Source organism: Mytilus edulis, chromosome 8 (genome assembly GCF_963676685.1).
Source record: "Mytilus edulis chromosome 8, xbMytEdul2.2, whole genome shotgun sequence".
NCBI lineage: Eukaryota > Metazoa > Mollusca > Bivalvia > Mytilida > Mytilidae > Mytilus > Mytilus edulis.
The window spans coordinates 53945839-54017927 of NC_092351.1; the positions used below are offsets into that span (position 1 = coordinate 53945839).

A 72089-nucleotide genomic window follows, 5' to 3' on the forward strand; every position below is an offset into this window, starting at 1 on the left:
TTAAATTTCTCAAATTACGAAAGAGTGCACACGCTGAAATGTCTCGCCTTCTTTACTAATCATTGATATTATGTTGATCCAAAATCCTGGACTTAAAAACATGAAATCCCGAGGTCCTGAATGAAAAAAAAAATCCCGGGTCCCGAAAGGGTTAATCCCGAAATCACAAGCTAAAACACCCGATCCTGACGTCCTGAAAAAGGTCCTGCCCACCCTCTATGTTGATAGTCCTAAATATAAAGCTTTACTACAACTATCACATAAACTGAACATGGTCAAAGAATATTGGGACAAAGTCATATAAACAAAACAAGAAATACATGTACACTTTACAATAAATCACTAAGTATAAATGACCCATGCTAATAGTTTCTAAGAAACAGACTTAACCGAGAAAACTAAACACATGAACCACGAAACTAAGGTCAATGATCTGAACCATGGCAGGCAGAAGTGTACAAATTCCATACAGCAAGTAAAGTTAACCTATTTCTTATAGTAGAAAATCAGAACAAAACTAAAAATCTGAATACTGTGCAATGAACAGTGAAAATGAGGTCAAGGCCAAATAAAACCTGGCAGACTGACATGCACATCATTAAATATTTCAATACACCAAACAAAGATTACATATTGCATATAGTGTTAGAAAAAAGACCAAATATCAAAAACTTAACGTTGGTCATGGTTTGATAAGCACAACCATGCTTGACACATCTATATCATTTCCTCTATTGTTCAATAAAATATCGTCATTTGATCTCGATGGATCAGCATCGCGTTGTGACTCAGGTTGGATTGGTTGATCTGACATGCATATATGTCTACTGGATCAGAATTCGTATCAGAGGCTCCTCTGATTCTACCTCTATCTCTACCATCACGCCCACTAGTTCTGGTATATTTTGGTGGTATGCCTGTGTTGTTTGCGAGAATTCTACGTATTTTAAATGACAATTAGAAGAATTAAAGGGAACAGTATTTATAAACAGTATGTATATGCAATATGATGTTGATGATAATGACGAGAGCGTAGTCAGATTACGTTTTCAAAGTGGAAAGGACTTAGACTGGTCGATGTAAGAGCGGACTATAATCGCAGAAAAAGTGTGTTAAGTTCGTGTTGCAATCGAATAAATCGATCGTGCATGTATTGTCGTTATGAAAACGTGATTAGCGTAATAAATCGTGATTATCGTATTGAAGACTCAGAATAGGCGTGATGAGAACGTGACCCGTAGCGGGATCGTAGTAGCATCGTGAAAACAATGAAAATCCAAACTTTCATCCTGCTTGTACCGGGACCTCACCTTTTAGATCGCGGTGAGCGTGGTGCAATAGTGGTCTAGTGTGACTTGGGCATAAAACATGCTCCTTGTTTCTCTACCTTTCCTACTGATCAAAATGAGCTACAGTAGACAAATCTTAAGTCATTTTCACAAAGGCGGTCGTAAGATTATTTTTTGTCTTAAGAGTAATCTTAAGTTTTTATCTTAAGTAAGAACTTACGACTAATCTTAAGATAAACAATTGCATAGCAACATTGTTTCACTTTCGTTTCACATGCGCAATGACGACTTCCGATTATCACTTTTAGTCAACCCTTTGTTAATATTCTCAAATTACAATGTTGTCAAAACCTACGAAAAAGAAACAATACATATAATATGTATTACACGCTGCATCAATATGTATAATACACCACCGGCAAATTCCGGTGTACGATTATATATGTAATGAGTGGGTAAATCTGAAAACAATATATTATAAATGTGTTAGTGTAACAGCCAGTATGTTCCGTCAGTTACTTTGTTCCGGCGGAACTTTTCAACTATAGTTATTTCGTTCCGATGGAACTTTCCAACTAGTTTTTTTTATTCCGAGTACAGTCGAAAAGTTCCGGAAAAAAGTAGCTAGTTGAAATGTACCGGAGCATTGTCATATTATGTGAACAAAACATATATTTTTTTTGTTACCGTGTACGATAAAAATCGATCACGCCCGCTTGGTTAGTACCTATATCCGCTGTACGATGACACGGTGATTGTAGCTAGTTGAATAGTTCTGGCGGAACAGAACAACTAGTTGCATCGCTCCGAATATACCATATTTCGTCCATTTTGTAGAAAGAGGGGGAAGAATGAGATTCAGTATGTATAAGAGCAAATCATTAATTTACAAGAATACCCAACGCATTGAAAGGGGTTTCTTTTGGGGAAAATATAAAAAAAGGGCATGGAACTTTTTTTGGGGGGAAATAATGAAGATGTTTTTAAATGTTGATGTATTGTGGGGGACTAACAAACTCCCCCAGCAAAATTTAAGTAGTATAGCAGCTCACATAAAACGGAATAAGTTGCATTATCATGCAAATTTAGTATTCATAGTACCCTCAAGAGAGGGAAGAATACCCCCTCCTCATATGGCTCTTTGCATCAATTTTCCAAATGGAACTTTGTGACTGGTTGATAAGTTCCGTTGACATTTTTGGGCTAGTTTGTTAGTTCCGGTTTTGACTTATTTACCATGTTTACCAAAAGGAACTTTCTAACTAGTTGATATGTTCCGTTGGCATTTTTCAATTAGTCACTTTGTTCCGGTGAAACTTTTAAACCAGAAGAAGAACAAAGTAACTAGTTAATAAGTTCCTCCGGAACTTTCCGCCCGGAACTTTCCAACGTCGAACAAAAGAGCATTTACATTAGCTTGTCACTCGCAAGTAAAACAGTAAAAGGTGTAACGGAAAAGGTTCGTGAACAAACAAGACGTGCAAATGCAAGAAAGCTATGGTACCGTGTGGAAGTAAATGTCATTTTAAGCATACATGCAAGAATACAATTAGCGATGAATACTTTTAATATAAATAAACTGACTGCATACATGTGGCATCTATATTTTATGTTTATGTAGCCTGTGAATTGTACAAAATTAATACATTTTTTGTATGTACCCATCATTTTTTTTAAGATACAGTTTATTGCATATTTAAAAAAAAAGTACCTATATGGTCGAAATACTCATATGGTCCGGTCCGTTAATAACCAAACGAGTATAATACTCATATGGTCTGACCATACGTGTATTTAAACCATTGTGGTGACGTCAGCCTATTCATTTACCGTGGATTCTTTTTCTAGAATCAACGCTTCCTTAATTCGTCGCTGAAGTGGACTCACCATTTTATATTCTTTTGTTTCCTTTGTGTGCCTAATTACATTAAGGTTGAATTGGCCAATTTACTGATTTCTGTTCAGTAATGGAATTAATTTAAAAACTTACCTTTAAATTTTGTAATTTATACATGCCTGCACTGGGAGTCGAACTCTTCCATGAATTCTCTTAAGTGTCACTAACATCAACATATCGACGAAACCTCTCGGCTACCAATTGGTTACGATTTACTTGTCTAATTCATAAATATAAATGAATATTTGATATAAATCGGTACAACGGACACACATGAATTGTACATTTATTTATACAATAATAGGCAATCGTATAATATGAGTTGGTAGCCGCGAGGTTTCATGGATATGCTCAATGAGTTAGAACTTGTCGGCTTAGGTTTGAATCCTGGTATTTTTTTTGTTGTTGTCCCTATTTTCCAGTTTTTCTGTTTTGTTTATTGTTGTTTTAAGTTATTTTGGATATTTTGTTTTATAAAAGCGAGTTTGGTCGTTTATTATTATTGGATCATTGTTAGCTATTCCACATGTTTGAAACGAAAATGTTAACATTATAGGTGTCCATTTTTGTTTTATAAATCAATATAGTACGATTTAATCTGTTTATTCGCAAATTCCTATGCTAGAAAATCGTGATGTGCCAAGAATAAGACTTCTTGTTAGAAATTACGGACACATGCTTTTTATATATGCTATATATATATGTTTTTTGTTAAGTTGTTGTCCCCGACTTTGACACATTCCCCATTTTCATTCTCAATTTTATTAGAAATAAGATCAAATATGTCTCATTTTGTCAAAACATATAATGTTCAGATGCCTGATAAATGAAAATCTTTAAGGGCAGACGTGTTGTGTAAAACATGTATTTGTATTGTTTTAACTATTTAAATGTAATTTAAAATTTATTGTAATGCATCGTTTGTCACGATAACATGGTTATTTAAACTCACTTACATTGCCTTCTAATTAAGAATAGGCTTTAATTTTGAAAAGACATTAATCACAATAGTTTAAGTTATAGATACAATGGATAAGCGTTGATTCATGAAAAACAAACCATTCGCCCTGCGGGCTCATGGTTTCTTTTTCAAGAATCAACGCTTATCCATTGTATCTACATCACTGAATAAAGGTAGGTTGAAAAACGGGTCATCGGACAATTCCCCCTTTTTTCCGAGTACCCTCATATCTCATCCCAAATGTGATCATTTCTGAAACTGAGTGTACAATAATCAGACTGACAAATTTAGGGCTTTGGAAAATAAGTTTATTGATCTTAAACGTTCTTAATATATGTACAACCTTGAGTCTTGCTTGTATGTAAGTGTTCGGGATTGGCGTAACATAATTTGCAATGTTTCATTCCATGGTGGACGTGATAGAGAGCACCAAATTTGCTCATTTTACAAGACGGAACAAAAAGTTGATTTGTGTTGTTAGTCTTGTTATACTTCTTGAATACGGGAAGTGATTGCATTTGATTTGTTGTGAGTTCTTTAAATGGCATCTCTGAGCGTGTCTGTTAAATCACCCAAATAGACTGCTTTGGGAAACGATACGTACCGTGCACATTGAATGGCCATTATTTATGGTCTGGTCGCGAAAAACGTGATCTCTTCTTAAAGCTCTTCTGTTTATAATATTATATAAAATTAAAAAGAAATATAGCAGCCATTTTAATTTCTTATATTTCTCTTAAGATTTCTCTTAAGTGTAAAATATATACTTAAGAGTGGGTAATAGCACTCTTAAAGTTACGATAGTTTTTAATCTTAAGATTCACTTAAGATTTTTTATGAAAAACATAAAAATCTTAATATTACTCTTAAGAGTAAAATGTATCTTAAGATTTTTTGTGAAAAGGGCTACTGGTTCTTGTCTTGAATTGTTGATACCACGGGGGGGTAACTTCGATATTTTTTTGGTAGGGGTGTGCCATTTTTGCCTCAAAAAACGTACCCATTTTAATATAACATTCACTGAAATTCAGTACCTATAGTTATATAAATATTTATGAAAGAATGACCTATACTTATATACAATATTTAAAATATGACCCATGCTTATAAGTTATATAAGCACTAACTCATCATCACTCATAATTCATAACGGTATTGAAGATGAAATCAGGAGACAAATTTCCGGGGTTCATTCGGGAACTTATTTAAAAATGAATTGATTTAATTTAAAATAATAATTGACCATTAATAATGTAAGATTCTCAATAGCATATTTATATATGATATGTAGATCATACTCCAAATCAATATACAGTTATCAAACGTAAATGCATTTTAATATAGGATGTCATTAAAAAGGAGGGTCATTTTTATATAAAATCTCTCAAAATTATGACCCATATTTTTGGCACATCCCCGTATACCCAATAATAGGAAGTTAACCCCCCGTGGTTGATACCGTACGTTTCCTGCTTTCATCGTGTCAGAATACATTTTTTAATAATCGTGAAATATACATGTATATCATTTATTGTTCAGTAATTTCAACTGTTGTTATTATTGTTATTGGTCGTAACGTAATCAATAAACATAATCAATACCGAAGAAACTGTGCTATCTTATTTTTTTTTTAGTTTCACAGGTAGCAAGTACAAAAAACATCACCAATTGATACATGTACATTTATAAAAATTCATATATGTATAGCATGTATGGCACATGAAAATAAATAACGCTGCGCTCTCCATGTATTCATTTACTCAATTCGTGAATGGAATGCTCTGTAACTAAACTGACGAATACTAGTGATAAACTTTGTTTTATTCATAATTTCACAAAAAATAAAGATGTGGTATGATTGCGAGAGAAACAATTTTTTCCACCAGACATTAAATGATGATGAATTGAACAAGTATAATTCATAGTACAGTCTTCAACATTGATGAAAACCATTACTGCACAACAAGCTACGTAACAGAGTAGTGCTCGAACTCGCGTTTCTTTACCGTCAGAATAAGTAACGTTATTGACAAACTTATTGCAGAAGTGACGTAATTTAATTTTCTTCATCGACAAAATATTTAATGTCCAACGTGTAAGTTTTTTGTTTAATATTGTGGAAACGTCCGTTTAAGATTTCTGTGGTAAACTATCTATTCTATAGTTTATGTACAAGAATACTTTCTTTATAGAAGTATAGATCTGCTGGTTATAGATTTTTATTCCCCACCTACGAAAGTAGAGGGGCATTATGTTTTCTGGTTTTCTGGTCTCTGGCTTCGTTCGTCCGTCCGTCCGTCTGTGGTTCCGTTCGTCCTTCCAGGTTAAAGATTTTGGTCAAGGTAGTTTTTGATGAAGCTGAAATCCAATCAACTTGAAACTCAGTACACTTGTTGCTTATGAGATGATCTTTCTAATTTTTAAGCCAAATTAGACTTTTGACCCCAATTTCACGGTCCACTGAACATAGAAAATGAAAGTGGGAGTTTCAGGTTAAACATTTTGGTCAAGGTAGTTTTTGATGTACATTGTAGCTGAAGTCCAATCAACTTGGAACTTAGTACACTTGTTGCTTATGATATATATGATCTTTCTAATTTTAATGCCAAATTAGATAATTACCCAATTTCACGGTCAATGGAACATGGAAAAGGATAGTACGAGTGGGGCATCCGTGTACTTTAGACACATTCTTGTTTTTTTATAACTTTCATTATTGTGACGACGCGCTATGAAATTCAGATTAATTTATAAATGAAGTTGTATATAAAATTTTAATCATAAACACAAATCTTTTATACAGATCGACGATTGGGTCAATATGTCATTTATGGAAACTAATTCACCACTTTCTGAGACATTCATTTTTATTTCACCATCAGACATGGAGCTACATTTGTAACTAAAGGAAAACTCTCAAATTAAAGAAAGGAGTAGGTTCAGTAAGACCCCTTTTTGGCCCCAAACAATAGCAGTTTTACAAAATTGTTAAAATGTAAACCTTTAGTTATTTATTGGACAGTAGAATGCTTCTGCTACATAAATATGGGCTGTTTTTTACAATACAATGCACATATATCCGGTACTAGCACCATTAAGTCACCCTAAATTACTGAAATCCTCATGATTCTAGCATTTTAGTTAAATTTTAGACGGTTTTCGTGTAAAACGAAAGTGGCCTCATTCGTGTTCATCCTTAATGTTGAAATGTAAGTTGTATTTTATGATAATACATAACATATATAAAGGTTGAGGATGAACGCGGATGCGGCCACTTTCATTTTTATCAAAAACCATCTGAAAAGTGACATTTTCCGGCATATTAGGTAGATTTTTCATATTTGAGCTTTAATCGGATCGTTTTTAATGACTAGATCTGTTAAATATTTTCACATAAACTAATTAATTCAAATAAAATAGAAACTTAAGTGTTTAAAAAGTGGTCAAAATCTTTCGTCAGATGAACCTGAAATTTGAGGCCAAAATCGGTCCTTACCGGACCTACTCCTTTGACATGATATACTGAAACTTTCTTATAATCAATTAAACTGCTTTTCTTAGATATGTGATTTTTCCTGGTCAAACTTTTTCATTGTTAACGGACATTTTGAGATTTTTTATTGTAAAAAAATGAGGTTTTTAAAGAAATCAACATTCAAAATTTAGAACTTCATGAACATGTACAGGAAGCTGAATTATTGCACATCTATGTACTACTTAAAATTGTACTTCGATCTGTTGTGTCCTTAAAATGTTCTTACCGTCCTAAGACTTAATGTACGGAAATGTTTCGGTAAATTAAATTCAAATCCGAATTGAATGTTTATGACACACAAAAAGAGAAACCAGAATCTCTTGATGACCAAACGAATGTACACGTTGAGGCGATTTGGAGCTTTTCAGAAGGAGTGAGATTCCACCCTTGTTGAAAGCCTTGTGGAGACCTATAGATTTTTAAATTCCTTCCGTTTTTCTCATGGATGGAGTGTGGTCTCTCTGTAAATTACCCCATATCTTTTCATTTTCCTATTTACCGAAGGTTCCATGTGAAAATTTCCATTGGATCATATCTGTTAAACTAAATGTACAAAACAGGCTCAAGAACAGGCGAAATTTCTTTTTCAACCCCGAACTAGAAATCCATTTTTTTCTAATAGAGCACCTTACATTATCGTCAACTTCAGGCATGTGAAAAATTATATAATCATACACAAGAAAGAAACCCTGAACAGGCTTTCAGCAACATTTTTTACCTATTTAATATTATGTAAATATTAACATGTATACATGTATTTGATAAAGTACAGATATAACAAAGAAACTGCCCGGTATCCGACGTAAGAGTACACTTTTTACTGCACGCGTAGTCGGATGCGTTCACTACGAGGACACTTGTACCCAACTACGCGTGAAGTATGAGTACAGAATCGTCCAATACAGGACATTTTCTATGTCTTCTGGATTTAAAAAGTAAGAATTTTTGACAACATATTTGGCCTTGGATAGTGCATATGTTCAGAAAAGAAGGTCAGATGTTAAACTAAGCTGCCTTATGGCAATCGTCTTGGTTGAGGATCGAAGTCGCCGGATTCAACGTTTGAAGGAGACTAACCAAGGGTAATTTCAGCAGATATGTCGAGATTTGGCAAGTAGCTTTTGCAACATTTCATTTCAGCGTGGCGACCAAACATTTTCAAGAACTCACTGGAAACAATCAAGATTCTATCAAAATTTGGTTCCTATTTAATTAGTTGTTTCATTTACACAAGCACAGTGGGCCGTGGAAGTATAAATACAAAATGTTTACACTTCTTTGTCAGCTATAGAGTACCTTTTACTTTAGAAATACAGCGTCTAAAATGAATTAATAGTACTCGATATACAATGCAATGAATTATTCCAAACATTTAACAAGTATTCATGTCTTCAAAATTTCTGTGCATGAAAATACCAAACTGTATACTATACTAATATTGAGAGGACTGCACTTGTTTACTGAAATACATGTTTTTGTTTGTAGCCAAAACTTCCTAGATCAAAGACATGGGAGTGCGATCCCCTGACATCTGTTTTAAGCAATGAAAATGTTTCGTTCTAACGATATAGCTTTGATTATACGAATGTAAAGTTTGGTCTCCCCCACATGTACAGCTTCCCCCAGCCAATCCCAATTTTCGTTCTCGTTCCTATTCTTTCCAATGAAAATCTGATGTCAGTTTGCAATGCTAAATATAAGTCATAGAAGTACAAGACCTAAATTTAGTATGCAAGACTGTGTTTCTTTTATTTAAGACTCGTTAATGACGCACGAATCCAGATAATTGAAAAGGTTTTCCTACTGGGTAAAGAGTTTTAGGTGTATTTGGTGTATTTACTTTTGTGATATACAATTGCGTGCAGTCTAACCACCCATGTATAAATGGATATTCAGTTAGAAATGACATGTATTTGTTAAACCATATTTGTTTACCAAAAAGCAGATTGGGTGAATTTCTGTGTGATTTTTATAGTTCGTCTGTTACTGCTTTTGTTTTAATTGATTTTTCCTTTGACCACTTGTTGGGGTAGGGTTGGCATACAACTAAACTTGTTCAACTCCACCACATGCATCATGTGCATGTGAAACGGACGAAGACATATTCTAACAAAAGTACAAATACCAGTCCTCCCTTTTGTGTAAACATATGAGAAAACATTTCAAAGTTATTGATTGAATTCAAATCCATCACACATACGGTACACATTATAGTCCGAAAAAATAAAGGACTTCATTCCTATCAAACACCTTTGTAATTGTTTACCAGTATATTTCTTTTAGTTTTTGGTAAAATTGTAAAGGAAATAATGCTATACCAAGACGTCCTTCCATTAATCTTTTTTGTTCTGTTCTGACTTTGAAGAAATGACTACTTTTCTCCCAATCAAAATGGTGCATGGACATACTTTGTTTCATATTATTAGAACTATTTTCAATATTATCGGTATTAAACTTGATTATCGACACATGAAAGTTTGTCAGCATTGTCAATCTTTTTAACGTGAAAGTACCAATAGTTCGGTCACTACTCAATTAAGTTTGTCGATAACGTAGCTAATTTTGACGGTAAAGAAACATCAATTCGATCACTTCTCTGTTACGGGCTGTATAAGAGAATCCAAAAAGAAAAATTTAAAAACAATTCAATTCATTCGAGAAAAATTAGTTTTACGGCGCATATATAGGACTCTTAGTGATTAAACTCGTTTTATGTGCACAACCATCCCCTTAACATTGAACAGTGATAAAAAGCATATTATAAAAACAGTTGAATCGTTTCACAAATGATATCGGATATGTTCCTTACGTCGTAACTACAATCCCCTTCCCTTTCATGAATGTGACCTACCGAATTAGACTATTTACCGGATTTGTTATCACATTGGCAACAAGACGGTAGCCACATGTGAAGTAGGATCTGCTTACCCTTTCGAAGCACCTGAGATCAACCCTAGTTTCTGGTGGGGTTCGTGTTGTTTATTCTTTAGTTTTCTATGTTGTGCCATGTGTACTATTGTTTGTTTGTTTGTTTTCTTCATTTTTAGCCATAGCGTTGTCAGTTTATTTTAGATTTATGAGTTTTACTGTCCCTTTGGTATCTTTCGTCCCTCTTTTGAAAAGACTTTTCAAATAAATAAATAAAGAGCTCTGCTGTAAGCACATGGTACTCCTCTTGTCTTTATGCTTTAAGGTCATACGATACAGTAGAGATCCCTCGTTTATTTTTTCTTAAAATTTTGATAGAAGGTCAATTTCAATGTGTACCTTTTAAATATGCAAAGAAAAAAGTACCTTCATGACTTACTTTTAGAGATAATTTGGTTCGAAATTTGCATATTTGGAAGAAAATCCCTGAAATTTAATAAATTATGACTTTTAAAGAAAGTAACAATACTTTTGAACGAAAAGTCATTACTTAACCGGGTTTTTTGTAAAATATTCCCTTGATCCATGACATCAACATGCTGAAACAAGTTTAAGGTTAAACCAAATCATCATGATCCGGATTTAGATTGCTATATCCGAAATAAAAAATTGACCATACTTTTGCGTCTTTTGAAGTGCAGAAAAAAATTGATCGTTGTTTTTTTCCTGAAATTTTGGCGGAGTGTTCTTGAAACAGTACTTGATTGATTGCAAAAGAAAACAATTGGGGTCCATGTGCTTGTTTTTTCAATAAAAGCCATACATCTTTATTTTTTACGACGTCTGTCAGTATGGCGCTAAATTACGTTAAATTAAGTTTTAATCGCAACAACGTCGTGTAATCATTCCCGCCGTACACGAGTTCGCTGTCAAGTTTATGCAGGTGTTTTTCAAAGCGTTGATACTTAATATAAATGAAGGATTCTAGCAGATTGCTTTGGCAGATGTAGATCTGCTAGAAGTATAAAGGTGCATCTCCGTCCGACATTAGTTCAAAATTGCTTGATGTACTGTAGGATGACAGACAACATTATTGACATGACAAATGTCAACCATCTATAAATTAAGTGAGGCGATCATACCATATAACCGTCAACAATGGCAAAACCGATACCGTATCGTCAACTTTAAAAGGTCCCGACGTACTTAATTATGAGCAGTACTTCTTGTTTTATAATAAGAGCTGTTTTGTGCAATTTAACTCATGCCATTATTGCATCAATCGACCGAAAATGAAGTTGTAATATAATATTTCATAGGAAGTACTGCAGCCGGTATAAGAGAATGATATTGAACGATGTCTTTATCAATAGATAAGTTACATAACATTTTTTTACGGCGTATACGTATGAATATTTGCATACTTGTTTGTCTAGAAGAAGAGCTATATTGAAAACACTTTGTTCGTCTGTCTGATCGTCTAACTATACGACGAGTTTTAACGTGTGTACACTTTCTGATCTGTCTGTCTGCAGTTAGTGTACATTTGCCGATACTTCAATTTTTATCTCTCAATACATTGAAGTAAAAAATGTACAATAGGGACATGCTTATACAAATAAGAAGACAAATGACTAAACGACTATAGGACATCGGACGGCCTTCAACAAAGAGTAAAACCCATACCGCATTGTAAGCTATGAAAGGCACCTACATGACAAATGCAAAAACACTCAAACTTACGGCCTGATTTAAGTACAAAACAATGAACAAAACACAAATATGATGAACGATAGCAAAAGACACCGTTAATTACAAGCCCTTTTAACAGCATGTGAACGGGCGTTTTCTTGTTTTGGTCTATTACATCCAGTTTCATATACAAAAAGAATACATGTACAACCAATTAAACAAACTAACGTGTGACAATGCTGCATCTATTGGTAATATTTTGCTTAAATTCAAACCAAAAAAGACACCAATATAATTTTTGAAATCTTTGTAACGGATTTTTATTGACAGTTTTTCTTCATACACATACAATATTATATGTTTTTAAAATATCAATTAAAATCGTCTTTTTTATGTACCAATTTCAAGTCCAGAATAGGATGAGACACTGAGTGTGAGGCTCTCTTTACTTATTATTCTATTTACGAATAGAGGTGTTATACGACCTTGTCCACCAATGAGAGTCTCGCACATGCAGTCGGTTTTGTTATTTCATTGATAGTCTGTTAAATTTGGCCTTACAATGACAATTCTCCGTAAAATTTGGAGGCTGCCAAATGCTAAACAAGAAAAGAATTCAAGATAGTATTATTTACTTCGAATTCATTATCAATAAATGAAAATAACTGTTCTCGTCATGAAAAATATTGCACAGCTGTACAACACGCCGTAGTAATGACTTTTGTGTATGTATTTCAACACCAGACCAGATTCGGCTACCCTCCACGCCATAGATTTTGTTAATTTTTTCTCATTAATTACGGGTTCGTACGTTTTCTCATTTCTTTAAGTGTCATTAAAATAACATTTGGATGTCATAATTGTGCAAAAAATATTTGCCGCTGTACGTTAAGCAGCTACCAATACTCATAATTAGCTGTTGCAGGTCGTTTTGTTCCGAATTTTGTTTTTCAGCATGTTACAGTTTAAGCAACGAATAATAAGATAGATCCCAATTCCTTGAAATATTTCTTTCTCTACGCTGAGCAGATTCCGCTGGGCCGTGTAGCGTTTTGCAGTTATTCAGTGCCAGACTTAAAAGCTCCACAATTCTTGTTCCGTCTTTCCATGTTATACTGTCAGTACTCTCTTTTCTGTCTTTCACCATTTCTTCAATTTCGTCATGCAAAATTTCCTTGACCGTTTCCGACATTTTGTCAGAAGAAAAAATCCCCAAAACTGTACAACATCAAATCAGAAATTATATAAAAATCAAAAGGGTACTTAGTTTAATAGATATATTAACTAGTCACCATAGTCTAATCATTAAAAGCTGAAAGCATTTTTATGATTTATTATCCGAAAAACTGGAAAAAAGCCTCATTTTTTTATGAATAAAAACTCCATAACTCCAAATATGTAAATGTTTCATAAAAGTTGGTAAAAGCGTGTTTGAGTTATTGTCCAAAAAACTGGGAAAAATCCCCTTTTTCAATATAAAAATTCATAACTAAAAAATGTAAAATCTGAAATTTAAAAAAAAATTGAAAGGTAGCTTAAGTCAACAGATTTAAACAGTTCACTAAACTGTCATAAAAGTTTGTTTAAGTGTTTATGAGTGATTGTCCGAAAACTGGAAAATCCCCCCTTTTTTAAGCATAAAAATTCATGACACGGAAACGTAAAATCTGAAATTTATAAAAATCAGAGCATACGTCAATAGATTTAAACAATTCACCAAAGTCTCATTAAGTTGATGGAAGCATTTTAGAATTAGTCTCCGAAAACTGGAAAACTCCCCCCTTTTTAAGGAAAAAAAATTCATAACATGGAAACGAAACATTTGAATTTTATAAAAATCGAAAGGGAGCTTAAGTCAATAGATATAAACAATTCGATAAAGTTCCATAAAAGTTGGTGGAAGCGTTTTTTATTAATTGTCCGAAGTGTGGACGACGGACGGACAACGGTATACCATAATATGTCCCGTTTTAGACGGGCGTATACAAACAAAGAAACAAGTTATAAAAAATGCTAAACATATAGTACAGATACAAGCGTGCTCGATGTTTGTGATAGAGGGGGAGGGGTGTGAAATTGCTGCGAGTTTTGTTTATCCAAAATCGATTTTACATATGTCCGTTTTTTACAATCAATATTTCACAAATTAAGTTAAGAAATAAGGAATCAGTGAAAATACTATGTAAATTAAGTATTTTTTATTATCCTACATTGAACTTTTGATGTTGTCCCTTACTTTGGCTTTGTGGAAGCGTCGACCATGTGCATTATATTACGCTGTCATCATTGCAGAAGTTGAAACACTATGTATTTCTTTTGGTGCCCCAACCTTTTGTGGGGAAAATTTGGTTGATTATATAGGAAATCGCCGTAGCCAGACTGGACCCCCTTAAGGTCAGTTAGTGCCACCCCTTATGAAAAGTTCTGGATCAACCACTGCTGCTGTCGTAAATGATGGTAGCGAGGGTTAACTGTCGCTAATGCTTTACCAACTCTAGCTTCACACACGTTGATTCCTTTGCTTGATAAATGTAACTACTAGTATTTGTTCCATGTACATGATGCATACGGTTTGAAATTCCATCATTTGTGTCGATCTGTTATTTTTTCCTTTTTGTATTTCAAAAGAAGATTGTCACTGACTGAGACCCCTTTTTTGTGTCGACATATTTGTCCTATAATACTCGTTTTGCTTTCACATATTGAAGATGTGTAAAATCATATTAAAGACATGATAATAGAATGTACATAATACAGAACCTCGGGGGAACTGTTTCATGTTTGTTGAAAAACTATTCACATAATTATTATATATTCTTTGCTACATTTTGTTTTCGGTAAAAGCAAATATAAGAAGTCTTTCATTCTTCGAAATATACATTTACCACACATACATGCATGCAAGTTAATTTCATATTTTCTTTTATAAGATGATTGCTTATTTGAAATTCTGCGAATGAAATTGTGAATATCATAAGCTTGGGAAAAACAAGTTTGTATTAAACAGATTCAAAATTAGGAAACGCTGTACGATGTAGAAAAATACAAAATTGAAAATATATACTAGCACAGTGATCAGAATAATTTAACATCTACACCCATCCCTCCCCATCCCTTTCGAATCGCGAACCCTGCTCCTTGAGCATGTACAGAAACTGACATGGACAATATCTAATATTCTAATATTTTCTCTTCTTTTCTAATATGTTTGACACATTCAGCCACGATATGGTTCAATGCTACTTCGTCTACTCCGCATCGCCTAGTAATTCCATTTTCAGAACAAAAACGACTTACGGAAAGAAAAGACAAAGAAAAACAAAAGTCAGATAGATAAACAGATAGCAAGATATATACAATGAATGACAGATTGATAGATCGAAAGATAGATATAAACACGTAGCTACAAAGACAGCTATATACATTGTATATAGATAAAAAGACAGAATGATTTGTGGTCACTATCGTACTTGTCAGTGTATCATTCTTGTTCGGAATTTGTTGATACCACACATAGTTCACACACACACCTTAAAAAGATCTTCAAGACATATTGCGCTTAAAACAAGACAAAAAAAAACGGAAATAGTAAAACATTAAATAAAAAGGGACAACAATTTAAACATTTAAAACGCCTACATTGAAACAAATTACATTTTGTTCCCATTATTAGACATTTAAATAATGAACATTTTTCAAATTTGAATATTGCACAGTAAAATGAAAATTGAAAAATTGGAGCATTTTTCATTTTTCAATATTAAACGTCAAATTGAAAAATGCTCCACGTTGGAGCATTTTTCATTTTTCAATATTTGAAGACAAATTGAAAAATGCTCCACGCTTGAGCATTTTTCATTTTTCAATATTGTTAGTCAAATTGAAAAATGCTCCACGTTAGATCATTTTCCATTTGTCAATATTGTTAACTAAATTGAAAAATGCTAAAGGTCAGTATTTTCAATATTTACTTTTAAGAATGAGATTGAAATATGTTTTGTTTTCTAAAGCAAGCAAATACAAATGTTTTAATAATTTTAAACTTTTGACAAAATAAAATCATTTTTAACAGAAAGTTATTGTTATTTGTTTCAATATCTTCGTTAAATCAAAAATATAATTTCATGAAAATAACAAATTTCAAATCTCATAGAGAAAATGGTTTTTCGAAAGTGATTTCTATGGGTTTTTGTTACATTTTTCAAACCAACTACCTTTAAGATTTGCAGAGCAATTTGAAAATTTATTTTTCATTTTAAAATGAAAAATGTTTGGCGTAAATGTACACGGACGTCCCTTACACATAATTTAAATAACTATAATTGACTTATTCTGTGTAATTTTAAACTGTACTACATAGTAGTCTCGCAATATTTCATGAGATAAAATCATATGGATTTAACGATGTGTTGTTTTTTTAGTTGGATTGTCCACTCACAAACTGAATATAAAAAACATATTTATATTCTATATTATATGACCTTTTTTAATAAATCCATTACGCAGATATAGAAATATGTGTTTTCAGTTACCGGACCAACAACTCTATCTCAGGCAAACTAGCTAAAATATAAATTCCGGCGATTTCGCGGGTTTGTTCAAGTTTTAGTATATGCAGCCTTCTTCATTAATAACTGCTGCTTCCTTTGAATATTAAATAAGAAATAAGATAAAAACAAATGTTGACGTTATTTTAAGAACGTTTGCGTTACATCGCAAATACTTGTGTTAAACACAAAAAATTGCGTTCTTTCGCAAAGATTTGTCTTATATCGCTAATGTTTGCGTTATAAAAAAAGAACAGAGGTGAAGCAAGACAAATTTTCTTTCTTACGTTTCATACGGCCAAAATTTTGACTTTTAACATCGTCTATAAACTCAATTCATTGTCCTTTACGGTATAGTTTTTTTTATTTGGACTGCGTGAAAGGCTGACTTTTTGCCCCCCCCCCCTCCCCCTTTCCACCCTAAAATTGTCTCGGATAGAGTAAATTATCCTCTTCGTATAATCTAAACAACATTTGTCATTTTGGTGTTAAGCATAATAGTACCAATTATTGTTAATGGACAAGTATGTTCTAACCTCATTCTTTTCCAAGCAATATATATTGAAAAGATAAAAAAAAAAAGTACAAATTACGTCATTAGGTATACTAATTTAATTTAAGGATAGACATTTAGTAGAGATTAACGTGCGTTTTGTATAAAGATTGATTTTTTTCGTTTCAAATAACATTAAATCAAAACTCGACAAAAATTGATAATAAAATCATATAAACGTTTAAGATTATAAACAAATTGAAAGTCTTCTAAATTTACCTACCTTCCATGTTGTTTGCGCAATTTAGTTGTGTATTTCCATTTCGTTTTAATTCTACTTTCGTTTCTATTTTTAATCAATAATCATACAGGAAATGGAGTTTTAAAAGGACAAACAAATACACAAATATTTAAAAGGACAAACATACACATTCGTAAACATTACAGGTGAATATGACATAAATAGAATGTTAGAGTAGAGCCAGCTTGGTGTATGAAAGACAACTCCTCTATAGAGTTCTAGAAAACAGAAAAAAAAAATTAAATTGAAATACATATCTGTGAAATATATTTTACAGTCTTTTACGAGTTGTTCAACTGAATGCACGAATATCACGAGCTGGTTACCCTAGTGACATTCTCTTTACAGAAGCGTTATATCTTTGGTCCGGACATAGTTCAACTGACCGCATGAATGCATGTCGGGCGGATTCACTGTCTCCTAATAACTGTAATTCAATACCAAGGATGGTGTAGGCTTTAGATAGTAAACGTACATCTATTGCAATTAAACGATTTTGAGCTATAATAAGTTGTAAAGTTTGGAGGCAATCCTGACAATGTCTGACATTATTGAGAGAAAAATTACACAAAAACTTTAGAAAAAAAGCATAAACCTTGGAGGAAATTATATATTTTCCATTTTCGACTTCCATTTGTAGTTCGTTCGGTATAATGCAAGTGTTATGTGGAAATTTCATATGATCTATAAGCATTATTTTCCATAATTTTACAACACTTTCGTTCTGAAAGAAAATCAGTTTGAGCAATTTGAAATGCATATCCGACATATCCATTCAACGGTATATTTTTTTGGGAATACATTTCGATAGAGAATATATGATGATTCGAAACGCTTTACTATATTGTTTTTGTCTTATGGAAAAACGAAGCTAACATCAGCCATCCAGATACAGCGTCATGAAGAATATACTGTAGCAAAAAACAAACACAGGAATTATACTATTGGTTTTGGTGTTAAATATTTTTTCTAGTACTGTTCAGTGGCACATTTTCCGCACCCCCATGACCAGTAGTAGGTATTACGTATTTTATAGAGGATTGGTAACAGGAAACTAGTTTGTGTGTTCCTCTCTTGTATTGCGCATCTGGTGCAAGAAAATTGGTACCGTTAATTTTATTACTACCACTGGGTCGATGCATCTGCTGGTGGACTATTAGTCCCCGAGGGTATCACCAGCCCAGTAGCCAGTACTTCGGTACTGGCATGAAAATACGGATTTTTTGAGTTATTAAAATTTGCTGTTACAAAATATTAGAAATTATTATAAATTAAGGGATGTATCTTCCTTATGCAAAGCTCTGATTCCTTTCACGGATTTGGCTATACTTTTTGGACCTTTTTGATTATAGCTCTTCATCTTTTATATAAACTTTTGATTTCAAATAGTTTGGTCACGAGCATCACTGAAGAGACATGTATTGTCGAAATGCGCATCTGGTGCAAGAAAATTGGTACCGTTAATTTTATTACTACCACTGGGTCGATGCCTCTGCTGGTGGACTATTAGTCCCCGAGGGTATCACCAGCCCAGTAGCCAGTACTTCGGTACTGGCATGAAAATACGGATTTTTTGAGTTATTAAAATTTGCTGTTACAAAATATTAGAAATTATTATAAATTAAGGAATGTATCTCCCTCATGCAAAGCTCTGATTCCTTTCACGGATTTGGCTATACTTTTTGGACCTTTTTGATTATAGCTCTTCATCTTTTATATAAGCTTTGCATTTCAAATAGTTTTGCCACAAGCATCACTGAAGAGACATGTATTGTCGAAATGCGCATCTGGTGCAATTTTATTAGTGTTCCAATAAATAAAATGAAACACATCATTTGCCAAACATAATGATGAAGAATTAAGTGTTTTACCACCTCGATGGTATGCAATGTATGTGGTTCGATGTGAACAATCAACAATCCACATTGATATATGAAAGTGAGATAATTGATCTGAAAATAAGATGCATCGCCATCCGTAACTGTCCAGGGTATAAAGTTTCTCTAATAGTATTTCGCGAGCATGTCCCTTTATTTTATTCTCAATTATGTTGTTCACTGTTAAGAAGTAATGTAAACAAACTGAGTACTTAACAGAATAAATCAGTCTGCTTAAACATCGCATAAAACATTGTATAAGATTTTTAGGTTTCCATATTGATTGTTGTAATTCTTCCGATATCCAAAAAAAAATTGTTTTCAAGAAATATGAACAGAGTAAATCGTCACATTCGGTGTAGGTTGCTATTACATCTTTCAAAGACTTTTCAGGAGGGCATAACATATTAATTGAGTGTGTGTAAAAGTAGTTATTAGAAATTTTTCAACAACTGAAAAAGAAATTCTCCCTTTTATATCCTCTTTTGGCGATTCTTTAACCATGCTAACCCCGATTGGAACTAAAAGTACTCCGTGCTTTAAAATACTTTGTTTGAAATTATAACTTGGCCATGCGTTACTTGATCTTGCTATCCACTGTGATGCTTGTGATATCCATGTTGTACAACGTAAGCGAAAGGCATTGTCAAACATTCCTTCTTTGTTAGATAAACATGGTCCATGAACAACTACGCCATTTGTACTACGTAATAGCTCTGGTGTAAATAATGCGCCCGATAAATAATGATTTTCATTACGTTCCTCACAGAATGTATGTAGATCTTTAAGACTCATGTGTCCTACTTGCAACTGAGTGAAACCAGCTTTTACATCATCTGTTTTCATTTAAAATATATATCAAATTTGATTTGTAATCTGTTTTAACATCTTAATAAACCTCAATGTCTTTAGTATTAACATTCATTAAATTCAAATCACTTCCTTTCATCATCTCCAAAACTTCCGCTTGTGATAATGGAAATAAGTTTGTCGCTTGTCATATTATCCCTGGCATAATTCATCAGTCTGAGTGTTTTAACATGATTCTATGATCCAACTATGTTCTGACACATATAACGATACAGTGCTAATGATAGGGTGTGTGTTCTTGTGTCTAAAATAAACATAAAATCGATAAAATAGTATTTGTCTGAGGAAATGAAATAGAATGTTCACCATATTGATGTTAACATAGAACTTCTTTTGCAATTTAGCTTCAATGAGTTGTTGCGATGTTAATTTATCTTAAAAACGGATTGGCTTTAGCTATTACTAAGTTATTGTATAAAAAAACTGCTTTTATTCAGTTCAAAAGAGTGGAAGAATATAACAAAGTGATAGTCAAACTCACTAGTTACAATAAACTGACAACGCAATGGAAAAAACCCAATTGAATTGCGATCAACAGAAAAATAACAGCCTATACAAATTACGACATATAATTATATATTTCAGAAAGCATACTATATGAAATCTCGAGCGGACGGCATCTTCCTGCTCAAGTTCAAGTAGTAGTTTTTCTATTAACAATTTTATATTTTGCAAGTTGTGTTTTAGTTTTTAACAAACCTTTGTGATGGTCCTTCTGAGGCATCCACTGTGTTCTGCAGAATATAAAACATGTGGAGTTTTTGTATCCTATGAAACAAGTCTACTGAACTATCGATACTAAAATACGATTGCTAGTTTGATTGTTAATAAAACAACAATCATAAAGAACAAAAAACAAAGATGTGACTAATAAAGTTTCAAATATATACTCCTATGCCGATATCGTTAGGTAAGCTATGTAGAGCCCGATTTGACAAAAAAAAAGAGAAAATTAAAAGAGAATAAAAAAGACAAGGTTTAACAACAGCCACTGAATTACACAACTCCTGGCTTTTCGTAAAAGAACACGAAAAACATGGTGGAGTGAAACATTTTTGTGAGCCTGTTCCTCCCCTGTTACTAGGAACAATTATTGGTAATAGATACTTCATGGATTAGCCCAATGAATAACATCGAAAACAGCTGTAAATCCAGATGGGAAAGGATGGCTAAACGTGATGTTTACCAACCACAAAAACAAATAATAAAAATAAAAAAACACATATCTTACCGATGTAAGAGTAGTTACAGTTACTGAAGGCCTCCTTTCATATAAAATGAAAATCTTGCTCTTCTAGAGGAAAATATAAAAAAATATGCTTTCAAACATATTTTTACTTTCAATTTAGAAATAAACATGATGTCAACGTTTATTGATACCAAATTAACGTTGAAGGTTATATTTTAAAGAATGTTCTTAAAATACTTTCCTGCTATTTTGTTTTAGCTGTTTATTTTGGTATTTCCGTTATTTACTTTCATTTCTATTTTCATCAAATATTGAAACAAATATGTTTTTTTCCTTAAAATAGGTCCTTTAGGGAATATAGATTTAAATTTTTTTTCGAAATACTAAGAATTTTCTGTCCCAGATATGGATTACCTTAAATAAACAGTATTTGCCGAAACCTTTCTAACTTTGAAAATCAATGTTCTCTTCAATTTAATTCTATATTTGGTCCTTTAAATTTATTCGATTCGACCATCACCGAGGGTTCATGTATTAACCGCCCAGTAGTCTGCATTTCTGTGTTAAATAATAACTTTGATATGTTCATGATTATAATTTAACTGTTAACAAAGCTTTAAATTTTATTTTTTATTAAGATTTGGGTTTTTGAATGTTCTTCAACTTGGTGCTTTTTTTGGGCTTTTTTTAAGGTTTTGATCCAGCGTAAATGATAGACGAAACGCGCCTTTGGCATTAAAATTTTAATTCTGTTATATATGAAGATTTAACTATTAATACATTCTGTAAATGCGTTGTCAGTTTTTGATTTTTCATAAATAGTATATCCAAACTTGTTTTGTAATGGCATTGTAGCGAAAGATTACACAATTACATTCAAATTGCAATATTGACAGTCTGTTGTGACATGGGTTACATTCTAGTTTATTTGACAACTTCCTTCTACATTTCACGACATAGTACAGCGTTGGCTTTCTCATTTCTCCAAACCATATCCTCCTTTCTCTTACACCTTTTATGCTCTCTCACACCCCTGTTCTCTCTTTAACCAGAGCATAATATTTTCTTATGATAAAAGTGAAAATAAAGTTTTGTTTCCTCATTTTCTCCTTTTATCTTTTTTTCTTTCATTTTTATCGTCCCTGTTCTACTTTATACCATATCAAAGTGAAATGGCATTGTTTGAATATTCAAATTACGTGTGGAAAACACCGATTGGTCAATCTACTCGCGTAAAATATTGGTTAGCAAACTTTGAAAACTTACAACTCTAGACACGTAAAATAACACTTATATTAAAATTGTATCACAATATCTTTTATGAATTTACGATACATGGGTTATAAGTTCTTTAATCTATGATCTGGATAATGCACAGCAAAAGTGTACATTAACTACCTCAGATGTACTGCACAGTTCAAAGTACTCTTACCTTTAGTGGCGGACCCCTAAATACTAAAACTAAATACCCCAATGATGAGTGTGGCCAAGTTTGGTTAAATTTCACTCAGTTATTTCTGGGAAGATTTCTGTAAAAGTTTACGACGACGGACGACGGACGCCAAGTGATGAGAAAAACTCACGTTGGCCTTTCGGAAACAAAATGTCTTCGGACAACGACGACATCGCAATATCTATGTACGTCCGAAATTTTATAAATATAAAAAACTGAATTCCACCTTTTCATTAAACAAACCCCACCCATTTAATTCCTTCTATCCCCTCTTTTTGGGATTACAAATGAATGGCAAAATTTACATACCTGAAATTCATGTTTCAACTTCGTCTTGGAGAAACTACCTCTAAATCGGAAAGATATTTTCAATAGAAACAGATATTTTCAACAGAAACAAACTAATTTGTTTGCTTCCCCTTATTAAAGAAATATTTTTGTTTTAAATTTGGAATAAAACATTTAAAAAAATCATGGCTTTCCCCTCCCCCCCCCCCCAAAAAAAAAAAGAAAAGTCAATACCTTAGCCATGTTCTTGCTACAGGCGGCATATATACGGGTGGCTGCCCACGAAACCTTACATATTGCGGGTTATTGATTTGGTTGAAACTGCAGAATAAGTACACAAAAACGTAATAAAAAGCTGTGCGCAAATGTAATGCACTGAATTGAAGTTCATCCCATATCACCTTTCATCCTAAGGGGCCAAGTGGTAAGTAGTCACACTATTGTATCACTAAATATACATCATATAATGGAAATGGGCATAACAAGACAGTTTTGACGTTCCATACGTGTATAAACAATTTAAATTTAAATCTAAAAATTCAGACGACACAAGGAAGATGCAAGTTAAAAATAACAAATCCTGATGAAACCTAATATTGATAACTAGTGCGTTTCTAACTACACCAGGATTTATAGATGAAAATTTTTCAAAATAATAAAATAATAAATTAATTGTAAAACAATATAAAAAAAACACAAGAAAACAAAAAACGAATCTACCTTTATCGACCCACAAACGTAACATTATTGACTATTGTGTCAAACTGTTTAATATCAAATGCTAGAAAAACACACATGTTCCCCTTCAACAAAATACATATCTGGAATAAGTCTGCGGTTTTGCTATTTGTAAGTAAACTTAATGTAGTACACCGGTGTTCAAAAGTCATAAATCGAATGAGAGAAAATAAATTAGGGTTATAAACTCAAACCGAGGGAAACACATCCACTACAATATTATATTGGGTTCATTAACAAAAGTCTCTTTACAGACGTATTTGATATGTTAACCGGGCATATTTCAATTGATTGCATGAATGCTTGATGGGCGGCTCTCTTGTCTCCTAATAATTGGAAAGCAATGCCGAGAATAGTGTAAGCTACAGATTTAAAATATCGATCATTTCCAATTAAAAAGTTTTCTGCTTTAACAAGTTGTAAAGTGTGGAGGCAATCCTGACATTGTCTGACATTATTTAGATGATAATGACATAATAAATTTAGAAAATAAGCATAAACTATAGAGGAAATACGATATGGTCTATTTTTCAACTCCATTTGTAGTTCATTTGGTATTAGCCAAGAGTTCTTTTTAAATTTCATATAATCTATACGAACTTTTTTCCACAACTGTACAATACTTGTTTTCACGAATAATTGCAATTCGGGCAATCCCAAATTAATATCCGACATATCCATTAAGAAGTATAGTTTTTCAAGAGTAAATTTCGATAAACAATACATGATGATGTGTATTGCATTGTTGTATTGCCGTGTGTTATAGAACAGCGATGCTATCAACAGCCATCCAGATACAGTGTCATGATAGATATTTTGAATTGAGTACAGAGACAGGAATTATACTGTATGTATTCGTTTTTATTACTTTTTCTAGTACTATTCAGTGGAACAAACTGCGCACATCGTGAACACCACAATGACATGTAGTATGTATATAAGTATTTAAGTGAGGAATGGTCACTGGAAACTATCTGGTGTATTCCTCTTTTGGATGTGTTAGTGTTCCAATTATTAAAAATTAACTCAATATTATAATTCGGAATTAAGTGATTTTGCAACCTCGATAGTATGCAATGTATGTTGTTCGAAGTGATCCATCCACATTGATACTTGAAAATTAAATAATTGATCAGAAAAAAACATGCATCGCCATCCGTAACTATGCAGGGTTAACAATTTCTCCAATAGTATTTCACGAGCGCGGCCCTCTATTTTGTTCTCAAACATGTTGTTCTCTGGAATGAAGTAATGTAAACAAACTGAATAATCAACTGAATATATCAGTCTGCTAAAACAGCGTATAAAACAAGATTTTCTGGTTTCCATACGGATTGTGGTAATTCTTCTGATATCCAGAAAATTATTATTTTCAAGAAATATGAACAGAGTAAATCTTCACATTCGGTGTATGTTGCTATAACATCTTTCAAGCAAATTTTCAGGAGGGCTTAACATATTAGTTGAGTGTGTGTAAAAGTATTTATTAGAAATTTTCACCAACAGAAAAAGAAATTCGCCATTCAATATTCTCTTTTGGTGATCCCTTAACACCGATAGGAACGAAAAGTACTCCATGTTTTAAAATAATTTGTTTGACATTATAACTTGGCCATGAGTTTCTTGATCTTGCTATCCACGGTGATGCTTGTGATAACCATGTTTTACAATGTAAGCAAATGCGTGGTCATACGTTCCTTCTTTGTCAGATATACATGGTCAATGAATTACACTCTCTGAATGACCCAAGATCAGTTTAAATAATGCGCTGGATAAATGATGTTTTTCCATTATGCTCTTCACACAGTTTACAAAGAAATGGAAAACTCATTTGTTTAAATATCAACTGAGTGACACCAGGGTTTACATCACCTGTTTCCATCAACACATTTTCAACTTTTGAATTGTAATCCGTTTTAATTTCTTCATAAAGTTCAAAATTTTTAGTTAAAAACATTAGATCCAAATCACTTCCTCTCAAATCAAGTCCTTCTCCAAAACTCCCACTTGTGATACGGTTTAAACTGTCATTACTGTTTATATCATCCCTGGCTGTATTCATCAGTCTAATTGTTTAAACATAATTCTCTGTTCCAACTAAGTGTTGACACATATAACGATACAGTGCTAATGATTTGGTTGTTGTGTCTGTCTCTAAAATAAACATGACATATGCAACTATTCCAGTCATAATTAGGTTCGATAACTCTGTATGTGACTGGTTTAATTAGGATTATGTAAAATGTACTGGTTACCCGTGTAATGATTTTATATATATATAGATATTTCATCTGTGTTACCATCCATCCGTGGTTTCCTTTTGTTAATATAAAATATTATCATTGAAATGATTTCATAAACAATCGTATAATACTAATATATATATTAGGTCTTGTCAAAACTTACATCGTGATTAGGCCACGTTGCCATGTTTGTTTTCTTTGATCACGTTGATGACTTAATTAATATATCCACAATCTAGCTTTATCCTTAATAATCATACGAGTTACAATAAACGTGTCATATTTAATTGCAATACAAACAGTTAAATCTAATTGAAATATTTGCATGTGCAAAATAAGTGTCGAACATCGTCTACGTTTGAAAATTATTTGGTCGCCATTTTGTTTTATGTAACTTCGAAATTTTATCAAAACAAATAGCATGTATCCACTTTAACAGAGGGAAACAATGTTTAATTCTATGCTGCATTAAGGTAAGACAATTATTGAAAAGACATGCATCTAACAATTTTTCGATTTTCATCGGTTAAATCTTCAAAAATATATATTCCGATGTCGCCCCACGCTATCAATGTACATGTAAACTTGGTGCATGCAAATCTTTTTTTAGTGTGAGATACTGTTTCTAATAAATATATTGAAGAACATGTGAAAAAAGAAATTTCTTAAGTACAAAAAGGCACACTTTGATAAATATTTGAAATATTACTCTTTGATTTATAACTAAATGAATACCGGCATGTCGTGTCGTTGTGAACCTCCAACAGTGCTCGCCATTTTGAAAATATTGCTGAAGACTGCAAAAATAAGAACTTTTCAACCAAATTTCGAAGCAAAAAGTTTAATACCTGAACTGATATGGTTTGCGATTTCATTTAAATGAATATGTTTTCGATCTTTTTAGGGGTTGGGAGGATATAAGTAACAATAAATTAGTTGAGAAAATTGATTTTACAAAAAGGTCCCATTACAATTTTATCGAGAATTAACGAAGATGTCAACGGAGGCTGTGTGGCTATGTCACCTCAATTTTCAAACTTATTTCGAAGCACGAAATCATATTTCTGAACTGAAACTTAAAACATATTTAATTGTAAAAAATTATTAACTGTAAAAGGCGGGGTTGGGAGGGAAAATATACATTATAACAAAAAAGTTATGACCGTTTATCTATGTACCAGGTTCACTTTCATTGATAATCAATCGGCCATTAATGATATACAACTTAAGTGTAAAAGTCACGTGATGACCGATATAGTTGGATATGAATTAATCAAATGATATTCATAATAGGAAATGATATACATTGTTAAACATATTGATGTTAACATAGATGTACTATTGCAATGTAGCGTCAATGAGTTGTTGCGATTTCAATTTATCATAAAAATGTATGAGCTTTTGCTATTATTCTGATGATTGTAATAAACAATTGCTTAAAAACATTTCGAAATAGAGGAAGAAGATACCAAAATGATAGTCAAACTCACTAGTCGAAGACAAACTGACAATGCCAAGGCAAAAACAAATCCAAGTTTAAACACTATCAAAAGACTAACAATAGCCGAAACAAAGAACGACGATATAGACACTTAATCCTGAGCAACACAAACCATTCAAAAATATCGTTCTTAATTAGGGGTTTCAGCTAAGTGCTCTGTATGGGTTTGGTAGATCTTGCCGGCACCCGTTCAACCATTTTTTAAGTTGATTTTATTAATTTCTCAAAATCTTTTTTTGTCTTTAATATAGCATAAGGATAATGCTAAGAAGAAATGCTTGCATAGTTTTCGAAAATAATAATGGAAACATCGCAATATAAGGAATTATATTATATATTCCATCGATCATTTTTGATTTTGATTACATAGTTAAATTCGATACAAGGAGACTGACAAAATAAACTCATTTTAAGAATTTGTTTTCCTTTGAAATAAGTCTAATATATTTTATATTTTACTATGTTTAAACAATGTTAACTTTTAAACTTTTTATTTTCTTGCCTATGTTTTTTCATTAGAAAACTTCTGAATTGTTTCTTTCAATTGACGTCAGTTCCGGTTTTGGTAATTAAGGTATTTTCCGAATACGTAAATGATAAACTCAAATGGTAAACGTTCAACCAAATCAGTAAATGTGTTACCTAAATATAAATATGGCGGAGAATACAGATAAGTCTTAATTCAGCTCGATTTTACTTTGGTTAAGGAACACACGTTAATTCCAAGCGATTTTGAGATACGTACAGATACCATGTACCAGAACAAGTAGTAATCAGACAGCCAACACACTACTACAAAGTCCGAGCACACTACGTCCGTCTGGATTCCTTTACAAGTTGCATGTAGAGGATAACATCTCGAAAAAAAACTTTATCTTTGGCATTTGATTTACCATTTGCCAGTTACCAAACTAATATTAGTAAACTTTCTGGGTATTTGTTTATCCATTTTCTTTAATTCACGATATTCTACGGTAATACATTATTTATTTGTTAGACTAGAATACTGCTAAGTTATTTAATATTTGTATCTATTGTTGATATTTGATGCATCTTAAAGTTAATACTTGTTTATTTTAATTTAACTAGTCTGTTATTCTTATAACATCGAGAGTTATTATACAAAAAACCTATACTCCAACCTCCCCTTTTATATCCGAGTCTTAAGCTTACCAGAGGAACCAACTATACCAGTGTGTGTTCAGAATACCAGAATACCACATAGATACTAGAGTACCACACTACCAAAGAAGGCTCACCAGTAATAACTTTTATTTCTTATATACTCGTACATTTAACAAAACACATTTTTATTGCAACGCACAAATATATAAACATTTATAGTTTAACACTAAGGCCTGACCGCTCGGTTTTCGTGACAGTAAGCTAGTACAAATGTCCCACTATCAACATAAACAATGTACAAAGATGCGAATAATAAGGTACTATATATATGCACTACTATACCGATATCTAAAGTAAGCTTTGACCTAATGTTGAGTCAAAAAGGGACAGAGAACATGACCGTGTGAATCGACAACCACTGAATAACAGACTCATAGCCTTTCATAAAAGAATACGATGGGAGTGGTTAAGTGAAACATGTGTGTCAGTCTCTGTCTCACCTTAACTATAGTGCCTAACAAAATTTTGTGAGATACATATTTTGACTTAATCTTACGACTGCTTTAGTTTGGGATTAATTATAATTAACAGTTACCAATGAGACTGAAAATATTTTTTTTTGTTAAGATAAACAATAACTTTTACCTTGCGTAGCAGTGCGTAAAATGTAATTCGGCATATCTCTTTGCAAAAATGACGTGTTAAATGGAATACAACGTCTTCTGTGTAAACCGTTTTTTCTTTTTTCTCTGCAGTAATCTATTAGAAATAACTTATCTACTGTGTATTCTAAAATTTTGTGAAAATAGAAGAAGAAGCAATTCTTACTTATCGTACCTTTACTTTCATTGATAAAACAAAACATGGAAAGGTCCTGTGTCCAGTTCGAATGTTATTAAAGTTACTGTTCGCATGCATGCACGTTCTGATTTAATCAAAAGTCATGTATGAAAAACAGAAACAGTTTGAAGGTAAACTAATAATAACTCAATATAATCAAATTGCATAATATTCAATAACATCATTATACGTTATAGGGGTAAACTGGATATTGAGAAATTGTCAGATATTTTAAATCCTTTTTTTGCAATAACGAATAAAAATTTGTGAACCAAATGTTTTGCTATAATTTCATAAACGTGTCGTATTGGTATAGTTTTTTTCCCTTTTATTTGCGTGTTTAATGCAATAGAAATTTTGGGCTTCAAAATTCTACATAATTGTCGACATTTAACAGAAAGTTCGCCCTTTTGACACATTCAATGTTTCACAAATAATACGTGACAACAAAGTAAAGTCATTTCTAAAAACACTGCAAAAAAATAAATCTGATTGGTATAGTTACTGTGGAATTTCAAAAAGTGCGTTGAAATGAATAGTGGTATAGCAAACATCGAATTCCCTATCAAAATGTTATCACACACTATAGTACCAATTATTGATAATAAAGAGTTCATGTACAAGCTCCATTATGTGGTGGTGATGTTACAACATAACACATACACAACTTGTAAAATCAGGTGAAAATGGCTTGGCTAAAACGTAAGTATAATCAGCACAAAAGCAAAGAATGAAAATACAGAATACATCAATTACCGAGTTACGCAAGGTCTAATGCAACTAAAAAGTAAACCATGGTCTTTTCCAAGTAAAATATATTGAAGAGATGAAATAGAGTCCATATAACGTCATTACGTTTACTAAAGCATGAAAGTACACATCGGCTTTTAATCCTTAATTAGAAAGTGATGTAAAAACTCGACAACAAATGATGGTGAACTTAAACATTTGTTTAGATTATATACAAATTGAGAACCGTTCTCAAATAACGTTCCTGTCATTTTGTTTGCCCAATCTAGTGAGGTATTTCAATTTCGTTTTAAATCTACTTCGTTTCTTTTTTTAACCAATAATCAAATAGAAAATGGTGTTTTAAAAGGACAAACAAATACACAAATATTAAAAATGACAAACATACACATTCATAATAGTCAATTCAGGTGAATAAGCCAAAAACAAATATTAGAGTACACCAAGCTACGTAAAAGAAAGACAACGCATCCAAATAAATGTGTTACTAGCGTCTTATTATTTATCTTAACATTTACTTTCACTAGTGAACACATTTACTTCTTGTATTTTACTTTTAAAAATATTCTTTATAAAGGCTTTTCTTCCTGTTTAAAGCGAAGTTATCTGTTGTGGTTTTTTTTTTCTTCAAATTAACTAAAGAAAATAAGGGTGATATGGCAATATATTCTCTATTTTTCATGGAAAAGTTATGAATAGAGTTTAATTTGTTCATGATAAAAACAAACACTTTCAAATGGTTACAACAATCAACATTTACGAGATACCAATTGAACAGAATACCTAGTTTTTAAGATTTGTACTTAACAAAATATACAGTTAAATAAAACCAAAATAAATCATTTAATCAAAATACATTTCTGTGAAATATGTTGACATTCCTTTACAAAATGTTCAACTGAATGCACAAATATTACAACGAGTTCATAAGTGTAAGTCTCTTTACAGAAGTGTTATATTTTTGATCCGGCTGTATTTTAGCTGACTGCATAAATGCTTGTTGTGCGGATTCACTGTCTCCAAGTAATTGTAAAGATATTCCAAGAATTTTGTAGGATTCAGATTGAAACATTATATCACTTTCAATAAAATAGCTTTCATCTATAATAAGTTGTAAAGTTTTGAGTCCATTTCGACATTGTCTGACATTATTGAGATGATTATGACATAAAATCTTTAGAAAATATGCATAAACTATAGAGGAAATATGATATACGTTATGTTCCACTTCCATTTGTAGTTCATTTGGTATAAGCCGAGAGTTTATTATAAATTTCAGATTATCTATAAGCATGATTTTCCACAGTTGTACAATACTTGTTTTCCTGGATAATTGCATGTTGGAAAATCGAAAACGACTACGCGACATATCCATGAAGCGACATACTTTTTGGGGGGTACATTTTGATACAGAATATGCAATGATTTGTAACGCATTACTATATTGTTTTACTTTATAGAAAAACGAGGCTAACATCAGCCATCCAGAAACACTGTCATGATAAATATTTTGCAGGAGAGTACAAAGACAGGATTTGTATTGTTTGTATTGTTGTTTATTACTATTTCTAGAACTATTCAGTGGAACAAACTGCGCATATTGTCCACACAACACTGACAAGCAGTATGTTTTAAAGTATTTTACTGAAGATTGGTGACAGGAAACTATCTGATGTATTCCTCTTTGGTATACAATAGTGTCATACTCATTATAATAAGATAGATAACTAGCCAAATCTAATAATTTTGAATTAACAGTTTTTGCTAACTCGATAGTATGCAATGTACGTGGTTCGATAGGATTTATCCACATTGATACCTGAAAATTAGATAATTGATCTGAAAATAACAAACATCGCCATCCGTAACTATGCAGCTTATAAAGTGTATCTAACAGTATTCCACGAGCGCGTCCCTCTATTTTGTTCTCAAACAAGTTGTTTTCTGGAATGAAGTAATGTGAACAAATTGTATAGTCAACAGAATAAATCAGTCTTCTTAAACATCGCATAAAACAATGTATAAGATTTTCTGGTTTCCATATTGATTGTGGTAATTCTTCTGATATCCAGAACATAACTGTTTTCAAGAAGTATGAACAGAGTAAATCTTCACATTTCGTGTAGGTTGATATTACATCTTTCAAAAGAATTTTCAGGAGGGCATAGCATAACAGTTGTGTATGTGTAAAAGTATTTATAAGAAATTTTTCACCAACAGAAAAAGAAATTCGCCATTCTATATTCTCTTTTGGTGATCCCTTTACTCCTACTGGTACAAAAAGTACTCCATGTTTTATAATTCTTTGTTTGACCTTGTAACTTGGCCATGAGTTATTTGATCTTGTTATCAACTGTGATGCTTGTGATATCCATGAAGTACAATGTAAGCACAAGGCAAGGTCACATGATCCGTCTTTGTCAGATATACATGGCCCATGTATTACAGTATTTGAATGACGCTTGACTGCTTGTTTAGATAATGTGCTCGAAAAATAATGTTTTCCATTATGTTCTTCAATGTATTCAACTAGACTTTGACTATAATCTTGTTTAACATGCAACTGAGCGAAACCAGCTTTTACATCATCTGTTTCCACTGACAAATGAAAAACATTTGAATTTAAAGACGTTTGGACGTTTTCATAGACCTCCACTTTCTTATTTACATACATAACATCTAAATCACTTCCTCTCATCTCAAGTCCTTCACCAAAACTTCCACTTGTGATAACGGTGATAAACGTTTCGCTCATCATATTATCCCTGACAGTATTCATCAATCTCAAATTTTTAACATGATTCTCTGATCCAACTATGTTCTGACACATATAACGATACAGTGCTAATGATATGGTTTTTGTTTCTGTGTCTGAAATAAACATATCATAAAAAAAAAAGATTTATATGATAAATACATTATCCCTGATACTGATGTTAACATAGATCTACTAGTGATTGTAATTCAATTTTTTTAACTATTTTAAAAGAGAGAAAGAAGATACCAATTTGAAAGGGATAGTCAAATATTCAAGTTGAAGATAAAAAAAAAACATGAATGAAAACATCGCAATATTAGGAATCAAATGATTGCCGGATTTGCAATGATAATTCGTGCTACTGATCAAATGGTTAAACTGTATACAAACCGACTGGCTTATAAAACTCATTATAGGTTACACTAACTTGTAAATACAACTATTCTCAAACCCCGCCTCTTTTTGTGGAGATCTTGAACATGTTAAATATTCATAGAAAATTAATTGTGTTTACATACTGGAGGGTCTGAATGGGGGGGGGGTCTGTTATTCTGTAAACATTTAATTTTCACCCCTTTTTTCTCTAATCTTCAAAAAATAAGTCTATTCTTTAAAAGTGATTTTTTATGCATTATTCTCTAATTTTTTCCCCAATTTTCTTTAATCTTTAAAAAAAAGTAAAAAAACATTCTTTTAAATGAATGAGAACGGTGATTTCCAAACAACAGCAAGGCTTTCATTTGTTTCTCAACAATGACGTGTTGATGTGTATTGTTCTGCATGAATAAAGTGCTAGTTCCACAGGCACTTGTTTCTATCCAGAGGAAGGTCGACTATCCATATAAATAGATCTATTTATATGGATAGTCGACCTTCCTATGGATAGAAACAAGTGCCTGTGGCTAGTTCTTTGAAGTAACAAGTCCAAATTCTCATCAGTTCTTTCCAGTGATTTTGACTACATATAAGAAGATGTGGTGTAATTGCCAATGAGACAACTCTTTAAAGAGACCAAATGACACATAAATTAACAACTATAGCATGTATAGGTCACTTTACGGCATTTAACAATGAATAAAAGCCAACCGCATAGTCAGCTATAAACAGGGCCGGATTCAGGTTTATTGAAAGAGGGGTCGTAGTTTGTAAAGATCGCCGAGCAGAGCGAGGCGAAATTTAGTTTTGGCCCCTTTTTAGGACTAAAAACATTAAATAAGTGAAATATGCACTTTTTAAACGGTTCCTGGTGTGGGGCATGCATATTTTGTAGTTGCTGGTAAGGTGTAAGGGTTGGACATTTTAGATGCTGTATCTCCCTTTGGATCCAAGAGCTATGTACTAATACATTTAATGTGTGATTTGTCAGTAAAACATAGGCATGGAAAATTCTAGCACGTTTGTTGTAAGTTAAGTTAGAATAAACTCACAGAGTTCTTGTTGTTAACAAGATATACGCTGGGCTATTCGATTGAATTTGAAATACGACCGACAAGAGTTAACTTAAGAAAGACAAAGAAGCAATTTTTATCCAAATGTTTGGTTGAATATGTTTCACCCAACAACATTAAGGGAAATAAAGGGTTCCAAATCAATCAAAGGCTAAGAATGAGTCTGAAATGACAACGAATTTATAAATGCCGGCCGACTAATGAAGACATAAAGGCCACACCCAGCAGGCAGGTTGCAGTCTGGTCTTGAAAAAAAGTATTCTATATATCAGTTCGGCGAAACAGACATTCCGGTCAGACATGAAAACCCCTGCCACAAAAAAATATGCCCGCTTTTATTCATCATGTTCATTTAATGCTAAATAATTCTGTTGGGAATTTTCGTTTCTAATAGCAAAAAAGTGGACAAGATTTTTGTTTTGCGTCTAGAATTTTTGTTTAAGGCAAAAATCAGAGTTAATTTTTTTTCTCCCAAATATCTAAGACTGTCTCCTCAAATCAAATGGTTCGTACTTACGACTTTAAATCTATATAAAGCTTATGCTGACTGGGGATTATTATTCAGCTATATTATTTTAAAATAGACTGGGGCGTTTGGGGTTAAACATGTTTCCGTAGTTAGATACTATTGCTGTGGAACTTTTTTTTTCATGAGAGTGTAATAGTCTATAGAGCATTACTTTCTGTTTGGTGGAATAGTGAAATAGAAGTCAATATGTTCTTGCTAAATCCTGTGTCGCTTTGAAGGTGTCACGATTGTCATCCTCAGCCTACGCAATGTGTTACTGTAATTTGAATTTCAAAATGACTAAGAGATGTTTTATTTGCCCTCTACGCCCCCCTCTGGATCCGCCACTGAATTAAAAGTCCGAGTTGAAAAATCGGAAACCAGTTCACATTGACTGAATCCTATAGTCTGTTATCACGAAACCAAAAAAGGTTTACCAAGTTTGTTTTCACTTTAATCATATTTTTACAATGCTAATTTTGATAATTTTCTTTAAATTTTAAGAAGGGAAAATTCTATTAGCAGTTAATTTTTAGCGTTTTCTTTTATTAATCATTCAATATTCATTATATTTTTAGACCACGCATTTCTCTAATCTTTATTTTTTTTGCCCGTTATTCTCTAATCTTCATTTTTTAAGGGCATTATTCTCTAATCATTTAACCCCATCCAAACCCTCATACTGGTCCCCAGTTATGCTCTCTGTGTTCCATTTCATGGAGACATAACTTGGGAATGTTACCAGCAAATTAGCATGTGCATATTGTTCACATTGAAATCTGTGGTAACCTTTCATTCGAGGTAGGGATAGTTAAGAAAATTAGTGTTAGTTTAAACTCTGAGAAGTTCAGGGCATATAAACGTTAAAAATATGCCGCACAGCCCTACCTTTGAAAAAAATTGAAGTGCATATGAACTTTCAATTCTAGGATAAGATTTTTTCAAAACTTCAAAGTAAAAGTGGTACAGTTTTAGCCGTAAAATGAGTTTTTATGGGAAATTGCATTGTCAATATTTACAGAAATGCAACCTATAAGGAATAACATCTGTTCTCGTGTGATTTAATATTCGAACATATTTTTTTAAGAAAAAGGAAATAAATGAATTCACGAGAGAACGGCTTCCGTTTCTCTTGAACGTAAACAAACACCCTTGTAGATATCAAAAAGGAGCAAGCTAATACCGCTATAAGGCAGCACTTGCACCAGTAAAGTGAAATGGATTAGTATTAGTTGTAATAACTTGTTTCCTAATTTAGTCCAAGTAGTAGTATTTTATAGAAATTGAGACCTCTTTTAAAATTACGTACCTGCCATTTTGTTTAAGAGTTGGGTATTTCAATTTTCGTTTTAAATCTACTTTCGTGTCTATTTTTAACCAACAATCAAATAAAAAATATTTTCTTTTTAAATCAATAAGGCACGAAGAAAATATGAATATTTAAAAGGACAAACATATGCATATCCATAAACAGTACAGGTGTATATAAAAAGTATACAATGTTAGAGGAGAGTCAGCTGGGTAAAAAAAAAGACAGTTTCACTGTAACATGTGTTAATAGTGGAGATAATTGGGTCATTCTGGTATTAAAAAGGGCTGATTGCTAATCATTTGTGTTAAAGTTTTCTTTATCTTGTGGACACATTCACTTTCTGCATTTTGCCTTAATTTCAAAATATGAGTTAGGAAGGCTTTTCGTCATGTTTTTTGACAAAATTATTTTTGATTAATTCTTCTTTTTAACATTCTAGAATATTCATTTGAAAAATCGAAAAAAAATCCACCTCCATTAATTTTTACTTCAAAACTTAATATAAAAATATGTGGTATGATTGAGTATAGATGTCAGTTACACTGAGATATTTTCATAAGGTGTTGTAAACCTTTTGTCATCATACGACATGTTTGATTTAATCTCATTTCATAAAGATTGCAAATCAAAAAGTGTTCTTTTTTGCTAATTGGTAAATATATGCTATCAAGTACTATAATGATGTTTTGATGACATTCTAACGAACGTTGAAAATATGCCGCACAACCCTATATTTTGACCTTTGAAAAAAATTGTAGTGCATATGAACTTTCAATTCTAGGATAAAAAAAAAATTCCAAACTTCAAAGTATAATAGTACAGTTTTAGATGTTAAAGTAGTTCCTATGGGAAATTGCATTGTCAATATTTACAGAAATGCAACCTATAAGGAGTAACATCTGTTCTTGTGTGATATATAATTCGAACATATTTTTTAAGATAAAGGAAATAAATGAATTCACGAGAGAACGGCTCCGATTCCCTTGAACGTAAAAAACCAACCCTTGTAGATTTCGAAAAAGAGCAGGCTAATGCCGCTATAAGGCAGCACTCGCACCAGTAAAGCGGATTAGTATTAGTTGTAATAACTTGATTCCTTATCATGCTAATTCACTATAAATGAATATTTTTTAAACTAACGGCTTTCGTCTGCTCGTGTCCAAGTAGTAGTATTTTATAGAAATTGAGACCTCTTTTAAAATTACGTACCTGCCATTTTGTTTAAGCAATTCAGTTGGGTATTTCCATTTCGTTTTAAATCTACTTTCGTTTCTATTTTTAACCAACAATCAAATAAAGAATAAGGCACGAAGAAAACATGAATATTTAAAAGGACAAACATATGCATATCCATAAACAGTACAGGTGTATATAAAAAGAATAAAATGTTAGAGAAGAGCCAGCTGGGTAAAAAAAAGACAGTTTCACTGTAACATGTGTTAATAGTGGAGACAAATTGCGTCATTTTGGTATTAAAAGGGCTGATTGCTAATCAGTTGTGTTAAAGTTTACTTTATCTTGTGGACACATTCACTTTCTGCATTTTGCCTTAATTTCAAAATATGAGTTATGAAGGCTTTTTTTCATTTTTTTTGACAAAATTATTTTTGATTAATTCAGAATATTCATTTGAAAAATCGAAAAACAAATCAACCTCCCTTAATTCTTACTTCAAAACTTAATATAAAAAGATGTGATTTGAGTGAGTATAGATGTCAGTTACACTGAGATATTTTCATAAGGTGTTGTAAAACTTTTGTCATCATTTGACATGTTTGATTTAATCCCATTTCATAAAGATTGTAAATCAAAAAGTGTTCTTTTGGTAAATATATGCTATCAAGTACTATAATGATGTTTTGATGACATTCTAACGAACTAGTTTTCGATCATATTTAAATTGTAGACAGTGTTTAACATCATAGAACATATTCTTCAATTCAAGACAACACACAGCAATATTAACTACAGACATAGGGGACTGTGGTTAGTATTCTCATCTCGACTCATTTCCTTCGTACCTTTAGCTCCTAATTTTTCAATACCTCTCCCCCCAAAAAAAACCAAAACAAAACATAATGATATCATTCTATAAAAAATTAGGGAGATGAAAATGAAACCAGTGTTAAGATGTCTTAATGTATTGGTTTTCGATCAAATTTTGATCATTCAACCAAAATATTACATATATTAAAACTGCTTCGTACGATGTTCGAGTACATAAGTATGCTAATTTATGTATATCCATATAAGGTAGTGATCCCGACCTGTTCAAAGTTTTGCTTACTTTGTTACTGGTTCAACATTAGTATAGTTTTCATCGGAATGACTAAAAATAATAAAAATACACCTTGTCACAACGAAAAAAAAATTTGAAAAGCACCTGGAAATAATAACACATGAAAATAAATAAATCGACAAATGGAGTATAATTTTTTTTAATATATGTTTATCTGTGCAAAAAATGATGAAATATAAATCTACTATATAATTGATATTAAAAAAAATATCTGTGTACATTCGGAAATGAATTTATACATGAACGTTTTCGTGAATCAGAACTGTCAAAAGGAAAATGTTCCGTTATTGTCTTGAAAAATGAACAACGCCTTTAAATGAATATCATTAAAAAATCATTTATACGACCACTTTTAATTTCATTTGTAAAACTATGTATTTTTCTACACACCAAAATTTGTTACCAAATTCGTTACAGGTAAATGTTCTCATGCATCAAATAAACGCTTTATCGCCTGAAATATTCTTTGAAATCATGAAAATCGCCCAGATATAGCTTCGTGCGTGGCATCAAATATATATCTGTTCCATTAAAAATTATGTGTTTTGTCAGATTTTGTGAATCATTTACTGTTGTCCATGAATTTATGTATTTATTGAATGAATAATACAAGAAGTAATTAAAGTAACCAAAGTGACAAGTTTTTTATTTGTATAATGTCAATGAAAATACCGCACACCGAGTTATTATTTTCCCTCATATTCATATTCCAAATTAGCATGGACTTTCTAGAGATTTTAAAAAATAGTTACACACCTTGTAACATTAAAAAAAAATAACTGAAACTTTTGTAAGATCTGGATTTTTTTTTCATTTTTGCAACCCTGAGCAATGGTTTTATTCTTAAACTCTGATGTTTTTCCTATAATGAGATGAATACCAAAAGTAGCCTCCAGTACATCAATGTTTTAACATGTTCAGAACAAACAGCTTTTTTTTTATTGATTAGTAGTCCCTCATTAAGAACAGTATATGCAGTCGTCCACATATTTGTTTATCTATGATTTCAACAGATAACGTTTACACAACAGTGAATAAAGTTAATTCCCACAAAGAGTTATAAAACTGTGAATGGTAATAAAAGAGGGGCGAAAGATACCAGAGGGATATTTAAAGTCATAGATCGAAAAAAAAAATAACAACGCCACGGCTAAAAAAGAAAAAGCAAAACAGACAAATAATAGTACACAAGACACAACATAGAAAACTATAGACTAAGCAACACAAACCCCACAAAAACTGGGAGTGATCTCAGGCGCTTTGGAAGGGTTGATACCTAAACTACGTTTCCTTACAAACAACGGTATATTGCTGGGTCTTCCAAGTGCTCCACGAAACCTCTTTCTAAATTATTAACATCTATTATATCAGCAATCAAAGACGGGCTTCAAAGTTATTGTGAAACTGCCTATTCTAGAGGGGGCGTGAATCAGATGTGGATACTTAAAAATTCCAAAGATCTTTTAGAGTACATACAATCTAACTCTCTTTCATCTTGTAACAGTATTAAAACATTTGACTTTTCTACTCTGTACACTAGTATTCCACATTCCAAACTAAAAGACAAATTGAAAGAGTTGGTATTGCTTTGCTTCGTAAAAAAGAATGGCCAACGTAGATACAAGTATCTTGTCTTAGGGAGGGATAAATCCTACTTTGTAAAGGATCACTCTGATTCGAACAAAAAATTCTCTGAAACTGATATTATCAAGATGCTTGATTTCTTGATTGACAACATATTTGTTACGTTCGGAGGACGTGTTTTTCAACAGACTGTCGGCATTCCAATGGGAACAATAAAAATAAAATTAACGGTACCAATTTTTCTTGCACCAGATGCGCATTTCGACAATACATGTCTCTTCAGTGATGCTCGTGACCAAAATATTTGAAATCCAAAGCTTATATAAAAGATGAAGAGCTATAATCCAAAAGGTCCAAAAAGTATAGCCAAATTCGTGAAAGGAATCAGAGCCAAATTCGTGAAAGGAATCAGTAACAAACTGTGCCCCTCTACTTGCCGACTTGTTTCTTTATTATTATGAGGCTGACTTCATGCAGTAACTTCTTAGGAAGAAAGATAAGAAGTTAGCACTATCCTTTAACTCTACTTTTCGCTATATAGATGATGTTCTTTCACTAAATAATTCAAAATTTGGTGACTATGTGGAACGCATCTATCCAATCGAGCTAGAGATAAAGGATACTACAGATACAGTTAAGTCGGCCTCATATCTTGACTTACATCTAGAAATTGACAATGAGGGTCGGTTGAAAACAAAACTTTACGACAAAAGAGATGATTTCAGCTTTCCAATTGTGAACTTTCCATTTCTAAGTAGCAACATTCCAGCAGCACCTGCATACGGGGTATATATCTCCCAATTGTTACGATATTCCCGTGCTTGCATTTCCTATCATGATTTTCTTGATAGAGGGTTGCTGCTCACAAGGAAGCTATTAAACCAAGAGTTCCAAATGGTGAAGTTGAAATCATCCCTTCGTAAATTTTACGGACGCCATCACGAGTTGGTTGACCGTTATGGAATAACCGTATCACAAATGATATCGGATATGTTCCTTACGTCGTAACTACAATCCCCTTCCCTTTCCTGAATGTGACCTACCGAATTAGACTATTTACCGGATTTGTTATCACATAAGCAACACGACGGGTGCCGCATGTGGAGCAGGATCTGCTTACCCTTTCGGAGCACCTGAGATCATCCCTAGTTTTTGGTGGGGTTCGTGTTGTTTATTCTTTAGTTTTCTATGTTGTGTCATGTGTACTATTGTTTTTCTGTTTGTCTTTTTCATTTTTAGCCATGGCGTTGTCAGTTTGTTTTAGATTTATGAGTTTGACTGTCCCTTTGGTATCTTTCGTCCCTCTTTTATCAAATCCTGTCCCACATGTGGCACCCGTCGTGTCGCTCATGTTTTTACAAACCCGGCAAATGGTATAATTTTGTAGGTCACATTCGTGCAAAAGGAAAACGGTATTGTAGGAACGACATAAGGAACATATCCAATTATAGAATCATCTGTGAAACTGATAATCCATAACGGTCAGAGCCAATTCGTGATGGCGTCCGCAAAATTTGCGAAGGGATTATTTCATCTTTACCATTTGGAACTCTTGCCTTAATAGCTTATCATATGAGCAGCAACCCCCTTATCAATTATTACTTTGTTACAGGTTTATATCAAATCAAATCAATATGGGAAATACAAGCTCGGAAATGTCGCATCAATTTGGAGTTACGTACTCCGTATGCAGGCGCTGCAGGAATGTGGCTACATAGATATGGAAAGTTCACATATGGAAATTCAAATCATCTCTGTTGTTGTTAAGTTTTGTTTTCAATCATTGTCAATTTCTAGATGTAAGTTAAGATATGAGGCAATCTTAACTTTATCGTACAAAATGAATTTGCAAAACAGAGGAAAACAAAGGGACATACAATAAGACAGAGAAAAACAAAAGGATATATGAAACCTTTTAAATTATGTATTATTTAACCTTTGATTCTTTATATGCAACATTGAATTACTTGTTTAAATAGGTGTCAATTGCATTAGTAGATCAAAACAAATGATATTGTGAAATTAACAGTTAAGTATATAGATCTAAAACCAGATTGAATAGGAATTCATTATAGAAATTATAACAGATTTCGACGGTCTTCAGTGTCACTATTATTTGAAAGTATTCAAACAATATTCTATTGACAATCTTATCTTGTCATGAATTAATATTTTTATAAACAATGTCATTTGAAATATAAACCCTATTTTATTCAAGATCATACACTTTGGCTATTTCATATATTTAGTATAATGATATAAATGTATGATTACAATGAAAACCTTAAACATTTATTTTGACAAGAACTTTTTGTTTATCTTAAATATGATATCAGATGTTTATTATTGAAAGTTTCGTCTTCCACATTGTCATGGGTATGATTTATTTGTGTTTTTTAATATTTTATTTATTTGTACAATGTTAAAAGCGCTTAATTAAGCACTATTTGTTAAAAGTCAATAATATGATACTTGTAAACAGTATAGCTACATGAGCTATGCATGTGCTTTGTTATAATTATTGTATTAACAATCATCAACCACTTGAAATACTCTAAGATTTGCAAAATTATAATAATTATTGCAATTTGTTTTTCTGCAACTTCAAATGAATTACGTTTTGATAGCCTACATCTAACCATGCCTTAATACTTTTTCTAAAGCTCATGTTTTTTATGATTGAAATTGGTGGTGAAAAAATCGACCATGTTTGCCATAGGTTCTAATGAACATTCAATGTGTATCAGGCATTGTAAAACGGTTGGACATCGTTCGTATACTTATGAACAGTGCATTGTGAGGTTAGTTCAAATCGGTTAATTTAGAAAGTAAAGGGAAAGTACACATCAGTCTGATTATAAGTATTATTTTAAAGAAAAATATTCTAATTATGTCACCCTTACGGAGTCGGGTGACATATTGTTATTGTTCCATTCTTTTTATTTATTTATAATTATTATTCCACAATGTTTTGTACAGACTATTACCTGGAATTGCATGGACCAATGATGATGGAACTTTACCATAATGTTAACCCCCATGTGTAGATGTGCAATCGGGGGTTGTCATTTCCAAGATTGATTGTCAGATGCATTGTCAAGGAAGCAGAAATATTGTAAAAACTGGAAAGTCTTCCAAAATGGATAAAACTTTGTAGAAATGTTACTTGGTATCCGAAGATTTACCATCCATCTTCTGAATTTTCAAAACGGCTGCCGTTGCCATAGAAACAGTACAAACAAGAAAATTTTCAAAACACTTGAAACTTTCTGAACGTTTGCTGAATGCTTCTTTCTAAAGTAAAAATATAATTCAATGTTAAAAAAAATCGAATTGGCTGCCACTTAGTGGCAATTGACGGCCCGGGCCAGGGTGACATCCGCTATTGCTTGCAATGGCAATTTTAGTTAGATAAATATTATTGGTTATTTTTCTTTGATTTATTTTGCTTATAATGAATTGACATTTGACTGTTAGTTTCGTTTTATGTAGTTTATCAAAAATGTTCGGATGTGAAACAGAAATGAACAATACAATATGATAGAATATATTAAGATATACACTGTATTACAGTTTATTTTATAAATTTGATTGTATTTAAATTACCTGCCATCTTGTGCCGTATGTTAGCTCATAGCCCTGTGAAAAGTGTATTTCAGTATAAACATTACAGTGCCACAATTCAATACTTATATCACATTCTTTGTTAACCATTTAAGCAGAAACTATTAATTAAATGTTTTGTTTACGTCATTTAAGTTTGAATTAAAATTTGAGTGCGTTCAACCATTCATCTTAACGTAAACATTAGTAAAACATTACAGCAAACATTTTAACAATCTGCTAATAGTTAAAATTATTCTAAAATGCTTTAACATTTCAACTTATCAAAGTATCACACAGATCATGAAGGACAAAGTTATTTAAAGAGAAAAGTCATAAAGCACGGATTTTTACACAAAAAAAACTGATCCTGAGATGTAGTAATATGTTATTATAATTTATACTTGTCATACATAGCCATGTTTCCCTTAATTATACGTCAATCACTACGCATTGAACTAAATACGTTTTAAATCTAGAAAATCCTATACTTAATACCAGCCTAGTCTAGTACAGTACAAAATTATCAGTATCAAAAGGATTTAAACATTCGTGTTCATACATGTAGCTGTATTGGTATATATTACACATTGTTTTTATTTAATGAATAACCCGGTCAATTTGAATGCCAATAGAAGCAATATTCAAATGCTTTATGATTCAATATGGTTTGTTAGTTATAAGTATATATTTATAGGCAAAACTGAATTTGTCTTAATTTTTAAAATTACATTACCATTAAGTTATATTATAAATTCATTATACAAAACGTGTGTGTGTATATGTGAATGGATTGATTAATAACATTCTGGTAGATAAGTTCCTTACTTTAAGATTTCTCAGGTAATGATATAGAACCGGCTTGAAAATTTAAAAGTAAAACCATTACAACAGACATAGTTAATTTATTTCTAAACAGATTGGTCCAAGAAACGTAACTGTAGAAAAATAAAGAAAAGTAAACAAAAAATCTTCGTGTTTTTTTTTTAAATATACGAAAAATTAGAGAAGTACATTTTTAGTGCATTAACGGTTAATTCTAGTTTTCGTTTAGTATATTTTCAAAGAATAATTTTCGAGTTCTTATCTTTGTACAACAAAAAGGTACCATCAAGGTACACGTTGTCAATAAATAAAGGCAACAGTAGTATACCGCTGTTCAAAACTCGTAAATCTATGGACAAAAAACAAAATTGGGGTAACAAACCAAACTGAGGGAAACGCATTAAATATAAGAGGAGAACAACGACACAACATTAAAATGTAACACACACAGAAACGGACTAAGCATGAGACAAAATCCGATGAGAATAACAAATATAACATCAAAACCAAATACATGAATTTGGAATAGAAAAGTACCGTGACACGTCTCATAGTAATGTGAATTCACACTAAAATATAAGAGAAAACAAACGACACAACGGAAACACAACGTAAAAATGTTACACACACAGAAACGAACTATGATATAACAATGGCCATTTTCCTGACTTGGTACAGGACATTTTTAAAGAAATGGTGGGTTGAACCTGGTTTTGTGACATGCCAAACCTCGCACTTTAATGGCAATGTGAAATATATCATTAAAATGACAACAAAATATAACTGGACTACAATACAAATAAATAGAAGAACGTATTAGGCAAAGAAACACATGAATAATAGATAACATTAGGCATCAGGTTTAAAATTCAATACGCCAAAAACGTGCCTCGTCCACATAAGACTTACCAGTGACGCCCAGATATAAAAGTTCGAAAGTCAAAAAAGTACAAAATTGTACAGCACTGAGGATCAAAAGTTAAAAATTACGGCTAGGGTTTTCTGCTTGTGATAAGAACATCCTTATTATTTAGAACAATTTATGCTATTGCAAACAGTAAATTTTATAAAATGAATATAAAAGATACACATGATAAAACTGAAGTCTTAACTAATTACAGAAAACAAAACCCGAATACATATTATGCAAAGACCAAAAAATACAGAAAATAGACACACCCGCCTTAGTCCAGGCCTCAATGCAAAAAGTCATAAAAATGATGTGACATACAAAGTGGTGAAAAGTCACAAAAATTACGTTACATTTGAATTTCTGAAACAGCACACAAATGACGTTACATTTGAAAAACTATATTTAAAAAATTAGATAGAATTAGGATTGATTTAAGATTATAATAGAACTAAATACTGATATTACATTTAAATACAATGCACATTGCAATACTTATTAATATCAATTAACTATATTATATATATGTCCGGTTTGTTTTGAATCTAACTTCAAACGTAAAACATCGTTCCGATTACGTTGAACAAAATCAAATCTAATAAATGAAGTTAAAGTAAATCTTTACCATAACACATGAATATAATAGAAAAGACGTCAACAAATTTGACAAAATCCGATGAGAATTACAAATATAACATCAAACTAAATACATACATTTGGAATAGATAAGTACCGTAACACGTCTTATAGTAATGCGAATTCACACTCAGCAAAACAGTCACAGTCGGGAATAAGTCACGTTCAGTAATTAAAAGATTAGACGACGTTATGACAAACCACAATCTACCATGTGGTAAAAATGTCTTTAGCTAGTTTGGTCAAAGACAAATCGTATGGATCAACTAATTCGTGATGGTGTCCATAAAATTTACGGAGTGTTAATTTTAATTTGTCCTCCTCATAACTTTGTTGAAGCAGTTTCTGTGTAAGGAGCACACTTCTGTATATGAAGTCCGTATAGTGTGAACAAGCACGAGAATAACGTATCAATTGTGATATGTAAACACCATACGAAGGGGCAGAGGGTATGTTACTGCTGAGAAATGGAAAATGGGAAGTTGAAATCGTCCCGTTTATCATAGATTTTCGTGTGAAGTCGTCCATCTGCGTCAATATTGAGGAAAAGATCAAAGTATGAAGCAGTCCTTCTAGTATCAGTAGTATCCTTACTTTAAGTTCGCTGGAATATATGAGATGTATGAGATATTGGCTGAAATATGGGTTATCGTTATTCAATGATAGAACATCATAAATATATCGGAAAGTACAATTAAAGAATTTCGCAAGGTGCTTTTTCTTTTTGTCTTTTAGAAGGTTATGAATGTCCATACGAAATCAGACATAAGTTTAATATAAACTTCTTCAAAATAAGGACACAGTTTGACAACTTTTAAAATCTAGATGCATGAATAAGATTGGTGTCTGTAGACCCCTTTTTATTACTTCATTAAATAGCTAATTACATCAAATTTAAAACATTATCTGGTCATTTAAACAGTGTTATGAGGATTACTAGTAATAATGAATATCTGTCTATTGGTGACTTTTTTTGTAATTATTACAAACACTGGGAAATTGATCAGTTTTCATTTTTTTTTTCTGTTACCTTTATTGTTCAAGTTTAACTTTTGCCATTTGTATTTCAATCTGATTATAAACATTTGTTCAAAATGTAGACGATTTCATCAAGTTTGTATTCAAAGTCTCTTCTTATTTTCATCAAGACTTAAAAAAAAATTATTCGAACGTTTCAACTAATATATTCCGTCAGAGCACTGTTTATGCACAAAAAAGACCAGAAAAATGCCTTATGTCTCTCTTTGTGATGTATCGATGAAATCTTTTTTGACCTAACAGTCCAATTTACACTGTCATGTGAGCACTATTATGAATTTATTTGGTGGCTTGAAATATTACATGCCAAATGAATGTTCAAATCTTAACAATGTTGACTTCAATAGATACAGCTTCTATTTAATTATAATTACATTAGATGTATGTTTCATTATAATACGTTATTCTGATTGGCTAACTGCACATCACGTACTGTTCCTGAAACAATTGCATTAGACAATAAAATGTATCATTCATGATGACACGAGGTCCCACAATAAAGTGCACAGGTGAATTAAATGAAAACTTGATAAAAATCGTATTTCATGATCCTAGCTAAAAAATGTAATTATAAGTATTGAATGCTTCTTTTTGTAACTTTATAGGGTTGTAAAAGCGTTGACCGCGCTTCATACAAAATGTACCTCGGTCAACGCTTTTACACTCCAATAAATTTACAAAAAGCAACATTCAATTCTTAACATTATGTAAATATCTGTTCATAACTGTTTTTATCAATAATAATTTTGTTGAAAGTATGAAAACACGATCGGATCGGAATGACACATTTTATCATATTATTTATTTCTTCTGTTTTTCAATTGTTGTCTAAGTTATCGTTTTCTTGCTAATGGTATTAATAGCATCGTGGTTTTTTTTCCTACATGTTTTGTTTGTTAGCTTGACTACGCTTGAGGTTTATCTTTCAAATCAAATACAAGATTTAAACACCAGTAAACTACTGTCGCCTTTATTGACCATCTTTGATCTGCGAGGAGTGATCTCGATGTTTAATGAGACTCTTAGTTATAAATTATGCACAAAATACTGACATTTCATGGCAATATTATTTTTTCTTATTTCCTCGGAACTATTGTCATTCTGGTAAATATGTTTTATAGTATTTTCAATCAAAAAAAGGTTTTATGAGTCTACTCGGTTGTCATACATTTTGTAAACTTTTTTTGTACAATGTTCATTTTCTTTGACAGTAAAAGAGGGCAAATATCCTTACGGACTGATTTTTTTTGTTCTTCATTGTATGATTTATTTCTATTTCTATTGGATTGCTAACAACTTTTAAGACAATTTATACTTTAACTTACTTTTTGCTCAACGTTGACAGATATATCCTGTTCGGAGATGTATTCAGTCGGGTGGCTGTTGTATTGACATATACCTCACTTATGTATGAAACTTATAGAAAAGGCAGATAAGAATTATTTCTCGATGGAGGCTGTTTAACAAAAAAAACTTGTGTGCTATGGTTCATGTGTGTAATATGCTTTTCGTGAATTTTATCGTGCTATATACAATAAACCAACTAATTTTTGAATGTTTACATTTATTTTTGCGTCTTCCGCGAGAGGAAAATAACGCAAATATAAATCGCCGCGAACATAATTTATATTGACACATCAATTAAATAACAAATACGCGACAATAAGTTGTCGCGAAGTGGAATACTATTAGATATAGCTAAACGCGAATTAAAGTAACCGCAATACTAATTTGGTCAACAGTCGGTCCTTAGCTTTCTTGTTTAAATTAATTCAAAATTCAAATTTTACACTTCATTGTTCTAAATACATGTCTGTACGGTGCATTGTGAAAAGTCGTATGTTTACCTTTCATTGCTTTTATCGTCGTCAATTGAACATTGGTTAATAATTGACTAATACACTATCATATAATATCCTCCTATTTTCATTTAGATAATGACAATGACATTAGTATTTGTAAAGAAATGCTAATTCATAAAACACTTAACTTTTTGGAAATTTGAATCCTCAATGCTTTTCAACTTTGTACTTGTTTGGCTTTATAAATATTTTGATATGAGCGTCACTGATGAGACTTATGTAGACGTAACGCGTGTCTGGCGTACTAAATTATATAATCCTGGAACCACTGATAACTGTATGATAGATAACATATCATAAGTCAATAAAAACCAACAAAAGTCATCATGACATAAAAAAGGGAGACAAATATCAAAAGACTACATTGACAATTGAGTCACAATAACTTGAGTTATATCACAAACGGTGATGCTGAATACAATGAATCTCAAGGGGTAGACAATTCCTCCTCCACTACCTATATTCGTTATGCAGTTACTGTAAACCAACCTATTTTCGCGGATACTTAATTTCGCGTTAAGCTCTATCAAGTCAACTTCGCGGCGATTTAATTTTGCAATTTAAACTCAGTGAAAGTAATTAATAGATATAGGAAAATGTGGTATGAGTGACAATGAGACAACTCTTCACCCAATTTAAAATTAATAAAAGTAAAACAGGTATGGCCTTCAACACGGAGCCTTGGTTCACACCGAAGAGCAAGCTATGAAGGACCCTAAACAACTACTAGTGTAAAACCATTTAAACGGTTAAACCAACGGTATTATCTATGTAAACACGAGAAACAAGAAACACTTGTGAACTACATAAACAGACGACAACCAATGTACATTAGATTCCTGCAAACAAGATAAGGAATTACTCAAGTTTGTTCTTTTTGCGTTATTTTGTTTTCTCATGCAAAAATTGCGAATATTTGTTGGTTTACAGTACTTCACGATTTTGTCATGGTTATACTATTAAGTACTATCGCATTTCCCGGTAAATAAAAAAAAGTATAAAAATTCTTTTATTGTTGTAATAGAAAAAATCAACTATATTGTGTCAAAATACTACTCTGAAATATACCATTTTACTACAACCTGTATTTAAACTGCACATCTGAATGTATAACCTGAATGAATATATGTCGTGTACAAGTTGGAATTTTGTACAGGTTATAACATGTAAAAATATTGCACATGTTATAATTTGTACAATGCCAAAATAAAAGCTATACATCTACAAAAGTACCTCGTACATGTTACAACATGTACAAAATACTGCTAAACATTGTTTTAACCTGTACAAAATATAAAAATAAAAAAAAGCAGAATATACACATTCAAAATTGAAATTTATCAAATAATAAAAAACAATACTCAAATGCAAAAGAAGGTGTATTATTTACACTATGCACAAATACCGTATTTTCATATATTTTAGAAACAATTTGTTTTTACTTGTTGCCATAAAACAGAGGCATGTGACACCTTTTTTTCATGTAACAAAACTTTCATCCTTCTACATTTACATTACCAGAACTTACAACTGTCTTTCTTACACTGACAATGCACAAACCTTTGCACTCCAATTAATGCTATCTTATGCACCATGTCTCTCACACTCATATCACTCATTGGGACTTCAAACACATTTAAAATTGTATTTGCAAGAATTTGAACATGGTTTCTACTCAAGTATCCCTTTATTTGCCCAACTTAGTCTTAAGGTCTAATGTTATAGCTGTCATGTTCATTTACATTTATCACCACATCTGTTATGTTTATTTTATTGGCAGGGCCAATATCGATGGACGAAATAGGAAAGATGATGTTGGGAGATAACAGTTAATCTAGTTTTTAAGTTTTTTGTCAAAGCCTCAGCTTGCACCTGCTGGCCAGAAAGGGCACTCGTTCGTGCACGCTTGATGTCAATATTTGAAATTTCAGACAAGCCCTCACTGGTATTGACAGCAGGAATATCAGAACCAGAAGGCGCCTTCTGTCGACGAAGTATACTAGTATATATAATGCTGATACGTCCTCATTAAACATGTTAGGATTATTTCATTCAATAACCATTGTTTCTGTTTCTAACTCAGTTGTTTGTGTATTCTTGTCTGCTGAGTCATGACCATTCAATTCACCATCAGTTTCAGTGTTTGTGTCAGTAATAATGTCCGTCTCTGACATTGTTTTGTCTGTTTCAATTTCAGTATATTGGATATATAAATTGCTTCAAATATTGTTTCTAAGTCTTCTATTTGAATACCAGGTAAGAATACCGAATAATGTTTATGAAAATAAAATTGAGAATGGAAATGGGGAATGTGCCAAAGAGATAAAAACCCGACCATAGAGCAGACAACAACGTGACTACATGTGTATTTTAAAAGTCTTTAAGGTATTAAGGAATTATAAAATCTATTAAACTGGTCATTTACTGTATCAAAAAAGGTATCACACTAACATGAATGGACAATAATAAAAAAAATGATGAAAATATTAATGAGGTTAATGACATGTGTTGTTAAAATAGAAGCATATTTTTATTATTCAAATTTTGTAAAAGTTGAAACTGCTTTTAAGCAATATTTTGTACATGTAATAACATGTATGAAGTACTTTTGTACACATTATAGCATATACAGTTTTTTTGTACATGTCATAACTTGTACAAAATTACAACTTGTACACGACATATATATCACAACAAGTTTCAGCTCATTAGCGAAAGTCCCTTCCTAGCAGTGTTAAATCCGTCGTGATAAAATAATAAAATGACTACATGGAAGCTTGTCGGGCTGATGCTAGGTCGCCTATCATCTGTAAAGTTATACCAAGAAGATTGTAGGTTTCAGCTACAAATGTACATCATGTGAGAGATAATTTAAGAGATAACTGTATTGTATTTAAGCTTCAAATACAATACAGTTATCTCTATTCTAATGCAAAACAAGTTCATTATTAAATTTCAATCATTATTTCAGTGTAAAATCTTCATTACAGAAAATTTCGCGAAAAGATGTTATCTTCTTTGGTCCCAACACTAGATGACGTCATATGTATGCTTTTGGTTTCAAACATAAACACCGGGCGTTTTATGACTTCTGTGCTGCTTCAGAATGTAATAAAATTTGATAAAAAGAGGATTTTCAAGTGCAACATGTGAGTTTTATGACTTATTATGTAGAAATTACATGTCAATACATTCAGCAATTCAAAATGTCGGCTACCTTAGTTACAGACAAGGAGATAGAGAATTTTACGCTAACTGTAATCCAACCAGAACCATTGATACAAACTAATTGTATTAGGAATTCTGTTATAACCGATTTTAAATCTTTGATGCAAGTATCGTGAGTATAGCATTGTTTTATATTATTTTGATGATAATGACAAAGGAACTTTACTAAATTTGCATACGTTAAAGGCGAAAACAACTGTTGTCTTTCTACATCCATTTGTAGTTCATCATTGCTTACAAAACGCACAACATGTACATGTATTATTTTCAACAGTTGAACAATACGTTGTCCGAAATATACATAAAAATGTATAGTTTTTCAGGACTTAATTTCGATATAGAATGCATGCTGATGTGTAATGCTTTATTGTATTGTTTTGTCTTATAGAAAAATGATGCTAACATCAGCCATCCCAAAACCGAGTGAAGATAAATATTCTGTAGTAGAGTGCAGAGACAGGAATTATATTGTTTGTATTGGAGTTTATTACTTTTGCTAGCACTTTTCAGTGGAAAAATCTGCAAATTTTGCACAAAACAATGCCAAGTAGTATGTAGATAATAATTTAAGTGATGATTTGTCATAGGAAACTATCTGTCTGTGTATGTATTAACGTCTGGAATAAGCGCATTTGCGTGATTTGCCACACACAATAATTTTGAATAAGTGTTTTTGTAACCTCTATAGTATGTACTGTATGTGGTGCGGTGTGATCCGTCCACATTGATGCATAAAATACGGATATTTGATCTGTAGATAAGATGCATCGCCATCCGGAGGTGAACAAAATATACCAGTCTGCTAAAACATAGCATCGAACAATCTATGAGATTTTCAGGTTACTCGTTGTCAGGTTTCCGTGATTGATTGTGGTAATTCTCAGGAGGGTATAACATATTAATTGAGTCTGTGTAAAAGCATTTATTAGAATTTTTTCAACAACCGAAAAAGAAATTCGACATTCCGTATCCTCTTTTGGAGATCCCTTAACTCCGATTGGTATAAAAAGTTATTTGTGTTTTAAAATAATTTGTTTAACATTATAACTTGGCCATGACCTATTTGATCGTGTTATCCATTGTGATGCTTACGATATCTATTTTGTACACTTTTAAGCACATACCATGGTTATAATTTCCATCATTTTTGTCAGGTAAACAGGTCCATCAACTACATTTTCTGTATGATACAGGAACTTTTCGCGATCGAAATGGTTTTCATTAAGTTTTTCAAAGTACTTACATAGACATTGATTACTCGTTTGTTTTGCATGTTATACTAGCAACTGAGTGAAACCAGGTTTGACATCATCTGTTTCCATAAAAAAAAATATGTAAAATTTGAATAGTGAGCTGTTTTTATGTCTTCATAAACCTCCATGTTTTTAACTACGCATATTACATCCTAATCACTTCCTTTCATGCCAAGGCCTTTTCCAAACCTTCGCTTGGTTATAATTCCCATCATTTTTGTCAGATAAACAGGTCCATCAACTACATTTTCTGTATGACGCAGGAGCTTTTTGCGATCGAAATGGTTTCCATTAAGTTCTTAAAAGTACTTACATGGACATTGATTACTCGTTTGTTTTGCATGTTGTACTAGCAATTGAGTGAAACCAGGTTTGACATCATCTGTTTCCATAAAAAAAATATCTAAATTTTGAATAGTTAGCTGTTTTTATTTATAAACCTCCATGTTTTTAACTGCATACATTACATTCTTATCACTTCCTTCAATACAGTGTTAATGATATACATATGGCTTTTATTTCTGTGTCTCTAATAAACTTGCAATTTATAGACCTGTAATTTCCTAATGTAATAAACCCAATATTTCTCACGATATCTACATGTACGAACAGCCTAGTAAATGTCTCATGGCATATACCACAATAATGGAACTTGATACATGTATAAGAAAACCAATCTTGGACCTTTACCAACCTGTTACTATATTGCATGACTTATATACCAAACTACAAGTGACCTGAGCAAACTATACCAACTTATAAGTCCTTTACTGTCGCACTAAAATACTATTGCCAAGTTGACCTGATGCTGCTTCTAAGATATGTACCATTTTAACCAAGATTCTATTGTTTTGCTGTCTCATGGATTTATACCAGCACTTCTATCATACTTTGAATATATCTATGTTAACAAACAATAGGATAAAAGAAATATTTTATTACTACTAAGCATGTGTAATCTCACAACATATATACATATTTACATAACAAATTACAACTTGGAAAAACTGGGGACTAACAGCTGTTTGACACTTTTGAAATTAAAATTGAGTTATCCCCCTTTTCATATAGATATAAAATTTAAAACTTGGGGGATGAGATACAAAGGCTAATGTGTAGAATTGTATCGAATTGGCCAAATACAGGTGTGAAGCAGCTGTAGCCCCCAAGTGGAATGGGGAACCTTTGTTGCCAGTACAATTTAACCTAACTTCTGTCTGTCTCTGCTAATTGTTTTTGAGCATTCTTAAGAACATTAGGAGAAGTATGAATATACCTTGTGTAACAATTAGATGACCATCTACCAAGTGTTTGAACTAAATGATCTTCAAGACGAGCTTCTTGAGCAGATATAGCTGCACCAATTCTAAAGGAGTGTCCATTGTAGGAATCACTAGATAAGCCTAATTTTTCGAGTAAAATTTTGACATGTGAAATGAAAATTTTTCTGTTTAAAGGTTTCATATCTTCAGAGATGAAAAAAGCCTCAGTATTAGAGGAGTACACAGACTGCCTCAACTGATTGTATTTCAATATTGATAAAACAGGACAAATTGAACAACCTGTTTTGTAAAGTGGAATAGTAATTCCTTGTCTAAAAGGATCAGTTTTAGACTTTTTAGGACTTACAAAAATACAGTCAGCAGTGATTTGCAAATCACTGCAGCATAAGTTACATTCAGGATCAAACTGGTTCATTACAGTGAATTCAACACATCTTAAAAAACCAAAAAAGGCTGTTGTACAGGCAGCCTCTAACATAATACTATTAAAATTACAAAAAATACATGTATGTAGTAATTTACACATTTTTGACAAAATAGACATAGAAATAGGTAAACGTTTGCGCTTGACAGTAGACCCTTGTTTTTTCTTTAAACCAACTCGAGAGGCTTTCCGAAACTTATTAATGGATTAAAACATCCATACTTTAAAAAATGAAACCTTATGCCACATAAATATAATTTAATTGTAGAATGACATAATTGTTTGTGTTCAGCACAATATGCTACGAAGCGCATAAGTAAGGTTTCTGACACAGGTGGGAGACTGTCTTTATCCCAAGTCAATCCATCTAACAAAAGAAATCTAGTATATAGTTCGATTCCTGTCCTATATACACTAGTTGTGTTATTGGAGAGTGAATATTTCCACAAACTGTAACAGGTGATGTGGCAACAGGAAGTCATTGTTTTTTGACTGGTGCTGGTCTTTGGCTTGGCTGGCCCTGTTTTGTTGAGTCTTGATATTTACTGCAATTGAATTTCCCATGACTTTTTGCCTTGCACAATTTACACACATAAAGATATTTGCAGTATGGTTTTTGACAACCACGTGCCCAATTGAAGTTGTTACATAGCTGTTGACCTTCGTGCCATACAATATCTCGGCCTAGAGTATCTGACCCTTTGGATGAGTTGGCAATGGACATGGCATGTTGATTAAAGGTTTTCATTTGACACATAGCTGAAGTATGCAGAGTCGAACTGCAGAAAGAACAGGAATTTACTTTGGAACCAGCACAAATTTTTTGGCGTAATTCAAAGTCACCCTTCGACCAATCAATTTTGAGATTATGCTGAAGAAGCATAGTTGCACATTTAGCCGAAAACATTCTGTGATACTCGAAAAATATGTATGGCCAAATATTAGCTGTTTCTACAATGTGGGCCAGATAAAGTTCCAATTCCTCTCCCCTAGATTGGAAGGCCCAGCACATAATCCTTTTGAAACGGCCAAAAGCAATTATAAATTCGTCTAGGGACAAGTTCCTTATCAAACTGTCATCATTTTCTGATGTTTTCTTCTTAATGGGAATTTCATAGTTTGGTATCAATAGTGAGTTTAAATTCACATCTTTACCTGTGATGATATTCTGCCTGATTTCCGGCTAAATCATATCTGTGTCGCTGATGGATGAAGCCGGCACACCAAACGATTTAACCGAGTATACTGGCATTCTGTACGAGTCGTTTTGGCCAAGTTGGGCGAGATAGTTTGTTGACGGGGCCGGTTCGGCCATTTGTGTTGTTGTAGAATGAGGCATGAAGGATGCCGCCATAGCTGACTGTAAATTAAAAGATGGTATTGTCTCTTGCAGCATACTCTTAAATATTAACTTGTTTCAGAGTTTGTTGACAAAGTTCTATTGTGTTTATCAAAAACATGTTGTTGACTTGGGCGGAAGCTGCCTCTTGCACATGCGCAGACGTCGTAGTATTTATGTCCAGATTAATCCGCGGCGCTGAATTTGAAGCAGAATTTATATTTGCTAAATTAACACTTTCTTCTTCGGCTGGAATCATCGTTTGTTGGAATATTTCCGTCAGTTGAATTGTTTACAGAACTATTATTTGTGACATTAATAGTTTGATTGTCTGAAGAGTCGGGACTATTTTGTACGATATTTTGCACGTTTCTCCTATTGTCTACATTGTCTAAATATAATTTTCTGAGCGCACTATTACTCAATTGAATGGAAATGTTTATGCCCAATTCCTTTAACGCATCCTTTAATTGAGAACTTGTCCAATTGGCAGGATTAGAATTGTCAATATGGCTCCTGGTCCTTGCACGTCTGGAGGCCATGATAAATCCAAATATACAAAAGTTTCTTTCTGAACTTGCTAGCACATACTACGTTACTGTACGTACAAATATACTGCAATCACGTTATAAACGTTAAATTCATATTTAAGTTGAATAAATACAGTTGATGAAATTCTAGATATAAATTTTCAAACGAGAACTATGCTCTGCACATGAAAGGAACAAAGAGGTTATGAAATCTGAGACGTAATGTACATTGAACCAAAGTGAGGCTGGAATGACCACGCGGATGAAATTCTTTGAAAGGGGCACCAGGGGGTAATAACAGCTATAAACTATAATTATATACATAATTGCCATACATATAAGGATTTACCATATAAAATCAATATCAATGTTTATCATGTTGACCGTTAACATTGAACTTGCAATGTCAATTGATCTTAAAAAATTAATGATTCTTTGCTTTGGTTCTGTTGATTGTGATAAACATTGATTTCAACCTTTTTAAAAAGAGAAGCAGAAAACTCAAAAGCGATATTCAACTCAAGTCTAAGATAAACTGACAATTCCATGTCAAAAATATTTCAACAGCGAAAAAAGACAAGCAACAACCTAAAATCCACATCATAGACACGATCTCATGCGCTCCAGAAGTGTAGGTAGATAATGCTCCATAGTGCAACATAAGGAATGGAAACGACCAAATATAAGAAATCAAAGATTGAATCATACTGGTAAAATAAGATACAACCCGACTGTCTAAACTGTCCCTTTAAAGAGTAACAGTTGTTCTCCTGTGAAATAAGTCGATCGCCTTTTTTTCAGAAAAGGAAACTATTATGAAATCACTAGAGAACGGCATTATACTGCTCACGTCCACGTTTAGTATTTTTGGTCTTGTGACAATTTTATTCTTTGCAAGTTAAGGTTGTAGTTTTATACCTTTGAATGCTTGTTATTGTCCTGATGAGAAAATATACTGTGTAGTGCAGAGTATCAAACACGAGGAGTTTGTGTAATCTATTGAACATGTTCACTTAGCTAAATGTATATATCAAAATAAGATGTATAGTAGTATTGTCTATAAAACAATATTCAACGAGAAAAAAGAACAAATATGTTAATATAAAAAGTACTACTTACACTTCTAAACCGAAATCGTATAGTTAGTAATAATAAATGTCCTGGTTTGTCAGCATGAGGAGCAAGTCAAAAGTAAAAACGAACATGACAAACAGTGGCCAACGACAACCACGTGCACTGAACTACATACCTTTGGCTTATTATGAAAGAACACAAAGAACGTGGTGTTAAACATGTATTTCAGCCTGTCCGCCTCAACTGTGAAATTTACCAATTATTGGTAATAGATAACTCATTTACTTGTCCCATTCTGGGACAGTAGTGTTACAGCATAACACAAACAACCTGTAAAATTAGGTGAAAGGAGCTTGACTTAAATTGAAGAATACTTAACACAAATATGAGAATAAAATATCAAATAACAAAAACAGAAAATTCTTAAATTACCGACGTGGTAGCTACCGTTAAGGATTGCCTAATATCATCTAAAAAGTAACCCATGCTCATTACGAGTAAAAACGTAATGAACAAGTTGAAATAAAGTTCATATTCCGTCATTATGTGCTAGTATACTTAAATATCAAAGTACGTATTAAGGCATATCATCCTTAATTAGGTCTTAAAAATAAACCTTTATTAAAAAATGCCATTACATATGACTTCATATTCGTGTTTGTGTTATCTCCAACTAGGGAATTTCATTACCACTTTCATGTCTTTGTAATGTTTGTTACATTGAGCAAACCTTAATTTGTTTGGAAGTTAATGTTAACGTGTAAAAAAATTTAAAGATTATTTTTTTCCCTTTCTATACGTGATATACAAACTCGACAACAATTGATGATGGATTTATATATACGTTTGACCTTTCAGATATATATACAAATTGGGAACTTCTAAAAATTACGTATCTGTCATTTTTATGGGTTGTTAAATGTGTGTATTTCCGTTACGTGTTAAAAAGAGGGACGAAAGATACCAAAGGGACAGTCAAACTCATAAATCTAAAATAAACTGACAACGACATGGCTAAAAATAAAAAAATAAAAACAGACAAACAATAGTACACATGACACAACAAAGAAAACTAAAGAATAAACAACACGAACCCCACCACAAACTAGGGGTGATCTCAGGTGCTCTGGAAGGTACTTTCGTTCCATTATAGACCAATAACTATATAAAAATGATTTGTCCCTAATCAATAGGTCATAAAGGGAATGTATATTTTAAAAGGACAAACAAAATACAAATTAATGAACGTTACAGGTGTAAGATATAACAAACTTTAAATTCTAGAGAGTAGACAGCTGGTGAAAAGAAAGGCAACTCCACAGTAATATGTGTAAAAAGTGATGGCAAATTGCGTCATTTCGGTTTGCTTATTGTCTGTGTTAAAATTTACTTTCTCTTGAGAATACATTGCCTTCCTTCATGTTGCTTTGCTTAATATTCGTTACATGTATCAAGAGTTTTCGTCTTGTTTTTTTGCGGAGTTATTTATTTTAGTTCTTGTTTTGTTTTAGATTTAAAATTCAGATAAAAAGTGGGTAAGGTGAAGTATTATCCCCTTCTCGTTTCTCTCATGTCTCAATCTTACCTTTTTCCCCGGCCCAGTTATCTTCTCTTCCACTAAAACAAAAGCACATTTTTTCTTTGAATGTTATAAATAAAGTTTTGTTTATATTTGATAAAAAAACATATATAAATAGTATTTCCCTCTTGAAAATAGTTCCTAGTTTTACGGTTTGTACTGAACAAAATATAAAGTTCTAGAAAACAAAATAATCGATTGAATCGAAATACATATCTGTTCAAAATGTTTTACAGTCTTTTACGAGTTGTTCAACAAAATGCACACATATATCACATCGGGCTCATGAGTGTAAGTCTCTTTACAGAAGTGTTATATTTGATCCGGATCTAGTTCAACAGACTGCATAAATGCATGTCGGGCGGATTCACTTTCTCCTAACAATTGTAAAGCTATACCGAGAATTTGGTAGGATTCAGATTGAAACAATTTCCCATTTTCAATTAAATAGCTTTCATTTATAATAAGTTGTAAAGTTCGTAGGCAATCCTGACATTGTCTGACATTATTGAGATGATAGTGACATAACATATTTAGAAAATAAGCATAAACTATAGAGGAAATACTATATGAAACATTTTTCACTTTCATTTGTAGTTCATTTGGTATTAGCCAAGAGTTTCTTGTAAAGTGCAGATAATCTATAAGCATTGTTTTCCACAATTGTACAATACTTGTTTTCTGGAATATTTGCAAGTCGGAAAATCGATAATGACTACCCGACATATCCATAAAGCGGCATACTTTTTCAGGGGTACATTTTGATAAGGAATATTCGATGATTTGTAACGCATTACTATACTGTTTTACTTTATAGAAAAACGAAGCTAACATCAGCCATCCAGAAACACTGTCATGATAAATATTTTGAAGGAGAATACAAAGACAGGATTTGTTTTGTTTGTATTGATGTTTATTACTATTTCCAGAACTATTCAGTTGAACGTACTGCGCATATTGTCCACACAACACTGACAAAAAGTATGTTTTTAAGTATTTTAGTGACGATTGGTGATAGGAAACTATCTGATGTATTCCTCTTTTGTATACAATAATGTCCTGCACACAAGCATAAGACACGTTACTAGCCAAGTATAATAATTTTGAATTAACAATTTTTGCTAACTCGATAGTATGCAATGTATGTGAATCGATAGGACTCATCCACATTGATGCATGAAAATTAGATAATTGATCTGAAAATAAGACGCACCGCCATCCGTAACTATGCAGTTTATAAAGTTTATCTAACAGTATTTTACGAGCGCGTCCCTCTATTTTGTTCTCAAACAAGTTGTTTTCTGGAATGAAGTAATGTAAACAAATTGAATAGTCAACAGAATAAATCAGTCTACTTAAACATCGCATAAAACAATGTATAAGATTTTCTGGTTTCCATATGGATTGTGGTAACTCTTCTGATATCCAGAAAATAATTGTTTTCAAGAAGTATGAACAGAGTAAATCTTCACATTCGGGGTAGGTTGATATTACATCTTTCAAAAGAATTTTCAGGAGGGCATAGCATAACAGTTGTGCATGTGTAAAAGTATTAATAAGAAATTTTTCACCAACAGAAAAAGAAATTCGCCATTCTATATTCTCTTTTGGTGATCCCTTTACTCCTACTGGTACAAAAAGTACTCCATGTTTTATAATACTATGTTTGACCTTGTAACTTGGCCATGAGTTATTTGATCTTGTTATCCACTGTGATGCTTGTGATATCCATGTTCTACAATGTAAGCACAAGGCATAGTCATATGTTCCGTTTTTGTCAGATATACATGGCCCATGTATTACACTATTTGAAGTACGATCGACTGCTTGTTTATATACTGTGCTCGAAAAATAATGTTTTCCATTATGTTCTTCAAAGTATTTACCTAGACTTTGACTATAATATTGTTTAAGTAGCAAATGAGCGAAACCAGCTTTTACATCTTCTGTTTCCACTGACAAATATAAAACATTTGAATTTAAAGACGTTTGAACGTTTTCATAGACCTCCTTCTTTTCATTTACATACATTACATCTAAATCACTTCCTCTCATCTCAAGTCCTTCACCAAAACTTCCACTTGTGATAATGGTGTTAAACGTTTCGCTCGTCATATTATCCCTGACAGTATTTATCAATCTCAAATTTTTAACATGATTCTCTGATCCAACTATGTTCTGACACATATAACGATACAGTGCTAATGATATGGTTTTTGTTTCTGTGTCTGAAATAAACACGTCATAAAAAAAAGATTGATATTATAAATACATTATCCCTGATATTGATGTTAACATAGATCTACTAGTGATTGCAATACAATTGTTTTAACTATATATTTTAAAAGAGAGTAAGAATATTACGAATTTGAAAGTGATAGTCAAATATTCAAGTTCAAGATAAAAAAAAACATGAATGAAAATATCGCAATATTAGGAATCAAATTATTGCTGGATTTGTAATGGTAATTCGTGATACTGATCAAATTGTTAAACTGTATACAAACCGACTGGCTAATAAAACTCATTATAGGTTGCACTTACTTGTAAATACAACTGTTTCTCAAACCACGCCTCTTTTGTGGAGATCTTGAATATTCATAGAAAATTAATTTTGTTTACATACTGGTTCCCAGTTATGCTCTCTGTGTTCCATTTCACAGAGACATAACTTGGGAATGTTACCAGTAAATAAACATGTGCATATTGTTTACATTGAAATCTGTGGTAACCTTTCATTCGAGGTAGGGGTAGTTAGGAAAATTAGTGTTAGTTTAAACTTTGAGAAGTTCAGGGCATATAAACGTTGAAAATATGCCGCACAGCCCTATATTTTGACCTTTGAAAAAAATTGTAGTGCATATGAACTTTTAATTCTAGGATAATATTTTTTTCAAAACTTCAAAGTAAAAGTGGCACAGTTTTAGTCGTAAAATTAGTTCCTATTGGAAATTGCATTGTCAATATTTACAGAAATGAAACCTATAAGGAGTGATATATAATTCGAACATAGTTCTTAAGATAAAGGAAATAAATGAATTCACGAGAGAACGGCTTCCGTTTCTCTTGAACGTAAAAAAAACCTTGTAGATTTCGAAAAAGAGCAGGCTAGTAACGCTATAAGGCAGCACCAACACAAGTAAAGTGAAATAGATTAGTATTAATAGTTGTAATAACTTGTTTCCTAATTCACTATAAATACATATTTTTTAAACTAACGGCTTTCGTCTGCTCGTGTCCAAGTAGTAGTATTTTATAGAAATTGAGACTTCTTTTAAAATTACGTACCTGCCATTTTGTTTAAGCAATTCAGTTGGGTATTTTAATTTCGTTTTAAATCTACTTTCGTTTCTATTTTTAACCAACAATCAAATAAAAAATGTTTTCTTTTTTCTAATAAATAAGGCACGAAGAAAATATGAATATTTAAAAGAACAAACATATACACATCCATAAACAGTACAGGTGTATATAAAAAGAATACAATGTTAGAGAAGAGCCAGCTGGGAAAAAGAAAGACTGTAACATGTGTTAATAGTGGAGACAAATTGCGTCATTTTTGTATTAGAAGGGGTCTCATTTGGGGGTTCCGATCCCGGATCCCGCTTACTGTTTTGTCAGATTCCCGTATCTGGCTTACACTATATATGTAAGCAATTCTCATTTTTTGTCATTCCCCGGGTCCCGCTAGACCTCATTTCCTGTTTTCACGATACAATAATTTGACTTTTACGAGTCACGCTTACAAAAAATCGTCAATCCCGCCTCACGCTTAGACCCCAATGCGACCCACTTAGAAGGGCTAATTGCTAATGATTTGTATTAAAGTTTACTTTATCTTGTGGACAAATTCACTTTCTGCATTTTGCCTTAATATCAAAATATGAGTTATGAAGGCTTTTCGTCATGTTTTTTGACAAATCTTTTTTCAATTAATTCTTCTTTTCAACATTCCAGAATATTCATTTTAAAAATCGAAAAAAAATCCACCTCCCTTTATTCTTACTTCAAAATTTATTATAAAAATATGTGGTATGAGTGAGTATAGATGTCAGTTACACTGAGATATTTGCATAAGGTGTTGTAAAACTTTTGTCATCATTTGACATGTTTGATTTAATCTTATTTCATAAAGATTGTAAATCAAAAAGTGTTCTTTTTGGCTAATTGGTAAATATATGCTTTCAAGTACTATAATGATGTTTTGATGACATTCTAACGATCTAGTTTTCGATCATATTCAAATTGTAGACACACAGACATAGAATATATTCTTCAATTCAAGACAAAACACAGCAATATTAACTACAGACATAGGGGACTGTGGTTAGTATTCTCATCTCTGCTCATTTCCTTCGTACCTTAAGCTCCTAGTTTTTCAATACCTCCCCCCCCCAAAAAAAAAACCATTATGATATCAGTCTATAAAAAAAAAATTAAAAAAATTGTTCAGTTTTTTTTTAATCTTTTTTCTACAATTCTATAATGAATGATTTGGCTAATTATTTACAATACTCTTGGTTCTTTCACATGTAAAGTCTGTGTGTTTGTTTATAAACGCTGATGTTTGATCATTTTGCATTCTTTTAATCATATCTGAAAAAATATAGGTGTTTCCTGAATTATCCCTTTATCGTCTTTTTCACTACAAAACGTTTATAGATACAATTGAATAATCAATTATTTAAATGGGTTCTTAGATTTATTGTTTACACTTTTTAAAGTTTTGGTTATTAATATGGTGATGAAATAACAAGTACGGGGAAGTTTAAAACACAAGCAATGACACACAAAAATACCAAGGGGGATGAAAATGAAACCAGTGTTAAGATGTCTTAATGTATTGGTTTTCGATCAAATTTTGATCATTTAACCAAAATATTACATATCATAAAACTGCTTAGTAAACATTTCCTTAATATTTCATAGACGCGTAAAGATACTATATTTTACAAAATTGTATGAAACAGGCTATGACAGTTAAATGTAAACGGTTAATTGTAAAAACAAACCCCATCATTTGCTGGTAGGAACAGGTTATTCGGACTAGCTGCTTCACAGACGGATATGTTCTATTTTTGTGAACGTAATCCCGTCTTCTTTTTCCCAAATGTGACCTAGCAAATTAAACTTAATTACATATTTTTAAGCATAACTATGGTGGCCACACGTAACCTACCGGAGCACCAAAGACCAACTTAGTTCTTGAGGGGGTTCGTGTTTTTCATTCCAGTTTAGCTGTTGTATTTTTTTGTATTTTTTTTTTAAATTCCCTGGCATTGTCAGTTTATTTTCGAATTTCGCTTCTCTTTTACTGGAAGCAAAGATTTTCCCTCGTTAAAAGATTGTGTATCGATTAATAGTTTTAAAAAGTATTGACTGGACATGAACTGTTTACTTAAAGTAAAACAGCACCTACAGTATAATTAAACATTTAATTACTGCCTATTCAAACATCGGCATACACTGTTTCCTCAAAATATGAAATAAAGATATCAGCAGGTTAAAGGGACAAAACACAAAAACAAACAAACCAAATCGTACATACATATCTCAGCTCCGGAGAGACCTTTATACTCATAAATAAAAAATAAACGGACAACACCATGGTTAGAAAAGAAAAGGTCAAACAGAAAACCAATGGTACACAAAACACAACAATCAAACTAAGGAACATATAACCCACCAAAAACTTGATATTAGGTGCTCCGTAAGCGTAAGCAGATCCACATTCAGCACCCGTCGTGTTGCTTATGTACCAACCCGGTGAAATATTCGAAATTCGGTAGGTCACATTCTAGAAAAGGGAATAGGGTTGTTGTTACGACCATACCCACTATCATCTGTGAAACGGGTATTTCATAACGGTCAAGCAACTCGTGATGGCGTTCATAACAATTGTGAAGGAATGATTTCAACTGCACCATTTGTAACTCTTGATTTAATACCTTCATTGTGAGCAGTAACCCTCTATCAATAACATCGATTATGATTGGATATTTCAAACCCGGGAATATCACACCAGTGAAAGATATATACTCCGTATGCAGGAGCTGCTGGAATGCTGCTACATAGAAATGGAAAGTTCACAATTTGGCAGCTGAAATAATCTCTTTTGTCATTAGAATTGTTTTCAACTGACACTCATTGTCAAATGCTAGATGTTACTCAAGATATAATGCAGACTTCGTTCTATCTGTTGTATGCTTTATCTCTAGTTTGATTGGATAGATGCGTTCAACATACTCCGCAAATTTTGAATTATTCAGTGAAAGAACATCACCTATTTAGATTGAACATCAAAATTTGCAACTAATGGTCATTTTAAGAACATATATGTTGAGTACCTCGTTTAATATACAAGTATATTCGGTAAGTAATATTCATAAGCGGTCGGTTTGCTATTTGTTGTTTGATATTAGAGATAAGAATTTCCGCCGGCAGATTGATCGATATTTACAATTTCTCAGAATAATATTAAAATAAAAGGATATAAAGAAAATTACGCTTCTAGGCGCAGAATTAATGAAACACTATGATAGTAAACATAATCCGTTTGTGGGTTTTAGTTTAAATTGTCTCTATTTTTTTAGTACTTTGTTAAAACTAAAAATAGATAATTAATCGCAAAATACAATTAATCATCACATATTTGAGGCCATTGCTAAGCTGTTATCCTATGCATAACTATTCACCAGATAAAGTCCTACTATATTGATTAACAGCTTGATATTTTAATCGAGTCAGAAGTCATAAGTAGATTCTATTATTCGGAAAACGAATTTCATGAAATGTGTTTTTTTCAGTGACTAGTAGTCTAAAACAATTCGAACATTTCTTTGTTAAATGTATGTCTTAATTTTCTCACCTTCCATTTTCTCTGGTCTGTTTAGGTGTGATGTGATTTTGTCGGGATACAGTATTTATGATGTTTCTTTGTCCGCATAAAAAACAAAATATGTCAATGTCCTGGTAAGAATGCCCTAATTTAGAAAATATATATTAGTATTGATAATATTTAGTTTCAGTATTAAAGTTTGAATTGCATTGCCTTTTTTGGCTTTTAGGTTATGTGAATACAGTTTTAAAACGTTACTTTCCTCTGCAGTTTGAAACTAACATGAGGTTAAATCATTTAAAAATGAGAATGAAAATTAAATTTGAACTGTGGAAAAATAAATGTATTACGTATGTGTTAATTAGTTTTCCTTTTTTCTTTCTTGTTTTCAGTGATGCATGACTATTTGATGAAGCGCAGAAATTTTTATGTTTTCCTTTTCTTTTATATGATAAAATATCTACCTTATAAAACGAATACGGAATGATAATACCGACAGGTCTTACTTTATATATAAATGTCATTGAACAGGTTTGTTTTACAGACTTTTATATTTTACTTCGAATTTAATATAAAAACTTACAAAAATGTGTATCATACTTTTTTACATCAGCAATAACTAGTCACACATACTTTTGAGCTGGAAACAAAAAAGAGAGAAAAAAAGAGGGTAAAAAGGTTTAAATGGCTACAACTGTGCTTGCGTGGTAAATAAAATTGACAAGTGAAAAAAATGATATAGTAATTTGATACGAGTTTATTCCAGTACATTTTGAAAGACGTATTTCATGCGGGATTTTCATATAATTTGTCCTGTCTTCATGTCTCACGTCCGTCTATTGTTCAAGGGAGGAAAATGGGAATGTTTTTTTTAAACTATAGATGTATTTTTATCTATAAATGTTATAAATAGAATAATAGTCAGATTGAATTTATTTCAATTTAAAAATAATTTGCGGAAACACAAAGTATTTTTTTTAATAATTATTTTGTCGATTGAAGTTGCACTGGGTAATAGCAAAGTATCCTTGTGGCTAACCTTTAAATGTCACTTTCAGTTTTAATGTTTTAAATGATTTCTACCAGTTTTTTACACTCTTGCTTGTGTTAACCAAAACAAATATTTTAAACATAAACAAATGACAACCACTGAATTACAGGCTCATGACTTTGGACAGGCACATACATAAAGAATGTGACGGGGTTTTCATTTGAACATTTTAACTGAGTACCGGTTAAATAAAACATCCAATCTTGTACATAAACCCACAATAGTGCTACATGTATGGTTAATTAATGCGAGATTATTTAAGTACATTTTCAAAGACGTATTACATGTGGGATTTACATATAATTTGTCCTGTGATAATTGATCACGTCCATATATTGTCCATCAAGGACAATTAAAATGGAATTTTTAATGAAGACGTATTTCCATTCATTGATGTTTTAAATTAAAAAAAAAAAAATAGTCGTATTGAATTATTTCAATTCAAAAATGATTTGCAAAATCACATAGTGTTTTTTTCAATATTAATGTTACCGATTGCATTTACATTTGGTCATGTTTGTAATAGCAAAGTATCCGTGTTGCAAAATTTTCAACGGCCCTTTTCAGTTCTTAAGGATTTAAATAATTCAGAGCACTTTGTTCAGACAAGTCTGTAGTTTGTAATGTAGGGATGGAATATGTTTCGGAAAAAAAAATCCCCATTCTACCTCTTGATAAAGATTTGAACTTCCGTTTTTTGGCTAGTTTTAATTTTTACGTTTGAACAGAAAACTGAGTAACAGTTAAATCAAACAATCAAATTTATACCAAATCACAAGAAAGCTATTAAACCAAGAGTTCCAAATGGTGAAGTTGAAATCATCCCTTCGTAAATTTACGGACGGCTTCACGAGTTGGTTGACCGTTATGGAATAACCGTTTCACAAATGATATCGGATATGTTCCTTACATCGTAACTACAATCCCCTTCCCTTTCATGAATGTGACCTACCGAATTAGACCATTTACCGGATTTGTTATCACATAAGCAACACGACGGGTGCCGCATGTGGAGCAGGATCTGCTTACCCTTCCGGAGCACCTGAGATCACCCCTAGTTTTTTGGTGGGGTTCGTGTTGATTATTCTTTAGTTTTCTATGTTGTGTCGTGTGTGCTGTTGTTTGTTTGTCTTTTTCATTTTTAGCCATGACGTTGTCAGTTTGTTTTAGATTTATGAGTTTGACTGTCCCTTTGGTATCTTTCGTCCCTCTTTTAGTATAATATATAACCTCTTTTAACGACTAAACAGCTGGTGAAAAGTGAGGGACATGAATAAGATTTGTTTCTGTAAAACCCGTTTAATTGCCTCATTGAAAAATTTCAAAAAATATGAGATCTTTCGGGTCATTTAAACAGTGCAGTTAAAATTCTATTGTGAATATTTTTTTTCCATCAGAAGACGGCAGTATGTAAGTTTTTATTAACATTCTATTCATGTTTTTCATTAAACTGCAATAATATCTAAAAGTGAAATTAAAAAAAATGTTGAACTCCAAGGAACATTCACCAAACGGAAAGTCTCTAATCAAATGGCAAAATCAAAAAGCTCATACACATCAAACGAATTCATAACAACTGTTAAATTTCTGACTTGGTACATGTATTTCTTTATGTAGAAAAAGGAGGATTAAAACTAGTTGTTAAGCTAGCTAAACCTCTCACTTGTATGACAGTCGCATCCAGTTTCATTGCATTGACAACGATGTGTGCACAAAACAAACAGATATAATAGGTAAAATTGTAAAACATAAGGGTACAGCAGTCAACATTGTGTTATTATATGAATCACAATTACAACCAGCATATATGTAAAAAAAAAGATGCACAAAAAAAGAATAGAGACAAAGCATATTGACAAGAATGAAGGACAAGAATACAAAATTTACAATAGCACAATAACAAAATGACAGGATATAAAAGTAAAAAGCCACGTTATATATTTCAAAGACAGGGTAGATAGACACAGCACATAAGCAAAAATAAAAAAATAAACACTGTCAACTCTGAAATAAATGTCATTGAAGTATATTTTTTTAAAGACTAAACATTCTTCTTCAAATTTAAAATATAAGCTGACGCAAATTTAATCTAAATGTAATTAGATACTATTGAACATCGGCAAACAGATAGTCAAATATGCTTTTAAATGGTTTTGCACTAGTCATTTTGGGGCCCTTTTTGTGACTTTGATAGCGAGCTGTCTCTTTAGCACCCATACCACATTTTTAATGATCTTTTGGGATTTTAAGTAAATTTTTCCTGTGTTTATCAATCATGTCCATATATTGTTTAGAGAGGACAGTGCAAATTTAGTTTTCAATTATAGATGTATTTCTATGTATTAATGTTATTAATATAAGATTTACGGAAATACAGCATGGTTTTTTTGTACATTAATTAAGTCGATAGAAATTGCATTAGGTAATATTAAGTATCCTTTTTAGAAAACTTAAAATATCCTGTTTCAGTTTTTAATGATTTTTAACTAATTTTGATTAGTTTTGTAGACGTATTTTGTAGTTTGTCGGAATGGACATATGTTTAGGACAAAACAAAAAATGATAAAGTTCTGAACTTCCTTGTTTTTTCATATCAACTAAGTTACGGTTCACCCAGATATTCAAGCTCATACGGAATCAGACTTAACTGATTAAGGTCTTTCCGTTTTGAATTTCCAAAATAACTCAATCTGAATAATCATAAGAATGGATGACAAATGCGACTATGCATGTTACCTGAAGAACACAGAGGCATGATGATTTATTTATTGCGGAAGGAAGAAAAACGACACACAAAATGGGGTCTTCTCGTTTCATAGTATAGATTCGTTATAAATGCTTTTCCTCCTGCGAAGCGAAGTTATCCTTTGTAGATCTTGTTTGTTTTTAACAAATTAACTACAAAAGAGAAAAGGGCATATGGAAGAGTATTATCCCTTCCTCGTTTCTGTCATTCTTTAATCTGCTCCTTATTCCATAGTCTATAACCGTCTCTGCAACCACAAAAAAAAATTATGAAAAAGTTATGAATAGAGTTTTATTTGTTCATGATAAAAACAACTTTCAAATGGTTACAACAATCAACATATACGATATCCTACTTGTACAAAATTTCTTATTTTAAGATTTGTACTTAACAAAATATCCAGTTCTAGAAAACCAAAATATCGATTTAATCGAAATACATGCTGAATGTGTTTAACACTCTTTTACGAGTAGTTCAACTGAATGCACAACGAGTTCATTAGTGTAAGTCTCTTTACGGAAGTATTTGAACTGTAATCCGGCTCTATTTCAACCGACTGCATGAATGCTTGTCTAGCAGATTCGTTATCTCCTAATAACTGAAAAACAATTCCAAGAATAGTGTATGCTGTAGAATGTAATTGTATACTATTTTCTATAAAATAGTTTACGCTTATAACATTTTGTAAAGTGTGGAGGCAATCCTGACATTGTTTGGCATTATTGAGTTGATAATGACACAACAACTTTAGAAAATAGGCATACACTATAGAGGAAATATGATATGCTCCATTTTCCACTTCCGTTTGTAGTTCGTTTGGTATAAGCCAAGAGTTACGTAAAAAATACATGCGATCAATGAGCATTATTTTCCACAACTGTACAATACTGATATTCTGGAATAATTTCACTTTAAGGGTTTGATAATGAATATCCGACATATCCATAAAAAATTGTAGTTTTTCGGGAGAACATTTCAATATAGAATATGCGATGATGTGTAATACCTTACTATACTGTTTAGACTTATAGAAAAACGATGCTAACATCAGCCATCCAGAAACAGCGTCATGATAAATATTCTGTAACAGAGTACCAAGACAGAAATTATACTGTTTGTATTGGTGTTTATTACAACTTCTAGTACTGTTCAGTGGAACAGACTGCGCACATTGTCCACACGCTAATGATAAGTAGTAAGTATATGAGTATTTTAGTGAAGATTGGTCACAGGAAATAATCTGGTGTAGTCCTCTTTTGTAATTATAAGTGACCACTTTTGTACAAATAGGCGCAAAATTTGCCGAAAATAATAATTTGGAATTAAGTGATTTTGCAACCTCGATAGAATGCAATGTACGTGGTTCGATGTGATCCATCCACATTGATACATGAAAATTAGATAATTGATTTGAAAATAAGATGCATCGCCATCCGTAACTATGCAGGGTATACAGTTTATCTAGGAGTATTTCACGAGCACGTCCCTCTATTTTGTTCTCAAA

The 72089-nt window shown here is 32.2% G+C and overlaps 3 protein-coding genes across 3 annotated transcripts; all 3 read right to left on the bottom strand.

The window, feature by feature from the left end:
• Positions 1-31370: 31370 nt before the first annotated feature.
• On the bottom strand, positions 31371-36487 carry LOC139484195 (cyclic GMP-AMP synthase-like receptor 2). The gene is made up of 3 exons (XM_071267928.1): positions 36481-36487; positions 32312-33328; positions 31371-31558 (listed from the first exon to the last, which is right to left on the bottom strand). Exons 1-3 carry the CDS (start codon positions 36485-36487, stop codon positions 31371-31373), a joined length of 1212 nt encoding a protein of 403 aa, XP_071124029.1.
• An 18440-nt stretch (positions 36488-54927) lies between these two features.
• LOC139484196 (uncharacterized) lies at positions 54928-55482 on the bottom strand. Its single transcript, XM_071267929.1, has one exon. It carries the CDS (start codon positions 55480-55482, stop codon positions 54928-54930), a length of 555 nt encoding a protein of 184 aa, XP_071124030.1.
• A 3058-nt stretch (positions 55483-58540) lies between these two features.
• Positions 58541-63285, bottom strand: LOC139485878 (uncharacterized). Its single transcript, XM_071270529.1, has 2 exons — positions 63239-63285; positions 58541-62178 (listed from the first exon to the last, which is right to left on the bottom strand). Exons 1-2 carry the CDS (start codon positions 63243-63245, stop codon positions 60263-60265), a joined length of 1923 nt encoding a protein of 640 aa, XP_071126630.1. The 5' UTR covers positions 63246-63285; the 3' UTR covers positions 58541-60262.
• Between the last annotated feature and the right edge of the window lie 8804 nt (positions 63286-72089).

Bases quoted from the DNA above. Each gene is read 5' to 3' on its own strand.
- LOC139484196 (XM_071267929.1), bottom strand. From the start codon at position 55,482: ATGTTAGAGGCTGCCTGTACAACAGCCTTTTTTGGTTTTTTAAGATGT.
- LOC139484195 (XM_071267928.1), bottom strand. The intron at 31,559-32,311 runs GTTTGTTATTTT...AACTTATTATAG, and splicing joins GCATAGTTACGGATGGCGAT to ATGAAAGCTATTTTATTGAA.